This window comes from Notolepis coatsorum (genome assembly GCF_963971535.1).
Source record: "Notolepis coatsorum genome assembly, chromosome: 1".
NCBI lineage: Eukaryota > Metazoa > Chordata > Actinopteri > Aulopiformes > Paralepididae > Notolepis > Notolepis coatsorum.
This window is the reverse complement of record NC_140165.1, coordinates 279,922,335-279,994,423: the sequence shown is the minus strand read 5'-3', so window position 1 is coordinate 279,994,423 and position 72,089 is coordinate 279,922,335.

The following is a 72,089-nucleotide window of genomic DNA, read 5'->3' as shown; positions in this document are numbered from 1 at the left end:
TGTGATAAATAACCTAAAGATAAAAATAAAAAATAAAATAAAAAGAGAATAAACCTTTATCGATATATTCCTTTGAACCCTCCACCAACGTGTGGGGGAAAAAAAAAGGAAAAGATTGTAGATCAATATTGAAACCTTAATGTGAAGAACATTGGAAAAGAATAATGTAAGTTACAATATATTTAAAAAATATATAGTAATATTGACACCTTAATGTGAAGAACATTGGAAAAGAACAATGTAAGTTAAATTATATTTAAAAAATATAGAGTAATGAGAAGAAAAAATTTAATAAAATAAAAATCAATGGAAAGATATAGATAAGGAATAAGAGATAAATAATTATCAACGTGGAGAAGCCACTAGAACCGATTTAACTGATTAGATAAGATAGAAAAGCAGCGCCTTTTAGCGCTTCAATGTGCCTTTAATGGAGTGATTACTTAAATTGTTAGAATAACCTTGCTGTGCTCATACGTTTATGTGTGGATAATTTTAAAGTATTATTATTAAGGGCTGATTGCACTTCATTTAATTTATTATCTGCTATGTGTATGCACACCGAATGTTATTGTTAGAGTTGTATGCTTCGTTGTCATGGTGCCTTATATTCTAGAAGGTTGTAGAATATACTAGTGCCTAGACTATTTTACATTCCAGAATGATCTAAGAGACCCAGGGCATTTGAGCGATAAACCCAGAATATTCCAGATAGATCTTTTTGCATTGATATTTATTTGTCCCCTCAGAGACCAGAGACTGAAATTATAATGTATTATGAATCGTATTCTACACAGTACACTTTGTTATAGACGACTTGCATATCGTTTGCTACTTTGATGAACACAGCAATGTCATTCCAACACTGGTGGAATGACCTCATTGATGAACACAATAAAGTCATTCCCACACTGGTATATATTTAGAGAGAGGCTTAACTGATTCCGGCATTTCCGTCATGCTTTGGGTTATTTGCTGCATTTTGAATCAGGAAATCCTCAGCATCAAAGGGTGTAAATGGACCTGACCTGCGGCCGTTATTGTCCAAGAATGATAACAGCGCCGGATATGCTAGCCTTGGCTTGTGGCCGGCTATGTACAGCTTTTGCATCACAACTTTGTATGGTTGACGTTGGATGATGGCCTCTCTGCTCAAATCTTCGTAGATAAATATTGGTTTATCACCATACTTCAGCTTCCCACGTTGGTTGCGAGCATATTTGATGATTTCATCCCTTGTTGTAGTTTTCCGCAGAGTGACAATGATGACTCTCGGCCCGTTGATATTTTGCCCCTGGGAACCAATTCTGTAAACTTGTTCCACTTCTGGCACTTTGTTTGGATCGGAGTTTTCCAAAATCGTTGATAACTCTTTTGGAAAGTTGATGTCATCGCAGTTCACTGATTCATCAAGCCCCACAATGCGGATGTTATTCCGCCTGTGGTAACGATGGGTTTCTAGTTGCCTCTCCATCACTTCGTTTTTAAGCAATTTTATTTCCCTCCGGTATTCATCTTTCACTTTTTCCATCTCTTCTCCCATCTCTGTCATGATACCTTCGTTCGCCTTGACTGCTTTTGTGTTTTCTGTCACCGAAATCTCCACTGTCGTGATTCGCTTTGACTGTGCATCGATCGCTTCCTTGACTTCTTCTAATTTCTCATTGATGCGATCGAATTTAGCCTCGATGCGATCGAATTTAGCCTCGACGTTTGCCTCGAGCGCCTTGATGTGTGTAATCTGCAGGTTAGACTGTTCTACCATCTGTTCTTTCATCAGGTTAGACTGTTCTAACTGTTCTTTCATCAGGTTAGACAGTGTGTTGAAATCGGGTGGATTTCTGCTTTCTTCAGTTGACGGCATATGGTAGATAGATGCAGTGACGTTGGAATCCATAAATCTGGCTGCTCTCCCTTTTACGGAGCTTGAATCTGTACCTTCTTTTATGTTGGTCTCTATTGACTCTCTTTCGGGGACCGTAATCGATGATCCCGATAAGTTGTCCTCTTCCTTCTCCTCCTCGGAGCTTGTCGCCGTCGGCTCAGAACCAGCGACGGTTAGGACGCGTCTTTCTCGTTTTTTTGCGTCCTGCGCCGTTGAAGTTGCCGTAGTTATTTTCTCTGCCTTCTTTCCACCTTTAACCATATTGTCTTTTGATATGGTTAGTAGAGGGTCTTAACAATACATACGATGTGGTCTATTCTCTTTCTTTACTGTCCAAATAATGTTTTTAAACGAAATTAGCGTTAGTGGGAGCGGAGCAATTGCAAAATGCGTGTGCTACATGTTGTAGCGTAACCATGTGTTAATCTATAGCTATAATAGTTTTGATAATACTGAGAGCATACATCAAAGTCAAAGTCAGCTTTATTGTCACCTCTCGTAATGTGCAAGACATACAGAGAAATGAAATTGCATTTCCCCCTTCCCACGGTGTAGATAAAAAACAAGATCTAATATAAACATAAAGTAACAGTACACTATAAACACATGTATACCATGTGTTAATCTATAGCTATAATAATAACTCTTTATGAAGTCAATTAAGCTACGTTCAGACTTCAGGCAAATGTGGCCCAAATCTGATGTGACCTGTTTTTTTTCATGACAGTGTGAACAACACAAATCACATGGAATCTGATCTTTTCCATTTGGGCCACTTTCATACAGTATGTGGTTCTAAATCAGATACAGGTCTGATTTGTTTTAATTAGCTGGACTCCACTGCATGCAACTCTGATATGAGCAATACACCAGAATTGAGCACTAAAGCTTGCAGTGTGAAAGTAGCCTTAGAAACTGGGAAGCATATTTAAGTGAGTGAGAGCGCTGGTTTCCAGGAAGAATTCAAGCTGGAGATTGGTTTCAGAGGCAATGGCTCAATTGATGAAAAAGTGATTTATTCAGCAGACAAAGCACAGGTTTCACAGCACAGCAAACGATAGGTCCCTCCATGACAACAGTCTCGGCTAGACTGCGTCCCTAGCAATGGTCCAACATGGTTCTTATATCTAAACTGTTGGCCCCTAATTTCAAGTTGAGCTGGTCTGAGTCACATGGCCTTTGATCAACAGGTTTTAATCAACAATCCAAAGATCCAAAGAATGGCGCTGCTCCGACCGGCTGCCTTTCTGTTCGCTCCGTCGAGACTGTGCTTACTTTTGTTAATATTTATAGTTTTAAGAGTTTTGTCTGTACCAACAGTAGGTGCATTTAATGTGTATGACCGTCAGTCACTTATAGACATCGGATTACGGGAAATTTACCGATTGGATTACTCACTGGACCAGCTTTCCGAACCGCAACAATGGCCTGAGGAGATTCTCAGGAAAATGGGACCAGATCCCAGGAACAAAGGAACCAGACGGCGTGGGAAGAGAGCTGGGATCCGTAACAGGCTGAGATCCAGACGCCACCGAACGCCATTACCCAGTATATTGCTAGCCAATGTACAATCAATTGACAATAAACTGGACGATATCCGAGCAAGGATTCGATACCAAAGAGACGTTAGAGATTGTAACGTTCTCTGCTTCACCGAGACGTGGCTGTCGCCGGATGTCCCAGACCACGCAATTCAACCGGCCGAACACTTCTTCATCCACCGCAAGGATCGTACAGCAGAGTCCGGCAAACAACGTGGAGGAGGTATCGCCTTCATGTTTAACAACAATTGGAGCGATCAAACTAACGTGAAGGAATTATCCAACCACTGCTGCCCAGACCTGGAATATATAACCATCAAGTGTCGTCCTTTCTTCCTCCCGAGGGAGTTAACGGCGATCGTCCTGATCGGAGTGTATATTCCACCGCAAGCCTCCACCGCAAGCCAGTAACAACGTCGCGCTCTCCAGACTCCACGACGAGGTAAATAGAATACAAGCGGCGAACGTTAACGCCGCCATTTTAGTGCTGGGTGATTTCAATAGCGCCAATCTGAGAAAGGTATTACCTGACTTCTATCAGCATGTGACTTGCAACACCAGAGGCGGTAACATCCTAGATCACTGTTACACGCAATTTAAAGGTGGCTACAAGGCTCATTCTGATAGTGGCTTTGGTAAATCAGATCACGCGTCCATTTTTCTTTCACCAAAGTACAAACAGAGAATCAAAAGTACTCCTGTAGTCTCGCGAGAGGTGCAGAAATGGGATTTGACGTCAGAGGAGACGCTACAGGCTGCGTTTGACTGCACAGACTGGAACGTGTTCCGCGACACAGATAACATTAATGTCTACACGGAGACAGTGCTGGACTATGTTTGTACTTTGGTGGAAGAAACAATCCCCACTACCAAAATGAGAGTTTACCCAAATCAAAAACCCTGGGTAGACAAATCCGTCCGTGAAGCTCTGAGAGAGCGCACCAAAGCATACAACGACGGCCTAGTGGCAGGCAACATGAATGACCACAAGGTGGCGCGACACAACGTAAGGAGGACAGTGACAGAGGCCAAACGGCGCTACAGGGATAAAATTGAACTCCAGTTTGAACAAGCTGACTCTAGAGCTATGTGGCAGGGGCTCAAAACGATGACAGACTACAAAGGCGCCTCCCTCAAACTGAACAGTGACATCTCCTTAGCAAATGACCTCAATACCTTCTATGCAAGGTTTGATGCTGGTAATAACAACACCAGCCCACAAGCCACGGCAATGGGGGGGGGGGGGGGGTCGGCTGCTGATGGAGACGCAGTGTTCAGGGTAACAGAGCATGAGGTGAGGCGGACCTTTAAAAAAGTGAATATCAGGAAAGCAGCAGGTCCGGACGGCATCCCCGGCCGCGTCCTAAAAGTCTGTGCCGACCAACTGGCCCCAGTATTCACTGACATATTTAACCTGTCCTTAGAACAGGCTGTCATCCCCACCTGCCTGAAGAAGTCCACTATTATCCCTGTACCCAAAAAATCCAAGCCTGCTTGCCTCAACGACTACCGCCCTGTAGCTCTCACCTCCATAGCCATGAAGTGCTTTGAGAAGCTAGTAAAGGGCTACATCTGCTCCTCCCTCCCCATCAACATGGACCCCCTGCAATTTGCATACCGCCCCAACAGGTCCACGGAGGACGCCATAGCCCATGTGCTGCACACAGCAGCATCACACCTGGACAAGAGGCAGGGGAACTATGTGAGAATGCTATTCATCGACTACAGCTCGGCATTCAATACCATAGTCCCCTCCATACTCATAGCCAAGCTCAGGGACCTGGGCTTGAACTATGACCTCTGCCAGTGGGTCTTGGACTTCCTGACTGGCAGACCCCAGGTGGTGAGAGCAGGCAACTGCACCTCCTCATCCATCACCCTCAACATAGGGGCCCCCCAGGGCTGTGTTCTGAGTCCCCTCCTCTACTCCCTGTACACACACGACTGTGTGGCTCAGCGGAGTAGCAATACAATCATCAAATTTGCTGACGACACAGTGGTGGTGGGCCTGATCTCTGCCAACGACGAGAGGGCCTACCTGGAAGAGGTCAAGGTCCTGGCGGGATGGTGCCAGGAAAACAGCCTCTCCCTGAATGTCAGCAAAACAAAGGAGATGATTGTGGACTTCAGGAGGTCGGGGGTCAAGGACTACAGCCCCCTCAGCATCGACGGGGCACCGGTTGAGAGAGTCAACAGCTTTAAGTACCTCGGAGCCTACATATCCGAGGACTTGACATGGACCACACACATTGACAGTGTTGTGAAGAAGGCACGACAACGCCTCTACTTCCTCAGGCGCCTAAGGAAGTTCCAAGTCAGTCAGAAGATCCTTAAGAACTTCTACTCATGTACAATAGAGAGCATCTTGACTGGCAACATCACCTCCTGGTTTGGGAATAGCACTGCACAAGACCGAAGCAGACTACAAAGAGTGACACATTCAGCCGAACGCACAATTGGAGGGGGGCTCCCCACCCTCCAGAACATTTACAACAAGCGTTGCAAGAGCAAGGCTAAGAGAATCATTAAAGACTCCAGTCACCCGAACAACTGCCTCTTTGAACTGCTGCGGTCAGGCAAGCGATACCGGAGTCTCAAGGCGAGCACAGAAAGACTCAGAAGAAGCTTCTATCCCCAGGCCATCAGGCTGCTAAACGAACAATGAACACTACACAACAACAACCACCAAACGCACATAGCACACACATCCACACGCACACACTCACTTTAAACAAACACACTGTAGCACCCACTCCACACACTTTATAGCACACACCCACTTTAAACAAACACACTGTAGCACCCACTCCCCACACTTTATATTTATTGATGAAGGATTGCACTACAACTCGTACACCTTACTGTAAATTGTACCTAAATTGTACCTCATCCCATTTCTGCTTTGCACTATATAGTACTGTACATCAGTACACTGCATAGTATTGTATATTATATGGTAACTCAGAACATTGTACATATGTCTATACCGAACACTGTGACCTCATTTTCTTCTTCTAAATTACATGCTATACTATGTTATTTGATACTATCTTGTCTTAGCACAGTCTCTGGAGCGTAACAGTAAGAAGCATTTTGTATGAAAGTATTCTGTACTTCTGTATGACAACTATTAAAGAAACTTGAACTTGAAACTTGAAACAATGGTCGGTAGCACTTTATAATAACACCCTGTTATAATACATTTATAAGGTATTTGTACCTTATATACATTCATAAATTATTATTAAATCATTTATAACTATATTTGTATAACATTTACAAAGTATTTATAACGCATTAGTGGATAATGAACTAATCATGAACAAACCATTTATATACATTCATAAATGATTATTAAATCATTTATAACTATATTTGTATAACATTTACAGATCGGGCCTCGGGCCTTCCTCTGCCGTTATCCTGACGCGCCCATACATGGGCTTCCTGCTGGAGCGTTCCCGCGCTGCCAGATGAGGATCAATCAGTGCGGCTGCGAGGGATTCCCTCATCAGCAGATCCCTATATCACCTGGCAGATCCTGTCATCCGGCGTCGCAGTGTTAAACTGCCTACCTAGGTACGACGACTCTACCTGAAGACCTGCTGTATCACTCCTGTTGTATCCCTTCTCTAACCCTGTGTCTCTTGTGTCCCAGGACCCCCGCTCCAGCGCCCTTCCTGCCTGGACGTCTCGCGCCTAACAAGGAGTACCCCTGCTCTCTCTTTCAGCGACACAAGACCTGTGCTCTCTGCCTTCAGCTGCACTGGAAGTGCACCTGTTCTCATTCCCCCCCAAGAACATTATAACCCCTGTCTATCGCACATTCCTGTTATTACTCTGCCTGTTTGGGGAAGAAACTATTAAAGAACCCTAAACCGCTCCATTCTCTCTCCTCCTGTTGTTGCTATTGGGATCCGCAAAAAACCCTATCCTCACATTTGTAGATGCTTTGAAAAATGGATATGAAAAAACGACTATACTGTATCTCCATTTATTTTTCATGTTCAACAAATGATTTGTTAAGACATTCATAAAACATCTATAAATCATTTGTGTGTGTGTGTGTGTGTGTGTGTGTGTGTGTGTGTGTGTGTGTGTGTGTGTGTGTGTGTGTGTGTGTGTGTGTGTGTGTGTGTGTGTGTGTGTGTGTGTGTGTGTGTGTGTGTGTGTGTGTGTGTGTGCGTGTGTGTGTGTGTGTGCGTGTGTGTGTGTGTGTGTGTATGTGTGGGGGAGTGTGTGTATCTGTGTGTGTATGTGTGTAGTGTAGTCTAGTGAGTAGTGTGTGTATGTGTGGGAGTGTGGTGTGTCTATGAGAGAGAGAGTGTATGTGTGTGTGGTTTTAGTCTAGTGTGTTTATTGTTTATTGTTATTTGCACTTACAAACATACACTCTGGAATAAATTAAGTAAAAGAAGAACAGTTAAAATGTGCAGGAAAGGTAAAAAAAAACCCAAGGGCTTATAAGCGACCTCCCCTCTTAAACCTATATAGGACAACTACACAAAAGAATCCCCCCCCCCACATTATAACACATGCGCATATCCCTCTCTCATACACACAGATACATACAATACAGCATTATACAACTATTTTAATGTTGGAAAAAAATTAAAAGGACTTTACACAAATACACATGGATACTATAGACTACAGGATCTGTAGTTCTTTTTTAAGCTTACTTTTAAATATATTTAAAGTGGAACATGTTTCTATTAGATTTTGTATATCATTCCACATCACTGCACCGTGATAAACAAATGATAATTTGGCAACAGAGGTCCTACAGAAAGGAATGCATAAGTCTTTATTTCTTCTTGTGAGATGTGCATGATAATGAGAATTAAACTCAAAATAAGTTTGAAAAAAATTAGGCAAAGATAAAGGAAGACCAATTACTTTGTACATAAGAACCCCTGTTTGATACTTGTTGACCTCATAAATTGTGAGTAGTTGCAGTTGTTTAAATAATGGTTTGGTTGGGGCTAAATAAGAAGAGTTGGTTGCAATTCTTACAAAGGATTTCTGAGCTCTATGGATTGTTTGTAAGTAAGATGGGTAAGTGCTGGCCCAAAATATATTGCAGTAAGAGATGTGAGGATAAATTAAACTGTAATACAAAGTTAGTAATGTGCTCCTTTTTAATTGTTTTTTAACCCTTTTTATAATGCCCAACGATTTTGAAACCTTCTTGCAAACAATTTCACAATGATTCTTAAAGCAGAGTTTCTCATCGATATTGACACCTAAGAATTTCACTGATGAAACTTGTGCAAGTTCATTGTTATTGATACAAATCTTGGTTCCGTCTGAAATGTTTTTGTTCTTATTTCTAAAAATAATTAAGTTAGATTTTTTGACATTGAGTGATAGCTTGTTTAACTGAAACCAATAGGAAAAATGGATGAGTCCAGAATTTGCTTTATCAATAAGGGAATAAAAATTCTTGTCAGTGATGAAGAGATTTGTGTCATAGTCTAGTCACTCTAGTGTGTATGTGGGAGTGTGGTGTGTTTATGAGAGAGAGAGTGTATGTGTGTGTGGTTTTAGTCTCTTCGGTACGTGCGTGTGGTGTGTGTGTGTGTGTGTGTGTGTGTGTGTGTGTGAGAGTGTGTGTGTGTGTGTGTGTCTGTGTGCAGGGGCGTAGCTGGGGGGGGGGTAGCTTAGGATGATTCCAAGGGCCCAGCACTGGGGGGGGGCCCAACATTTTTTTTTTTTTTTTTTTACTAGACATCACTCAGGTGTATTATTGATGCTCTCATTGATACTATGTTTGTTTCTGAAGTGTGTGTGTGTGTGTGTGTGTGTGTGTGTGTGTGTGTGTGTGTGTGTGTGTGTGTGTGTGTGTGTGTGTGTGTGTGTGTGTGTGTGTGTGTGTGTGTGTGTGTGTGTGTGTGTGTGTGTGTGTGTGTGTGTGTGTGTGTGTGTGTGTGTGTGTGTGTGTGTGAGATATATATAGAGAGAGAGGGGGGGCTTTGGTAGACTATTGCATTGGTCCATTCATTGAAGATGAACGCAATGCGACATCCTTTACTAGGCTCACCCACCACTAGTGCAGGTGCTGAAATGCTGATCCGAATGTATAGGTAAAAACCATATTATGCGTTTTCATCAATAAAAAAATGGCCAAAAAAAATTCTGCTTGCGCACTTACGCGCGCTCGCATTCACTGGGGGCCTACAAATACATTCTTTCATGGGGCCCAGAATCTGGAGCTACACCCCTGTCTGTGTGTGTGTGCGCGTGCGTGCGTGCGTACGCGTGTGCATGTGTGCGTGCGTGCGTGTGTGTGTGTGTGTGTGTGTGTGTGTGTGTGTGTGTGTGTGTGTGTGTGTGTGTGTGTGTGTGTGTGTGTGTGGCGTCTGCATGTCTGATTAAATCATTTGCATTTGGCTCCTTCGAGGTGCGGGGATGACCAGTTTAACCTGTTGAGTGGATGTTCTGGGTGAGACAGCTGGGGGCTGTGTGTTTTCAATAAACAAATTGGTCTGGGTCTGTGTGGCCTTACACATTAGTAACTAGATCATGCTATAATAATTTGCTGTTAATGTCTCATAACCATCAAAAATATACTACAACTGCCCCATCACAATTGCAATTTCTGAGCATTGAACATAATGCACGGTGCATTATGACCTATGACCTATGATATACTGCATTATAATAAATGAACCTCCCTCCCAGTAACAAGACACACTCACTAGTTTGATTCATAACCTCACAGCACGTGTATTGTTCTCCTTGACAAGTCGTTTGTGGGCAGGGAAGGGTTAAGCCGTCTCCCAGGCTGTCAGTGAGGGCGGGGCATGCCTGTCAGTCAGGAGTTAACACCACCTGAGTACCCTGTCAGCCTCACTTCCTCTCCTCTCTACCGCCTGCCAATCAAGCTGCACCTCAAACCACACATGTGTGTGGGTGCGTGTCTGTGTGCATGCATGCATGCGTGTGTGTGTGTGTGTGTGTGTGTGTGTGTGTGTGTGTGTGTGTGTGTGTGTGTGTGTGTGTGTGTGTGTGTGTGTGTGTGTGTGTGTGTGTGTGTGTGTGTGTGTGTGTGTGTGTGTGTGTGTGTGTGTGTGTTAAAAATGCTGGTGGAACTTTTTTAAATATAAACATATGGAGCACAATTGCCACCAAGACAAATGAGTGAGTTTTGAGCCGATAAAGAGTTTGAGTGCATTTGATTAATAAAATGTTTTTGATTTCGAACATTGAGAAAAACATTAGTAATGGTCCTGTAGTCTTGCATTGCTGAACCTTATCTACACTTTCAATTTTAGCATAGTAGTGCCCTTCATCTTAGCGCAGGAGAAAGGTATGGCAGAAGCTAATATCATTGCACACTAAGGGAAACAGAAACGTTCTGGGTTGTTTGTATTTCTCAAACCAATCACGACTATCTAGGGCAGCGCTAAGCCTGAAATGCACCTTGCTAAATAGTGTAAAAATATAGTTTTTCTTTTTTCATGAGAGTGTAGCGCTAGCTTGAAGGCTTATTGTTGTTGATGCAGAGACTGGAATTCAACTGTGACCGTGTCCCCGACCGGCAAGAACCTTGGTGTTGTCCTTGACGACCAGTTGAACTTCTCCGCTCACATCGCAGCGACAACCAGCAAGGTGCATTTCAGGCTTAGCGCTGCCCTAGATAGTCGTGATTGGTTTGAGAAATACAAACAACCCAGAACGTTTCTGTGTCCCTTAGTGTGCAATGATATTAGCTTCTGCCATACCTTTCTCCTGCGCTAAGATGAAGGGCACTACTATGCTAAAATTGAAAGTGTGGATAAGGTTCAGCAATGCAAGACTACAGGACCATTACTAATGTTTTTCTCAATGTTCGAAATCAAAAACATTTGATTAATCAAATGCACTCAAACTCTTTATCGGCTCAAAACTCACTCATTTGTCTCGGTGGCAATTGTGCTCCATATGTTTATATTTCCACCAGCATTTTTAACACACACACACACACACACACACACACACACACACACACACACACACACACACACACACACACACACACACACACACACACACACACACACACACACACACACACACACACAACACACACACACACACACACACACACACACACACACACACACACACACACACACACACACACACACACACACACACACACACACACACACACACACACACACACACACACACACACACACACACACACACACACACACACTTCCTATACATAAACACTGCAGGGCATGGCTCTCTTCTCTGTGTCTGTGTCTACAGCTCACGGGCCAAGAAAAACACAAGGTGTGGAATACATTCATACCTCTGCAAACACTCACACAAACACACACACACACACACACACACACACACACACACACACACACACACACACACACACACACACACACACACACACACACACACACACACACACCCACCCCCACCCCACCCCCCCACACACACACACACACACACACACACACACACACACACACACACACACACACACACACACACACACACACACACACACACACACACACACACACACACATGCTCCCACCCATCCCCGTGCTCAGATGTGCTGATACTTCAGGCAGGTGGAAGGTGAGGTTTTGAGTCTGGACCTGAAGTCCTGAACCCAAAACACGTTCTTATCTGAAGCGTGAGGGGATATGGGTTTAGTCCAAACCTCACTAAAGCAGCATGAAATTGCTAAATATTGCAGAGTGATAAATGGTGATAAAACTGTATTTTGTTCTACAATATCATTTGAAAGGGAGCCAGAGCTGCAGAAGTGATAAATGTATTCTCATTGGATCTGAGCCAAACGGGTATGAGGATCAGTCTGCTTGTGTGCATCGGGAACGGGGTGCGGGGTTGAATGTTATGCGTAAGGAAACGTTACTTTCTACAAATTCACTCTTCAGTTAAGTTCACCAATGTTCCTTCTGTATCATAGCTTTGCTCGGGTGAAATTATGTTATCGGCTTCCGGTAACATTTAGAATTCTTCCTTATTATCCAAAGCTCTAAATGGAACAGGACCAAGCTACATTGCCAATTCTCTTGTCAACTATGTGCCCCCTACTGGTTTATTGAAGGTTTCCAGCAATAGCCAAAGGAAATCGAGGATGCAGCCTGATAATTACGCACCAAAACTATGGAACACCTTATCTATGAACATTAGGGAGGTTAGCTCACTAAATATTTTAAAAAGTAAGCTAAAAAAAGGTATCTCTTCACCTTCTAATAATACATTCTGCCAACCCTAACCCTAACCCTAACCCTAACCCTAACCCTAACCCTTAGACTCATTACATCAGTGGCGGCTGGTCAATAGGGGCGCTAGAGCGCCGCCCTCCCTGGTTAAAAGAGAGAAGAAAAAGATTTTCTTTTAATTTTAATTTTTTTTTAATAGCCCTAGAAATCAAATAAACATTATTAAAATGAATAATATTTACTAATTTTAAGTATGTTTGTGTTTCCAATGCACAATATAACGTTAATATATCAAATATAAATAATTGTTTTCATGAACAGGAAGTGACTGTCTGCTAGAGAATAATACCGCCTCTATACTTTCCATAGCCGCATTTCTCCTGGGCTAGACGCATAGCGCTTACAGTGGGCGTGCACTGGTTTCATCGCTGTACTGTCGCAGCCAATCAGCGCGTAATTCGCTGTGCGTTGAAATATGATGTATTATGATGGAAACCGGGCGCGTTTCCAAGCGATCTATTATCATCTAAGCAAGCAGCGTCAATAATTTCCATAGCCGCATTTCTCGGAGACACTCTCTGATTGGCCGACACCAGTTTCTACACTGGGAAAGCTTAGCCACTCTTTGTTCGAAGTAGGTTAAGGTAACGTTAGAGTTTGTCTTAGAGCGAGAGAGAGAGAGAGAGAGAGAGAGAGAGAGAGAGAGAGAGAGAGAGAGAGAGAGAGAGAGAGAGAGAGAGAGAGAGAGAGAGAGAGAGAGAGAGAGAGAGAGAGAGAGAGAGAGATGTGCGCGTGTTTGTGTAGGGCATATTGGAAGCATGGCTGCATTTGACTGACTGTGATCATATATTGATTGATGGCAATGGTGATAGTTGTACCTACTTAAATATTCGCCAAAGCGTGGTACATGTTTGCAAAATGTTTGGTATAGCGCCCCTCATGGAGAAGAATGCACCGGCCGCCACTGCATTACATACATACTGTAATTATTGTATTGTTTATGCTGCTATCCTGCCACTGATCTCTTCACTGTGATTATTGTATTGTAAATTAGATCTATTTTATTGTTGTGTTTTATTATCTGCATTGTTGTTACCCTGTTTCTTATTCTCTGCACTGCATTTATTCTGTCTATTTTATGCTCCTTTTATGACCTCTTCTGTGTTTCTCATTGCTACCTCTGTGTGCTTTTCTGTGTTGCATTTAGGCTTGTTTCTGCTGCTGCTGCTCTTAACGTCTGGCTGCTCACTCTCCACCACTCTAGCCTCCACCTGTTGGATCTGCTTATGTGCCTCACTATAGGGGGGGGGGGGGGTGTATTACACTCCATGTCTGATTGGTTATAGTGCAGTTACATGCACAGGAAGTACTTAAAAGCAGATCCATTCATCAAACCAAATGAAATCGGATATGGCTCTGGGAGTCTTGCTATGGACACCAGTCACGATCTATGGAGGATGACTTTGAATTGAGAAATCACCAACACTGCTAAATGTACTGCATTGGGGGAGGGTTGGAGAAATAAGTAGGGTTGAGATTTTTCCCATTGTGGTCGTGAGATTTTGTGTGGCAGCTTTTCACACACAAGACTTCCAAACCATCCCAAAACTCTGCCTGTCATCACCCAATCAACTGGAGTGATCCTTTACATATGGTGGCTTGCCCCAGGAATCTGCTATCAGCTTCCCAAGCCTGATTGGCATATCAGTTACTCAATCAATTATTTAAAACAGAATATGTGACTTATCCTAAAATAAGGCCTGCTAGTGGTGTTGTACACTCTAAAGAAAAGGTGTTGAAATAAAGCATACTAGTGGTGTTGTACACTCTAAAGAAAAGGTGTTGAAATAAAGCCTGCTAGTGGTGTTGTACACTCTAAAGAAAAGGTGTTGAAATAAAGCATACTAGTGGTGTTGTACACTCTAAAGAAAAGGTGTTGAAATAAAGCCTGCTAGTGGTGTTGTACACTCTAAAGAAAAGGTGTTGAAATAAAGCCTACTAGTGGTGTTGTACACTCTAAAGAATTTTATTAGATTCAAATGTATTGTCATTATACAGCACAAGTACAATATACCATCCAACCAGAGTGGATAAATAAATGCTCCAGAAATAAATAAATGTGTGGAGAAAGAGCTTAGTGAGGCAGCCTCAGTGCACACACACACGTACTGTATACATGCAAAATGAATCATTCCAGCAAAGTGGGCTTCTTTTATTCTAATGACTTGTTTTATTAGGTATTATAGTAGTAATGTCAATACTGAACGACTGCTTGTCAAGAGCCAATTGTGCAGTCATTCAGTATTGACATTACTAAATGAGATGTCATGCTAATTATGTCATGTTCTACAGTAGGACTTACTACTATAATACCTAATAAAACAAGTCATTAGAATAATAATAGAAGCCTACTTTGCTGGAACGATTTATTTTGCATGTATACAGTACGTACGTGTGTGTGTGCTCATGTGCTGAGGCTGCCTCACTAAGCTGTTTCTCCACGCATTTATTTAGTTGTAGCAATAGGAATAAATCAAACCAACAATAAATACTATCATAGAGAAGAAGACAGTATATGGCATATTAATACACAAAGGAATTCCTTGGTAACTTTTACGTATGTCCGTTCAAGAATGAGGACCATTGTTGTCAATTCGTTTTTGTCTCCACACACCTGTAATACATGTGTGCCTTTATTCCAACACGTCTGTGTGTAGAGTTGAGGGAATGAAAGCTGCTAGCGGTGGTGTCGTCCTGCAGCTGTGTGGTGTCTCTGTCAGTTGGCTGGTCTCCGTTTCACAGAGAATTCCTCTGCGCCTCTAATAGGCCGAGAGGCCCCCCGGCCTCACAACACCGGTCTGCTATTGGCTCCCCTGGGGCCATGGACCTCCCCCACTCTCATATAATGAGCACACACACACGCACACAGACACACACAGACAGACAGACACACAGACACACACACTGGCAATGCAGTTATAGTACATAGGGTGTCTGTGAATGAGCGCAATCCCACATCTATCCTACATCTCACTGCATCTTCACAGTGCTAGTACCTGTACATATCCCCTATCCCACATCTATCTTATATTATCAGTACTGAGTACAGGGGTCGTCATGGTAGAGCTCCCCCCCCCCCCCACACACACACAATGGACACAATTATGTATTAGTAATGCAGAATTGTCCACAGAGAGAGAGAGAGAATGAAAGGGTGAATATAGATTGAGTCACCATGAGTTTGATCTTTGCTAGAATCCTTGTGGAGACCAGGCCGTCTCTGATCTGTCTTAGAATTAGATGTGGTTGTTCACAATTCTGTCCAATATTATTTATCAGATTTAGTTGTCCTAGTAAAGTTACTTTCTTATTAACCTAGCTACTGCATACCACTATAGGTGTCTTAGGTCAGGGACGCACCAGAAGCCAATGTGCCGGGAAGCCCAGACAGTTTCCTTTTGGTCACCACGAGCGTATATGCCATGTCAATTGAATATCATTGAAGCTACAGATTAAGTAGGTTGTTCTTTGGTTTTTCACTCAAATGCATACATTTTATGGTTCAGCACCTTGGAGAGTTAATTTCTTTACCCAAAACAAATATTTCCGGGGCTCCAAACAGGAAAACATAGCTTCCCTATAGGTAACTTTGAACGGTGGACACGATGGAGGGCGCAGTTATACCTTCAGTGAAATAATGTATTAGCCAAAACTAGTGCTGTCAGGCGATTAAATTTTTTTATCTAATTAATTACAGGATTTGTAATTAATTAATCTAATTAATCGCATTTTAATCGCATAACCATTTTATGCCTGATATTCTATATTCTATAATCATATTTCAAATTGCATGTGTCCGGATGGCAGAATTCAGTAATGTATCTACAAAACCTTCTGTTTAATCATCTTCCATCTATTAATTTGCTTAGATTTTTCAGGTCTGGTCAATTTGAGCATAGTGTTATTCACAGTCAAAGATAAAAAAGAATTAATTGATATTCTCATTTGGTTCATTACAATTTACTCAAGCCTAGTAACAGACACAGTATTTCTGACACTGGGAATACATTCCCTGAGATCCATAGATGTCCCTAGACACCAGATACCAAGAACATGCAAATGGACCATATAAAAAAAGTCTGTAATGTGTATTCTACGTTCTTATGGAATGAATAAAAAAAAAGAAACTGTTATTAAATTTTTGTTTTTTGTTTTTTGTAATTAATTTTGAGTTAATTTTCATAACGTGATACTTTGCTGTGTAATTAATTAATCTAATTAACGCGATAAACTGACAGCCCTAGCCAAAAGGTAAGGACCATCGACAAGCTGGCCTGCTTATCCCAGTTTTGTCGGAACCTGAATCAGATGCTCCTAGCCTGAGATACATGAAGACAAAGATCCTGGAGGATTTAGCATAGGCTACCCCTACTGAGCCTATGTGCATGTGAACAGCCAGGCTCCTGCTTGCATGAGAATTTACACCTTATGGTGCTTTGTCCCCAGCATTTATATTACATAGACTAGTCATATATTACATTATATTATATTTAGGGCTGTCAAAGTTAATGCTTTAATTTAGGAGATTAATTTAAATTATTTAAAGCGTTAATTTATTTTTATCTAGATTAATCTATGCACTTTAACATAGGCCTGGGTTGTTTTTATTTCTGTTAGGGCCGCGGATATAAGAAAGAGGTCTTTAAAGCTGAGTCAATGTTGATAGTTTTGTTGAACATTTGTATTTCACAGGAGAGAAACTGTATTCAAAGAAAGCTATTAAAATAGTCTTTGAATCTAAATATACTTTCTTTGTGTCGATTTTACATTAATTCCATGATTTTACTCAAGTAAATATCTGTTACAAGCTTCGGTCTTAAGTAGAAAAATGCGATTTTTTTATCTAGATTAATCTAGATTAATTACAGAAAATTGTGAGATTAATTAGTAATTTTTTTTAAATCTAATGACAGCACTTATATTATATCAAAAAGCTGATGTTGTACAGTTCTTCCCGTTTTTTTTAGATGTACAATCAAACAAAATCAACATTCTAATGGTGACATAACAGAGTTCCAAAATAGAATTCTAAGGAAATATTGTAAAAAAAACAAAATAAACTCACACCTCAATAGGTCACATGTAAATTGACAAACTCTTTTTGTTGTATCTTATTGGTGTATGGAGATTGTGAGATTTGTGAGCTCTTTGGCTGGAATATCAGTATGTGTATCATCCCATGCCAGAGTGTTTGGTTAGGTCGAGGTTAGAGGGATGTCTGTTTGTTGGGTGAGGGTGTAGGTCAGGGCCGGACTGGGGAAATAATTCATACCGGGAGATTTAGCGCGACATATAGCCCCAGTCAGGCCACTTTTTAAGCGGGGGGTCTGGGTGTCCCCCACCAGGAAATTTTTTGTTACAAAGACTTTAATTTCCTGCATTCTGGTGAATTTTAGTGCATGTGAATCACAAACTAATGAGCCAACAATTGCTTAGTACAATGTACTGTTATGAACCTCAAATAAAACTGTTGTGGCAATAGCAATGCTACTCTCTCCACCTTCAAAAAGAAAAAAGCAAGAGCACAACATATTTTTCTATTTACTATTATAATACAGTTAACCACTCTCTCCACCTATTCAAACAGAGCAAGAGCACAATACTGTTATGGTTTGAAACCGACCCCAATCGCACAACACAAGACAGGTATGAGAGTAAGCCAAAACAGGGCAATATTTATTATATAACAAAAAGCGGCACAGTCCCTTTAAGGGAGAACACAAAAAACACTAGAGTCCATGAAATATGAAAACTGCAGCACTGTGCCTTTAACAGGCGAACAGGCTAAGGGACTAGGGGCACTGGAGAGGGGGACAGGGACAGAGGCCCGGAGAGGCGGGCTAGAGACTGGGACAGAGGCCCGGAGAGAGGGGCTGGGGACGGGGACAGGAATCCAACGGCGGAGGCCTGGCACGGGGACCGGGGGCCCGACGGCGGAGGCCGGGCACAGGGATCCTCTTCCGTCCCTACCCCAAGTAGGGCTCTGCTGCTCAGAAAGGAATCCTCCTCCTCCTCCTCGGAACACGCCATCCCCCCGTGGAATAGGGAGCGATGGCGAGCCGGGGTCCGAGGGAGAACATGCCATCCCCCCGTGGAATAGGGAGCGATGGCGAGCCGGGGTCCGAGGGAGAACACGCCATCCCCCCGTGGAATAGGGAGTGATGGTGAGCTGGGGTCCGAGGGAGAACACGCCATCCCCCCGTGGAATAGGGAGCGATGGCGAGCCGGGGTCCGAGGGAGAACACGCCATCCCCCCGTGGAATAGGGAGCGATGGCGAGCCGGGGTCCGAGGGAGAACACGCCATCCCCCCGTGGAATAGGGAGCGATGGCGAGCCGGGGTCCGAGGGAGAACACGCCATCCCCCCGTGGAATAGGGAGCGATGGCGAGCCGGGGTCCGAGGGAGAACACGCCATCCCCCCGTGGAATAGGGAGCGATGGCGAGCCGGGGTCCGAGGCCGAAGACGCGGCAGGTGATGGTAGCGACAGAAGCGTACAGCATACAGAACCGACGTACAGAAGCGTACAGCGTACAGACGCGTACAGCGTACAGAACCGACGTACAGAACACAGAACGACCCGACCAGGACTGGAGGGGAGTCTGCAACCTAAGTACTCTCCCGAGCTGATCGCAAACTCCCAACAGGTGCGTGAAGGTAGGGGAACAAGAATGTCAAAAGGTGGGGGCTGGTGAAGAGTAGGAGACAGGGAAAAGTCCTTGCAAGGGTGGGGGCTGGTGAAGAGTAGGAGACAGGGAAAAGTCCTCGCAAGGGTGGGGGCCAGGGTGCGATCCACGGGGGGAGCTCGGTCCGCTATAGCTCCCCTAGATCAGACATCAGCTCCCCTGGGGGTCTCTAAAGCTCCCCTGGGGGTCTCTAAATTACTGAAAATAAATGCTACTTTTGCCATGCATTTCAAATTTTTCTGTAATTTTCTGTATCATCACCGTGTATAATAATAAACGTATGCTATTTTGGATGTATTATTAATGATTTGCGCACTAATTCACACGTAATATGGCAACATGCATGCTATTCTTGCAATTACCATTCGGAGCGCGGCGGCGCTGCAGCCTGCACGCACGCACGGTACAAATCAAACTTGACCCACTTTGTAACCTGTGCTGTGACTTGTTGACACAGTGATCGTTTTGACAGCCAGTAAATAAGGTCACTCAGGAATGCATAATGTCTAAACGAAAACAAGTAAGCCTAACCAATTTTGGTTTCACGAAGACAGTGAAGCTGACAGAGCAGCAGGAGGCGGGCCGCGGGATCATACAGGCGACGCCGTTACAATTACACCTGCTTGGTGCTGCTCCGGTGGGGACTATTATTAGTATTACAACGCCCGGTGACCGTGCCGTGGAAGCCCAGACCGTCCAGACGGCCGGACCTCAACAAGTGAGTTGTCTAGTATTATGTGTTCTGTAGTTACTGAAACTGATTGAATATATGACAGAATTCAAGAGGTTTATTTGTCACATACATACATACATACACAAGGCCTACAGGCTACAGGCTGCGATCACAGTATCCTCCAACAGTCCGCGCGCCGCTGGCTCACCCAAAGACCATGCTATGGTTCGCACACTGGTGGGGGCTGTTGAGGAGAGTAGACAGGGAAAAAAGGTCCAGGGACAGGCGAATCCTCACAGTACCTCCCCCTCCACGGGAGCCACCGGGCGACCCAAAAATCAGACAGCGGGGCAGGGGACATGACAGAGCAACCAAACAACAAAAAAAAATGGGCCATGCTAGCAGGGGAAGCTACACCTAAAGTGGGGCTAGCAGACGGCTGGACTAGCTGAGGAAGCCGGTTAGCTGCAGGGGCTAAGCTAGCAGACAGGCTGGACTAGCTGAGGAAGCCGGTTAGCTGCAGGGGCTAAGCTAGCAGACGGCTGGACTAGCTGAGGAAGCCGGTTAGCTGCAGGGGCTAAGCTAGCAGACAGTCTGGACTAGCTGAGGAAGCCGGTTAGCTGCAGGGGCTAAGCTAGCAGACGGCTGGACTAGCAGAGGAGAACAAGCTAGCTGAAAGGACAGTCCTAGCCGTGGGGAACAGGGTAGCTATCAGGGGAGCTAACGAGGCTAACAGGGGAGCTAACAGGGGAGCTAACAGTGGAGCTAACAGGGGAGCTAACAGGGTAGCTATCAGGGGAGCTAACGAGGCTAACAGGGGAGCTAACAGGGGAGCTAACAGTGGAGCTAACAGGGGAGCTAACAGGGGAGCTAACAGGGGAGCTAACAAGGGAGCTAACGAGGCTAACAGGGGAGCTAACAGGGGAACTAAAGAGGTTAACAGGGGAGCTAACAGGGGAGCTAACAAGGGCTGTCTCACATACACTGTCTGTGCTGGCTGGGCTCGTCGACTGGTCGGGTCGTACTGTTATGGTTTGAAACCGACCCCAATCGCACAACACAAGACAGGTATGAGAGTAAGCCAAAACAGGGCAATATTTATTATATAACAAAAAGCGGCACAGTCCCTTTAAGGGAGAACACAAAAAACACTAGAGTCCATGAAATATGAAAACTGCAGCACTGTGCCTTTAACAGGCGAACAGGCTAAGGGACTAGGGGCACTGGAGAGGGGGACATGGACAGAGGCCCGGAGAGGCGGGCTAGAGACTGGGACAGAGGCCCGGAGAGAGGGGCTGGGGACGCGTGAATATTAAAGGCAACCAACTTGTGTTCGGCTTTTCTCTGATTGGCCGCGACCCCCCGCCCCCACGCGCAGGCAAGCGGCAGCCGTCCCACGTCCCAAATGAAATCCAAGGAGCAAGCGGCAGCGCGGGCAACCAACTTGTGTACCAACCAACTTGTGTTCAGCTTCTGTACCAACCAACTTGTGTTCAGCTGCGGTAGCAGTGGAGCGCTGCTGACTGATTATTATGTTTCGCGTTTTTAACAACCAACTACCAGATTCACTCGTCACTGTACATAAATTTTTTAGATGAATGATTGTGGATATAATATAGAAAACACATCATTATGATATTGTCAGATGGCGCAAAATACAATGGTGAGTGAGAAATATATCTCCAGTGATAAAACCCAGTGCTCTATGTCTCTATGATACACAGCGTGGATGGGCTTTCAGAGGGAGAGGCATGCATGTACATAATTTCACCATAATCAAATACAGACATAATTGTGTGGCTTGACGCAGCAGCGGCGCACGGAAGCCGGGGACAAACCACCGCGTCGCCCCGCTGGCGCTTCAGCAGCCTCCACGGGCGAAATAACATATAACGTTACAGCGTACAGTTCCACACTGATGTACAGTGACACCCAGCAGAGTTTCTAGTTACAGTAGTGACGCGTGAATCGATAGTCCTAACAGTGTTTATTATTAAGAGTCAGATAGTCCGCACAGTGTTTATAGTCCTAACAGTGTTTATTAGTAAGAGTCAGATAGTCCTAACAGTGTTTATTATTAATTAACGTCATAAACCACATATCCGTTGTAGAAGCCCTTCAATGACAGCGCTCTCATATTTTGCGAATGCATAAACTATATCTTAAATTATGGCTATGTGTCTAATATGGCTGTTGCTTATCAATGACTTCGCGACAGCCATATTAGACACTCACTGTACATCAGTGTGGAACTGTACGCTGTAACGTTATATGTTATTTCGCCCGTGGAGGCTGCTGAAGCGCCAGCGGGGCGACGCGGTGGTTTGTCCCCGGCTTCCGTGCTCCGCCCGCGGCTTGACTCGGTCCAGCTCCAGCAGCAGCAGCGGCCGTGCTCCGTTGTAGGAAGCCCTTCAATGACAGCGCTCTCATATTTTGCGAATGCATAAACTATATCTTAAATTATGGCTATGTGTCTAATATGGCTGTCGCTTATCAATGACTTCGCGACAGCCATATTAGACACATCGCCATAATTTAAGATATAGTTTATGCATTCGCAAATATGAGAGCTCTGTCATTGAAGTGGGTGGTGGCAGCGTTACTAACAGTAGCGATTTTTATTGTTTTGTCATGACCAAACATAATCCCAACATAGATAGGAGGTGTACTGTATGTCAAATGTCGGTCATGTGGTGGAAGAGTTTAGTACAGTCACACAACAGAACACCAGTGTTTCTAGTAGATATGTTTATTAATATAAATAAACACCTCTGTCTGAACTGGTTCGACCAGCACGTTGGTTCGACCAGCGCGTCTGCCGCGTCTCTCAGCGGATAAGGGCGTGTGCTAGGGCGGTCACGTGGCTGTGTGGCCAATCAGAGAAACGCTGAACGAAAAGCTGAACACAAGTTGGTTGACTTTAATATTCACGCGCTGGGGACGGGGACAGGAATCCAACGGCGGAGGCCTGGCACGGGGACCGGGGGCCCGACGGCGGAGGCCGGGCAGCCTGTAGCTGTTCCGCAACCGTTCCTACTTCCGGGGTAGGCCTGATTGGCCCCGACAGGCACGTGACCCGCCGCGGCCACGCCCCGCGGCAGCCCCAGGAGCAAGCGCGCTACTGCTGGAGTTCAATATTTATAAATATCATTCAATATTTATCTACGAAGATCTAAGCAAAGACGCCATCGCTCGACGTCTACCATACAAGGAGGTGATGCAAAAATTGTTCAAGTCTGGCCACAGACCAAGGCTAACATACCCGGCGCTGTTATCGATCGTGGGCAGGGACGGCCGCAGGATTGGATTACACACACCTAAAGAGGCTGAGGATTATTGGAATCGATATGGAGCAGATCCCGCAAGGCAGTACGACACTGTCTGAAAACAGATAAGCCGATTCATCTCCCTCTTTCTCTGTGTATATCAGTATTAGAATGACTTTTATTGTGTTCATCAAAAGTAGCAGATGATATGCAGGCCGTCTACACCAATGCGTATTGTGTATAATACGATTCGTAATACATTATAATTTCAGACCTCTGGTCTCCGGGGAGACAAGAACATATCATTGGCAATAAGATCAATCTGGAATATTCTGGGTTTATCGCTCGACTGCCCTGGGTCACTTAGATCATTCTGGAACACAACAACAGTCTATTAGTACTAGTGTATTCTACAACCTTCTAGAATATAATGTACCATGACAACGAAGGCTTGCAACTCTAACATTAAACATCCGGTGTGTATAAACATAGCATATAATCAATTGACTGAAGTTCAATCAGACCTTAATAATACTTTAAAAATCAACCACACCTAAACGTATGAACACAACAAGGTTATTCTAACAATTTAAGTAATCACTCCACTGATGAAGAGACTGGCACATTGAAGCTCTAAAAGGCTCTGTTTTTCTATTTTATCTAATCACTCAATTCGGTTCTAGTGGCTTCTCCACGTTGAGTATTATTCTATCTCTCACTCCTTATCTTTATCTTTTTTTTTATTATTTCTATTTTTTCTCTCTTTCTTTTATCTTACATTGTTCTTTTCCATTGTTCTTCACATTAAGGTGTCAATATTTCTCTACAATCTTTTCCTTTTTCCTGATTTTCCTACATGTTAGTAGAGGGTTCAAGTAAATATGTCGATGAAAGTTTATTCTCTTTTTCTTTCATTTTTCACAATATTTCATTACAGTAAGGGAAGGTGCAAGACCAAAAGCGACATTCTATTGTATTAGAATGAAAATGTTAGATCCTATGGCAATTAGCATAGGAAGATTAGGATTACAATGCTCAGTTTGGGCAATCCGGTGGACTAAGGGAGAAAGTCATACGCGGAGGATGTGTTTTTGGAACACAGGCCTGTACGACTCTCTGGGTGAGGGGAAAATAGGGGATTTTTATTTGTATATATATATGTTTTTAAGCTCGGCTCTCAACGGGACCTCAATAATTGGTTGTACATCTATTGTAGCTTCGCACTCCAGAAGCATTACCAAAAACTACACAAAAACATGCATAGATTATGGCTAGTTTGAATATAATGATATGGAACACCGGTGGGATAAACAAACAACACAAACGCAAAAGCGTGCTCACACTGATGAAAAAAGAACATGTGGACGTGGCTCTACTAAGCGAAACGCACATTTTAGAGGAAGACATAGATACGTTAGCGGATAACACATACCATAATATTAGTCACTCTTCTTTTGGTACGAGAACTCGAGGTGTAGCCATAGTCGTCAGACGTAAATTAAATATCGAATTAAAAGGGGTATGGTCGGATGCTGAGGGGCGTATAACTATAGCTAGGATTGTACATAATAACAGGAAAATAGCGTTGGCAGCGGTATATGCCCCAAATTTGTACGAAGTGGGTTTCTTCACTTCACTAACCGATGAAATGTTAAACCATCCCGAGTACTCATTTATAATAGGTGCGGATTTTAATGCCATTTGGAATCCAAGGATGGACAAATCTTACCTCGCCTTTTCCAGCGAACAAAAAAATTCATCTAAAGCATTAAAAGATTGGTCAAAGACTACAGGGGTAATTGATTTATGGCGTTCACTTAATCCCACGACCCGAAAGTACTCCTGTCGATCGGCGAGACATAACACATTATCCAGAATTGATTACGTCTTTGCATCCCCGAGACTATTTGATAAATATGAAGTGGAAATGATACCCAATGCGCTTTCAGATCACTGTTATTTAATCCTAAAAGCAACATTTGGTATACTATCTTCCCGGGCCCCAAGATGGCGTTTTAATACTATGCTGCTTAACAACAAGGAATTCATTACACAACTCAAAGAAGCTCTCACAGTATTCCTACGGGAGAATGCAAACGCGGTGCAAGACCCCAGAATAATATGGATGTCGGTAAAGGGTATGATCAAGGATTTCACGGATAGATTTTCCTCCATATTGCGCAAAAATCAATGCACAAAACTGTCTGAACTGGAAACGCTTTACTCAACGTTATTTAATTCTTTAAAATACAACAACTCAACTAGACTAGAAAATCAAGTTAACGTTCTAAAAACAGAGATCAATGCAATATACAGACAAAAATCGGAAATGCAAATATGCAGCACAAGACAACAGCAGTATTTCCAAGGTTCTAAACCTAGTCACCTATTAGCCATGCGATTAAGAATTAATGCAAAATTTGCAGATATAACTGCCATTAGAAAACAACAAGTACTTGTAACAGACCCCAAAATAATAAACGATACATTCAAAGAATTCTACTCCGACTTATATAATTCAGAAACGACCTTTGATCAAAACAAATTGGACACATATCTTAATCAAATTATTCTCCCTAAACTTTCGGAGGACGACGCTAAACAGTTAGAAGCACCGATCACATTAGAGGAACTCAAGAAGGCCATATCCGGAATGAAAAATGGTAAGGCTCCTGGAAGAGACGGTATCCCATCAGAAATGTACCTTTCTTGTTGGGACATAATTGGACCCTTATTACTAAATATGATCTTATACTCAGTCAAGGAGGGGAGCTTCCATAAACACCACAATATCGCACTCATTTCAGTCCTTCTCAAAAAAGACAAAGACCCCACCGAGTGCGGTAGTTACAGACCTTTAAGCCTCCTCGGAACCGATGTCAAACTGTACTCTAAGGTATTAGCCATCAGATTGCAAAAGCATATGACGTCTTTAGTTCATCCGGACCAAACTGGCTTCATAAGAGGTCGCCTGATCAATGATAACATAAGACGAATACTGCACGTACTAGATGCAGACAAAGAGGACACCACACCTAAGGCGATGCTATCCCTGGATGCTATGAAAGCATTTGACAGGCTGGAATGGTCGTTTCTATCGGCAGTATTAGAAAGGATGGGGTTAGGAAAAGGATTCATTGATATGATTAAAGTATTATACAAGGACCCATCGGCCATGATTACAACAGGCACATTCATCTCCGAAATCTTTCCGGTATCACGCTCAGCCAGACAGGGTTGCCCTCTTAGTCCCGGACTATTCGATCTATCATTAGAGCCTTTAGCACAATATATAAGACAATCCCAATACATAGAACCAATCGTAATCAAGGGCACACAACATAAAATTAGTTTATATGCGGACGACGTAATATTGTTCATGCAAAGCCACAACACCACATTGCCTCATCTACTCAAGTTGATAGAGAACTTTGGTGATTTATCGGGATTTAAAATAAATTGGCCGAAGTCGGCTTTCCTTCCACTTAACATCCATGCAAAAAAAGACACAACCCTCCCAGGTGCGATACCCATGGTAAAACATTTTAGATGCTTGGGTGTGGAAATATTTCCCACCATAAGACAAACGGTGAAGCACAATTACACAAAAATACAGAACAAAATCAAAGACGACCTGGACAGGTGGGCAAAACTTAAAAACTCAGTACAGGCAAGGGTATCAATAGTTAAGATGGATGTATTACCAAGAATCAACTTCATCAGCTCAATGCTACCGTTACCCCCTCCAGAGGGCTACTGGAAAAGATTACACTCCTCCACATACAAATTTATTTGGAATAACAAACCACCTCGCATAAAAAGATCCACCGCACAGAGAAATAAAGCAGACGGTGGCATGGCAGTTCCAGATTTTTTACAATATTTTAAGGCTTTCACATTAAGACCATTGACAATATGGTTTGATCCCCAGGCTTTGGTATCTTGGAGAGAATTGGAAGAAAACATAGTAGCCCCACAGAGACTGAAGGACATAGCACACACTAAACTTCCAATCAAGCACTGTGAGCGGAAATTTGGCCCCATAATTACCCATGCAATCCGAACATGGCGGGAAACACACAAAAAATATCCTAACCCTCAAAAATGGCATAATCACACTCCCATATTCAATAACAATGCACTCTTAATGGGAAAACGTCCTATAAGATTCCCTATATGGGAAGAGCAAGGCATACACTCATTAGGGGATATTTTTAATAACCAGGGCTTCTGTAGTTATGGAGAAATATGCACAAAGTTTAACCTCACCGAGTCCACATGGCTTTTTTACATACAGTTACGCCTATGTTTGAAGTCTCACGGTGTTCCATTACACATACCAGTTGAACACCACAGATACCACAAATTTGTCTATGAAAGAGAAACATTGGGAGGTTTTGTATCAGGTTTTTATTATCAATTACCAGTGTTGTGCTAGTTACTGAAAAATAGTAACTCAGTTACTTTACTAGTTACTTCATTTCAAAGTAACTTCGTTACTGTACTAGTTACTTACACCCAAAAGTAATGAGTTACTGTGAAAAGTAACTATTTAGTTATTTAAAAAAAAGATTAAAAAAAAAGATTGCTCCCGAGTCCCATGCCCTATAGTACTCAAAATCGGTTGATCAACTTGACAGTTTCCATTCACATCACCGAACTCTGCTAAGCAATGTGGTCTAGATACAAACACAAATCTGACACAAACAAATGTTGTCCCGAGTCATATAATAAGAAGTGCGCCGGTTGAAGGAACAGCCTTGATGTCGCCGGAGCGTTTCATTATAACCATTATAATTCAAGGGTACTACGACTATGCTTGCACCTCATGGTACCAAAGCACCTCAAAGGCGCTTAAAACAAAATTACAAACATCACAAAACAAACTGGTCAGACTACTACTTGACCTGAACCCCAGAACCCACCTCACCCCTGCCCACTTTGACAACCTAGGATGGCTTAGAGTAGACGACAGAGTACAGCAACTTGCAATGGGCCTGGTCTACAAGATACACTATACGACCGGGGTACCCATGTACATGTCAAAATACTTCCCAAAGGTCAGTGAATACCACAACCACTACACCAGAGGAAGCTCAACAAATCATGTAAAACCCAGATTCGGCTCAAACAAGGGACTAAACACGTTTCGCAATTATGCCACAACAATGTGGAACGCCCTACCCAAAGCTAGCGGTAACAGTACTGTATATTTGAATACCGTTTATGTCACAAATGTATCAGTACTAAATACCTATATGTCCCTATGCCATAAATGTCATGTATGTTGTGTATGTCATAAATGTCTATATGAATTGAAAATGGGGGACCCTGATGGAAACAAGACAAACGTCTTTCTCTGGTCTGCATCCCCTTAACAATTGTATGTATTGAGCCGTACTGTATTGTACCCATTCTGCAATCTGTTAAATAAAGTTTTCATTCATTCATTCATTCACCATCTTGCAAGTTGCAACGTTGTTTAAGATATCAATCAAAGCATTGCAACGTTAGAATAGTTAGGATATCAATTGTGCATGAAAGGACTATATTTATATTGTTTGGTTAGTATTATATGAGATTCCCTGGCAGATTTCGTACAGTCAAAATCCGTTGATCAACTTGAGTTTCACTCACCAAAGTCTGCGGTGGTTGAGATGTAGTAACGTTACGTTAGTCCAGTTGACTCCAGCAGCGCCTCAAACATGTTCTTTATCTCGTTTCCATGTTGTATATTAATTATCTCTCCAAGTAGTTGCTAAATGGTTTGTTAGTTTGTTACTGCATTCTTTGTATGTAGATTCATAGCGAGCGTTTGTTTTGTTTACAATAGAGAGGGTCTATTTCTTTCCGTAGCCGCATTTCTTGCGCACTTCTGATTGGCCAGTGGCCAGACTCGCCTCGTATCATTCTACGCGGGTGGGGATGAGGATAATAATAATAATAATAATAATCACTACCGCTCGCTATCAATCTACGCCGTATATAACGCAAATAACGCAGTGACGAACCATTCAGTAACGTAAGTAGCGTTACTGAATTTCAAAAGTAATGCGTTAGAGTACTAGTTGCGGCAAAAAGTAACTTCGTTTCTGTAACGCGTTACTTTGTAACGCGTTAGTCCCAACACTGTCAATTACTAACGTCCTCGTATGAAACCCTTCAACTAGACACTGTCTGGAGGAGGGATATTCCAGACCTGGAAAGTGACTTTGATTGGCAAGAAGCATGGGCAAATGTCCGTCTTACATCAAGGAACCCGGACCATCAACAAATCAATCTTAACTATATTCACAGGACATACTTGACTCCTATAAGACTGAACAGAATGGGCCTGAAACAGGACTCAAAATGCTCCCAATGTACAAATGGAGACGAAGGGACATTTATGCACATGTATTGGGACTGCCCACCAGTTAAGGCATTCTGGAAAGATGTGACCCATCAATTATCAAAACTCGTATCTTGGAATATACCAGTACACCCCTCTGTATTGCTTTTAAATGATGTTTTTGAGTTTGCAGTAAATCCACAGCTAAAGAGATTGGTCTTATCGGGTATCACAGTAGCTAAAAAACTGATCGCATCACGCTGGTTTCAACCGGAAAAAATGTGCCGGAAAGTTTGGTCTCTTACATATCTCGATGTGATATATCAAGAAATATCTACAGCAAGAATTCTGGGTCTCAACGAATCCAAAATGTCAATGTGGGTAGAAGTGGTGGAGAGAATAAAAGCTAGCTTATAATGGTAGTGTCTGGTTAGGAGTGAGGGATAATGGAGGTACTATCCAAGGAGGGGTCCGGGAGGGGGGGGTTCGAGCTGGAGCATATGTGTGTAGGGTTTTAGAAAATAGGTATTAGGGGTATGTCCTATATAAGCATTTGTTTAATTGTTAATTTCGCTGGATATACACTGTATACGGTTAAAATATTATTATAGACTTTTTTTTTTGTCTTGTTTCTGTACTTGCATGTAATTTTAACCACCTTGACTGTTAGTTTCACTATGCATTATGTGTTGAGTACTGACTTTTAATAATTTTTGTTTTGCAATAATAAAAAAAAAAAAAAAAAAATCACGTGCTGGGGACGGGGACAGGAATCCAACGGCGGAGGCCTGGCACGGGGACCGGGGGCCCGACGGCGGAGGCCGGGCAGCCTGTAGCTGTTCCGCAACCGTTCCTACTTCCGGGGTAGGCCTGATTGGCCCCGACAGGCACGTGACCCGCCGCGGCCACGCCCCGCAGCAGCCCCAGGAGCAAGCGCGCTACTGCTGGAGTTCGCTTCGCCTTTCACATCGCTGCCGTTGGCGAAAGCAGACAAATTAATGACTAATTCGGTCAGAAATAACGTAACTAATAACGTTAGTAAGCACTGCTTATATGCTTATTATGTCTGCGGGGTACAGTAAACGTTTCTCCCGGTACATTCTGAAGAGCACACCGCTGTATGTTGGAGAACCAGCGGTCTTCCTCACTCGAGTGAGACTAAAGCCGTGCACAGCTCAGCCCTGTGAGACGCTTATGTCTGCGGGGTACAGTAAACGTTTCTCCTGGTACATTCTGAAGAGCACACCGCTGTATGTTGGAGAACCAGCGGTCTTCCTCACTCGAGTGAGACTAAAGCCGTGCACAGCTCAGCCCTGTGAGACGCTTATGTCTGCGGGGTACAGTAAACGTTTCTCCCGGTACATTCTGAAGAGCACACCGCTGTATGTTGGAGAACCAGCGGTCTTCCTCACTCGAGTGAGACTAAAGCCGTGCACTGCACAGTCTCTAACAGTGTAACAGTAAGAAGCATTTTGGATAAAAGTATTCTGTACTTCTGTATGACAACAATGTATGCCTTTCAAATGTTATATGATTAAATGATACACAGCGAAATCTACGCTCTCGCCTCTCATAGGCTCATCCTGCTTTCGCCAACGGCAGCGATGTGAAAGGCGAAGCGAACTCTAGCAGTAGCGCGCTTGCTCCTGGGGCTGCCGCGGGGCGTGGCCGCGGCGGGTCACGTGCCTGTCGGGGCCAATCAGGCCTACCCCGGAAGTAGGAACGGTTGCGGAACAGCTACAGGCGGCTGGGCACGGGATCCTCTTCCGTTCCTACCCCGAGTAGAGCTCTGCTGCTCAGAAAGGAATCCTCCTCCTCCTCCTCGGATGCTGCAGACGGGCAGCGCAGAACAAACGGGGTCCCAGGGGACCGGGGCGAGAACACGCCATCCCCCCGTGGAATAGGGAGCGATGGCGAGCCGGGGTCCGAGGGAGAACACGCCATCCCCCCGTGGAATAGGGAGCGATGGCGAGCCGGGGTCCGAGGGAGAACACGCCATCCCCCCGTGGAATAGGGAGCGATGGCGAGCCGGGGTCCGAGGGAGAACACGCCATCCCCCCGTGGAATAGGGAGCGATGGCGAGCCGGGGTCCGAGGGAGAACACGCCATCCCCCCGTGGAATAGGGAGCGATGGCGAGCCGGGGTCCGAGGGAGAACACGCCATCCCCCCGTGGAATAGGGAGCGATGGCGAGCCGGGGTCCAAGGGAGAACACGCCACCCCCCCGTAGAATAGGGAGCGATGGCGAGCCGGGGTCCGAGGCCGAAGACGCGGCAGGTGATGGTAGCGACAGAAGCGTACAGCGTACAGAACCGACATACAGAAGCGTACAGCGTACAGACGCGTACAGAACACAGAACGACCCGACCAGGACTGGAGGGGAGTCTGCAACCTAAGTACTCTCCCGAGCTGATCGCAAACTCCCAACAGGTGCGTGAAGGTAGGGGAACAAGAATGTCCAAAGGTGGGGGCTGGTGAAGAGTAGGAGACAGGGAAAAGTCCTCGCAAGGGTGGGGGCTGGTGAAGAGTAGGAGACAGGAAAAAGTCCTCGCAAGGGTGGGGGCTGTTGAGGAGAGTAGACAGGGAAAAAAGGTCCAGGGACAGGCGAATCCTCACAGTATATTCACTTTTACTGATGCACTACCCATCAACAGTTAAAATAGCCCTTTACACAAACATTAACCTGTTCCCCCCACGGGGTCGGTACCGACCCCTTTTGACATTATGATCATATAGCCTATCCATAATTTTTTGAGTGATGGAAATAATTAGCGATTTTAAAATCAAACGTTTTCAAGTATTAAGATCACTAACATGTCACAAAAGCATGTAGAATGTATATTATCATCAAAACGTTAGTTTAGCAATAGTGTAGCTGAGGGGCTACAAAACCCGGACTGTATTAAAGATTGTTTAGATTAAACCACTACTAAATATTATTACTTGCCAGACAGTACAGTTAGGTAAATATGGCAGACACTCAATTGACGGCACGGGGACAAGGATATCAAGTTTACAGTATTTTAATAGTAATCAATATACAACTGAATTATCACGTTGCTCTTTAATAGTGGAATGATAGTAGAATGTCAGAGTATCAAAGTCAAGGGGAATGAATAATTCCTAGGTTAATAATACTCGACCGGAGCTCTGCATGGAGTGGGAGAAGGCGATACAGGGCAAAGCGAGGGGGATAGCTGGAGACGATGATTTCCCCCACGGAGTTGTAAGCTCCAGAGGAATTGAAGAATAGTCGGATACTCCTGCGGTCACTGAAGAAAAGGGGGTCTCGTACGGATCCAGTCCTTGTAATCCATGTGCCCGATGGCAGGGTTAATAGCTCTTAATCCAAAGCCCGATGGCAGTGATGGTAGCTAGCTAGCTTCGTTTGTACTAGAAGCTAGCCCGATGACGGTTTTCAGGGGGTAGTTAGATCCAAACGCCGATGGTCTTAACTATGCGCTTCTCCACGTTACTTCGCTTACACAAGTCACTATACTGCACCAATAATGGCTCTACAATATTAGGGTCGTATCTAAGTAGCTACTAGCTATCCGTAACGATACACCGCGGGTAGGCTTCCACTGCTCACATGTTCACTCGTTCTGTTGTTAGGTTAGGTTACTTCTCGTTTCTCTGCTTTCACTTCACACTTCACCTGCGGCTGCTTGCGCCTTCTACAATATATATACTCAGAGTGATTTCTAGAGCGCAACCGAATTACTTGTCCGGAATCAATGCGCCTGCTAAGGGCATGTCTGAACTTGCCCGGACACGTCTTTGAACTTGTCTGAGGGGCGCGTCTGCTGGCGCCTCCAATGTCAAGGGCGGTGCCCAATGGGGCGAGCGAATAATACTATGATTCAAACGGAAGCTTAAAGGTATATAGCTTATATATATAAACAATATACAAGTTATACAAAATAATAAACGTCGATTCTCAGTGTTAATCTGGCCCTTCAGAACAGCCGCCTCCTAATTAGTCCGCACCTAATTAGTAAATAAATGGGCACAGATTAATATTAATGTCAAGTCAACTTCTCCATACTGTGTTATGGGGAGTTGGAAACAATCTACAAAGTCAGTGGGTCATAGTCGTCGGATCTCCGGCAGCTCTATCAACTTAGCTACAGGTCTGGTGTAGGTCCGCCCTTGGACGATGACTTCTGCCGCTCTGACCTTCCCATCGGAACCAGTAATCACTCTGCTCACACGGCCGGCCGGCCACGTAGCTCGGGGTAGTGACTGGTCTATTATCATTACGACGGTATTCACTTTCAGGTTATCCCTGTCCTTTACCCACTTCTGACGGGCTTGAAGGGATGGTAGATAGTGTAGGAGGAAGCGGGCCCAAAACTGGTCGGCCAGTACTTGGCTGTGTCTCCACATTTTCCGGCCGTTCATCTCGTCCTGTCTGTACACCGGCTGAGGAAGGGCAGGGTCCAGCCGCCCCATCAAGATGTAGTTTGGGGTGACGGGGTCGATGTCCGCTACGTCGCTTTAAACGTAACCGAGGGGCTTAGAGTTCAAGACGCCCTCGATCTCTGTGAGGACCGTCATCAGGACTTCCTCGCCCACGGTTTGGGCCCCAAGTACGGTGTACATAGCAGTCTTTATGGATCGGACCACTCTCTCCCACGTTCCCCCGAAATGGGGGGCGTTCGTGGGGTTGAACTGGAAGGTGATCTGAGCAGGAGCGAGGCGGATCTTGAGTTCTTCACCCATAGCCAGGAAGCTCTCTCTCAGTTCTGTGTCTCCTCCTCTGAAGTTTGTCCCTTGGTCGGACAACAACACTGATGGGGTTCCTCTCCTGGCTTGGAATCTCCGGAAGGACATGAGGAATGAGTCCGTACTCATGGTCTGGAGGATTTCAATGTGAACAGCTCGGGTGGTCATGCACTTGTACACGATGCCCCACCTCTTCTCTGTCCCTCTTCCTTTCTTGACGTTGAATGGGCCGAAGTAGTCCACGCCCGTGGAATGGAAGGCCCGCTCGCCGAGTCGGAGGCGGCAGGGAGGCAGGTCGGCCATCATCGGAATACTAGGCTGTGCCCTCCACTTGCGACAGGTTGGGCAAGTCCGTTGGAATCGACGTACAGCTTCTCTCCCTTGGAGTATCCAGAAGCGCCGTCGGATCTCCGCAAAGACTCTCTCGGTCCCCGCGTGGTGCACCACCGCGTCGTACTTCTGGATGATCAGCTTGGTTATCTTGTGTCGGCTGTTGAGGACGATGGGATGCTTAGCATCTTCGGTCAAGTCCGGGGCCCGTCTCAATCGACCACCCACCCTGATGAGGTGCTGGGTGTCGAGCTCTGGGGCTAAGGTGAGGAGTCGACTGTCTGAGGGGACTGGCTTTTTCCCTCTCAGACAATCTAGTTCTTCTGGGAAGGAGTCTCTTTGTGCTCTCTTTAGTATAAGAAGTTCTGCTTCCTTGTAGTTCGATGCATCGATGTCTATGGTGGGGGGGATCTCCGGGTGGTGCCATAAGAATGTCCTTTTCTGAGCAATCTCAAAAGTTAAACAGTCGTCTAGGTTCGGGTCCGTTGGAGCCGGGGCTTGCGTCAGCCCGCAGAACATAGACTTCTTGATCTCTGACTCATCTTGGTTCGCCTCCCGTGGTGTGGGGATAGGCCACTTCTCCTCCGGGAGCTTGAGGAACTCAGGACCATCGCTGTAAGGGTTAGGACGTGTGAGGTCGTTTAAGGACATCCCCCGTGTTATGACATCCGCCGGGTTCTGCTTGGTGTCAACGTATCTCCAACATGCTGCTCCTACCAGGTCTTGGATCTCGGTGACTCGGACTCCGACGAAAACCTTGTACCGACAGGAGTCGGACTGGATCCAGGTGAGCACGGTCATAGAGTCTGACCATAGGATGATCTCACGCACCGGTATGGTGAGTTCACTTTGTATCATCGTTGCGAGTTGCGCGCCTACCAGAGCTGCGCAGAGCTCTAGTCGCGGGATCGACTGCTGCTTGCGGGGAGCTATCCTCGAGTGGGCCAGGACGAAGGCTACATGGACTTCTCCTCCCTCTTCTCGGGCTCTCAGGTAAGCCACCGATCCGTACGCCACTTCAGAGGCGTCGCTGAAGACGTGCAGGTCTATCTGACACGTCTCCAGCCGCACTGTAGGGGGGAATTAACTCTGTTGGATGGTCACATCTCGGAGTGAGTCGAGTTCGTCCTCCCATTCTCTCCATGTGGAAGCCAGGTGCTCGGGTATGGGGTCGTCCCAGCCCTGCTCCTTGTCCCACAGTTCTCTCACCAGCATCTTCGCCCGAGTGGTGTAAGGGAGGATACATCCCATTGGGTCGTACTGGCTGGCGAGTGTTCGGTACACACTCCGCCGAGTGGTCAGTCGAGTCTTGGACCTTTCCTGATCCGTGGTCAGGGGTGTGTGTCTGTAGTGAAGCGAGACCGTCTTGAAACGCCAGACGAGGCCCAGTGTCATTTCTTGCGCTTCGCCTGGGGTGTGCACCATCCAGGTCTCGCTGCTCGCGGCCTTGGTCTCTGGGGGGAGGCTTCGGAGGACTTGAGGGTCACTGCTGGCCCATTGCCTGAGGTCGAATCCACCTTTGGCCAGTGAGGCTCGTAGCTTCAGTAGGATGCTCTCAGCTTCTTCTGGCGTAGGTACGCTCTGTAGGCAGTTGTCCACGTAGAAACTCCTTTCCACGCTGTGTCGGACCTCCTCGTCGGCTCCGGGGTCTTCGGCCACGTGCTTCTGTAACGCGAACGTGGCGCAGCACGGGCTGCAGGTGGTGCCGAATGGGAGTACCTCCCATTGGTATATCGAGGGTTGTTCGTCGTCGAGACTCTCTCTCCACAGGAACCTCAGCAGAGGCTTGTCTTCCTCCATCAGTCGGACTTGTAGGAACATTCCCTTGATGTCGCCGCTGATGGCCACTTTGTCCTGACGAAAACGTAGCAGTACGCCGAGGAGGGAGGGGCCGAGTGTCGGGCCGGGCAGGAGCAGGTTATTCAGATTCTGTTGTCCAATCTGATAACTGCAATTGAACACGATGCGGTTCTTTCCGTTGTGGGTGACCTTGTGGTGGGGCACGTACCAGGACTCAGTCGTCTTGTCTGCCTCGTAGTCATCGATTTTCTTTATATGGCCAGCCGTGATTAGCTTTTCGATCTCGGCGCGATATATCGTTGCTTGGGGGGGGTCTTTGGCGAGACGCCGCTCAGTGTTCTGTAGATAGCGTTGTCACTTCCTTCGACGCGTGCAGAGTGGGCATCCCTTCCCGCCTCAAGAGTGGGGTCGCGTATCTTAGCACTCCGTCGACCTCGACCCTCGTAGTCTTCTGCTCGAGTAGAACTATGGCATACTTGTCCTCCTTTGACCGAACCATTTTGCGTTCGTTCTTGAATGGCAGCGAGTCTAGTGTCCATAGTCTCTCAACGTGCTGCAAGAGGGTAGTGTCTTGGTCGCTCACCTTGGTGTAAAGGCAGCGTGTGGACGTTGGTCGGTTGGAAGGCCCCTGAGAGAGGGCCCTGGAGCGTCCAGCTCAGTCGGGTCTTGACCGCGGCTGGGCAGCCTCTGGGTCCGATGTGGACCGCGTCCGTTGGGACGATAAGGTCTGCGTGGTCGGAGCCTATGAGCAGGGTCGGTGTAGCGCCGTCGATGAGCGGTATGGGCAGTCGGCGTAGGTGTGCGTACTTCTCCCTCAGCTGTGGGATGGGGTAGTCATAGCGTGACAGACCTATGTCGTGGCTTGTGAACGCCTTGTTGATGCTGTACCGCTTCTTGGGCTGATCGATCGCTGCTATGGTGAACGAGACGTTTTCACCCTTTATTGTCTTTAAGTCTCGACGAATGGTACGGATTGTCATGGTCTCCTCTGGACCCCGTAGGCCCAACTGGGTCGCGGCGGAAGCGAGGAGGAGAGTCTTCTCCGACCCGTCGTCGAGGACGGCGTAGGTGTCGAGTACCTTGTCCCCGTGACTGAGGAGTACTCGTACCACCTTGAGGAGCACCCGGGAGCTCCCGCTCTTTGCAGGGTCTATGTAGAGTACTTCTGCTCTCGAGCTGCTTTGTGGGGCGGGTCTCCGTTTGTTGCTCTCGTGCAGTGCTTCGAGGTGGGCGCCGTCACACTTGCCGCACTTCTTCTTAAGGCGGCACTCAGCTGCCATGTGGCTGCGCACGCAGCGGAAACAGCGGCGGTTTGCTTTAATCCACTGACTTACGTCTTCGGCGGTCAGTTTCTTAAATGCGTCGCACTGTGACAGCCAGTGTTCGTTGTCGCAATATTGGCATGCGATCTTCCATTTTCCCTTAGCGGGGGGGGGGGGGTTATGACTCTTCTGTCGTGGCATCGACTCGGCCTGGTGCATCACGGTGATGGGCCTGCTTTGGTCTTTAAACCTTCTCGGTCCCTCTTTAATGTTCGAGCCACCCCATGCGAAGGTGTCGATCCTTAGGCTGCTGACCTCCCTGGCTAGGAAGTCAGCAAGGTCCAGGAGTGATTGTTCTGGGCCATTGGGGTCACGGTGATTTCTTTGCCGCCGAAAACGTTCTTGGCGGAATGGGGGGAGCTTCTCTAATATACGCTCCACGTTGGAGTTGGCGTACAACTCGTACATCCCCTTCTCTCGTTGTGACCCGAGCATCCCTACCAGGGATTGTACTTTGACGGATAGGTCGTCCAGGGCTCGATTGTCTTTAGCTGGGGGGGGACGTTCAATCTCACGTATCTCCTGAATGACATAGTCCCATGTACGTCCGTAACGTGCGTCGAGGGCCACCAGGGCATCAGAATAGGGAGTCTGTGAATTGGAGTATGCCAGTGCTATGTTGTGCGCTCTGGTTACCTTGAGGTGCTTAAGGAGGATGGCATACTTGTAGGACTCGTCCTGTACTCCGGACATAATTGTCTCTAGGCACATGCGCAGTTCGGTATACTGCGCTCTGTCTTCTCTTGTGAAGTCTGGGAATGTGGGTGTCCCAATGTAGGATGCCATGGATGGCTGTGACACTGATGCGCGTAGGGGGAGAGGCCTCCTTGGCGAGTCTCCCCGTACGTGGGGTCGTGGGTTCGTGCTGGGTGGGAACCAGAGACCGGGCCCCCAGGCACTATTCCTCGGTGCTGTCTGTTGCTCAAACTCCCCACTGGGACGGGTTGGGGGTTCATAACGCAGCGTGTCGGGGCTGAGATCGGGGCTGCACTGTTCCTCCTGGTCTGATATGGGTTCATGCGTGTGGGCTTTCTGTCCTCCCTCGTCCTCCGCTAGGCTTTGTAGTCGCTTGGTTAGTTTCTCTGCAACATAAGCAGGTTCTTCCCGTAGGCTGGGTCCCGTGTAGCTTGGTCGGGGAGGGGAAGGTGCCCTCGACCCTTGTCGTGATGATCTCCGGGAGCTCCGGGTGGAAGAGTGGGGAGTCACCCTCTGGAGCGCTTGCTCCATCATTTGTGCTTGTAGACGGTCTCGTTCCGCCTCGCGCTGTGCATTGGCGGCGTCGCGCTGTGCATTGGCGCGGTCTCGCTCCATGTTTTCTTCAGCCTGGAGGCGCCTCTCTTCCAGTCTGATGGTCATCGTGGCGTCAGCCTGGAGGCGACTCTCTTCCAGTCTGAGATGTTCGCGCTCACTCTGGAGGCGGTTACGCTCACTCTCTTGTTACGCCTGGAGGCGGTCACGCTCACCCTGGAGGCGTCTCGCTCCGCTGAAGCGGTTGTCGTGGCGATCAGGACTTGCGCTAGCCTCTGGTCGGCCTCGCTTGGGGATGATGCTGATGATGGTGATCTGGAGTGGGCAGGGCTTGGCGGTGACCTGGTCTCTTTACGCGCTCCGAGGTCCATCTCGGGGGCGCTGTACTTTGTCTTCTCCCGCGCTCCGAGGTCCATCTCTGGGGCGCGGTGCTCTTTTCTTTGGTGCGCGCCGAGGTCCATCTCGGGGGCGCACTCTTTATCCTCTTGCGCTCCGAGGTCCATCTCGGGGGCGCGGTGGTCTATGGGCATAGTCAAGTCATGTCCCGCTTGTCCCCCACCCGTGAGCTAAGTCAGTTTCACTTAAACTAGCTTGGGTCTCTACCGGTGGGGTTGACAGGTCGATAAGGTTGGGCATACTTAAGCTACTAATTTTATCCTTGCTTAACGTCTTTTTAGATAAGCTAGGGGGTAGATCTACAGCGTAGTTCTCCAAGTGTGGAGGGGGCTGACGCTGGCGCCTAGGGCGCTCTAGTGGGGGAGAGCCGATTGGAGAGTGTCCGCCGCTGGCCATATTATTATTAATATGATTATTATTACTGATACCATCCGGTTCGAAGGACCAATTGTAGCTGAGGGGCTACAAAACCCGGACTGTATTAAAGATTGTTTAGATTAAACCACTACTAAATATTATTACTTGTCAGACAGTACAGTACAGTACAGTAAATATGGCAGACACTCAATTGACGGCACGGGGACAAGGATATCAAGTTTACAGTATTTTAATAGTAATCAATATACAACTGAATTATCACGTTTCTCTTTAATAGTGGAATGATAGTAGAATGTCAGAGTATCAAAGTCAAGGGGAATGAATAATTCCTAGGTTAATAATACTCAACCGGAGCTCTGCATGGAGTGGGAGAAGGCGATACAGGGCAAAGCGAGGGGGATAGCTGGAGACGATGATTTCCCCCACGGAGTTGTAAGCTCCAGAGGAATTGAAGAATAGTCGGATACTCCTGCGGTCACTGAAGAAAAGGGGGTCTCGTACGGATCCAGTCCTTGTAATCCAAGTGCCCGATGGCAGGGTTAATAGCTCTTAATCCAAAGCCCGATGGCAGTGATGGTAGCTAGCTAGCTTCGTTTGTACTAGAAGCTAGCCCGATGACGGTCTTCAGGGGGTAGTTAGATCCAAACGCCGATGGTCTTAACTATGCGCTTCTCCACGTTACTTCGCTTACACAAGTCACTATACTGCACCAATAATGGCTCTACAATATTAGGGTCGTATCTAAGTAGCTACTAGCTATCCGTAACGATACACCGCGGGTAGGCTTCCACTGCTCACATGTTCACTCGTTCTGTTGTTAGGTTAGGTTACTTCTCGTTTCTCTGCTTTCACTTCACACTTCACCTGCGGCTGCTTGCGCCTTCTACAATATATATACTCAGAGTGATTTCTAGAGCACAACCGAATTACTTGTCCGGAATCAATGCGCCTGCTAAGGGCATGTCTGAACTTGCCCGGACACGTCTTTGAACTTGTCTGAGGGGCGCGTCTGCTGGCGCCTCCAATGTCAAGGGCGGTGCCCAATGGGGCGAGCGAATAATACTATGATTCAAACGGAAGCTTAAAGGTATATAGCTTATATATATAAACAATATACAAGTTATACAAAATAATAAACGTAGATTCTCAGTGTTAATCTGGCCCTTCAGAACAAATAGGTTACAAGTGTCATATGGTTTTACCTTCTCGTTTTGCTGAACTATAATCCGAGACGGCGACCATTTTGAAAATGTTGAAAAAACGGAATAGTTGTTTTTTTCGGCCATTTTGTCGAGGGCATGCATAGCTGTGGATCAGCGTTGACATTTTTCCGAACTACATTTCCCTTCAAGTTCTATGGTGGTTGAAAGTTCAGAGTTGAATTATGTACCGTTTTTGACAAATATTGAAACGCAGTTAGTTTCTCCTCCCTATTGTTAGCATGTAGGAACAATTAGATCTGAAATTAGTTTCAAAATGGTTGCACTGTGAGGAAAATAAAAACTACAGTAAATTACAGTAGATATCATTATCTGTTATTATGCACGCCTGGTGATACTAAATCCAAATTGAACTCGGGCATTTGAAAGATACTATATGTATATATATATATATAAATGTGCGAATTGGCTATAATAAGGTAATGTATAAGCATATATTCTATATTCTATAATAATATTTCAAATTGCATTGGTCCGGATGGGAGAATTCAGTACTGTATATACAGAACCTTTTTTAAGTCTGGTCATTATTATCATGGTGTTATTCACTGTCAAAGATGAAAAGAAAAATCATAATTCATATTTTCCTTTGTTTCATCACAATTTAAGCAAGCCTAGTAATAGACACAATATTTCTGACACTGTGAATACATTCACTGAGGTCTATAGATGTACCTAGATACCAAGAATATGCAAATAGCCCTTGTAGAAGTGGAGCAATATTCCATTTACCTAGGTATACATTTTATGCAGATTTTCACCTGGGGTGGAACAACATACATTTCATTACAACAGTAATGAACAGTATAGCCAGAATAGTGACATATGTATTGCGTGTGGTGAGCACACGCATGCATGCACAACGAAGACAGAAGATTGCATTGTCTCAATCATTTTAACTATAAAATGAGCTCAAAGTATGAGCTCACTGACTGAAATGTCCAACAAAAAGCATCAATTGTCAAATAATATTGATCACATTAACTAGACTAGATGTTTTTGAGGAAATTAGAAAGGGAACAACAACTTAACCCTTGTGTCTGATCAGATTCTTATTTTTTTGATAACTTTGCAGTGATTATGTTTGTAGCCAATATATGTGGCAAAAGTGTGTAATCTTTGAATTATCTTGGAATTATTTTGACTTTCTCTTTGTGTAATCTTTGAATTATCTTGGAATTATTTTGACTTTCTCTTTCATAAATTGTTTATTCAACTTCAGCCCTGATCATAACCACCACATATTGTTTTTTGTAATGTCAGATTTAACAACTCCTTTCAGAAAAGTGGGAGGATTTCATTTTTAATCTGAAGTTGAATAAAATATTTATGGAAAAGAAAGTGGGAAATATTTCAACATACTGTACTGTATAATCTTTTTATGGCGTTTTTCAATTTAGTCCCCTAATATGGTAAGAGTATACCACTTTAGTTTTCAGACACAAGGGTTCAATTATTTATTTGTTTCTTGGCAGATTTAACATTGGGATTTTGACAGGGGAGATGATGCATTGCATGGTAACGTTAGCTAGCTAACATCCTCATGTTTATTTTTTATCACTAACTAACCTGCTGGTTCCTTGACCTTGCAAGAAAACATTTGATAAATGTTGCCGGATTTAGCAGCATCTCCTGTAAGGGCCTTTCTTTTTCTTTGTTTTATCCCTCTCTCCTCCACCCTTTCTCTTTCTTCCACTGTCCATCTTGACATCAACGTTAATTGACTTTCGCTCTACTGTATCTCTCCTGAGTCCCTCACTACCTGGCTCACTGCCTGGCTGTTATTCTGCATCTGAGTGCCATCTGCCATTCCATTCGCCGCCTCCGCTGTCAATCAGTTGTATCGCCTGGTCCCGCCTCCACCAATCACAAGCGGCAGCACGACTCCATTTGTGTTTTTTTTTTTTCACTTTTTCTCCCATTTTCTATATTTTTCTCCCATCCCAATTTCGTATCATCCAATTCAACCCTCCCCTGTCACGAACGCTGTTTCTTGCCTCCCACAAGCCGGCTGCAATGTGGACTAAGTCATACATCGCACAAGTCCCCTCCGGTACTTGAGGTAACAGCAGTTGCATCTTTTCACCTGCGCAGCTCGATCTCTCAGTGGCGAGGAGTAACGCGTGGGAGGCTCACGCTGCCCCCGACACTTCCTGATTCTACTGCGCAGGCGCACCAACCGACCTGTAGGAGTCGCTGTCCACAACGCCCGATCCCCACCCATCAGTTTCCCACCCCCTAATACGGCCAATGTGTATTAGTATGAACGACCAGCTAAACTGAAAGCAATGTGGAGCCCACTATGCCACGTAGCCGCCCTAGCTCCATTTGTGTGTGTGTGATCCGCGAGAGGGAGAGAGTCAGATAGTTCTCCAACTCTGTCGCAGACAGTGAAATCCTGGCAAAATCATGGCAAAAAAAATAAAAAAAATAATAAAAGAAAATGACTAAATGTAAATGTAATGCCTGTTGTCTTTGACAGCAAGAAAAGAGATGCTCAAGAGTGAGGACATGGAGAATCTGGTTAATCTGTCATTATCCACCTCACACAGGCTCTGGCTGTCACTGCTGGCAGTAGTGCAGTGGTGGTCCCACGCGGTACCATGCCGACCCAGCAGTTTTCTGAGCAGAAGTACGCGCATGGATGTGCATGCGCACGCACACAAAAATGCGTTCACAACTTTCACTCGACTCGTCGCGCCGTGCACCAAGTACCCGGCACTTATCTATCACCTAGTCTTTGCATAATAATAGGATACTAATAGCATAACAAAGAAAGAGAAGTGCAAAACCAAAATACAAGCCCTGTACCAATTGGTGGGGGTTTGCTTGAGCTGTGGAACCAAATGGTCCCGACTGGAAGTATGAGACATTTTGTTGTGCTTCAGAAGGAAACTGTAAACTGTAAGTTACATTGTTAATTTAGTTTGTATTTACTTTTCTAGTTTAAGTTAATTCAATTAAAGAAATTGTAACTACAATATTGTATCTACAATTACATTTAAAACATTGTTTGTTTTTCAATCATATCTGTTGACAATATAATTTCTTTATATATTGAAGGCTGGTCTTGTCATTGTCGTTATTATTATTATTATTATTATTATTATTATTATTATTATTATTATTATTATTATTATTATTATTATTATTATTATTATTATTATTATTATTATTATTATTATTATTATTATTATTACTGTTATTGTCCTGTGATGTCTTGTTTATTAGTATTGTTATTGTATTGTGTTGTCTTGTTTCATGTTGAAAAGGGAAAATAAAGAAACTGTGTATAAAAAAATATATATATATTGAAGGCTACATCCTGCTACCTTTTTCAGCTTCTCTATTTCAAGGCAATATTTACAAAAACTAAACTAAAACTAGTAATTTCCTATACAAACATGTTTCCTACTATTTATGCATTATAATCATCTGTTCTGTGCACAGGCGAGGGAACATGTATGCGCATGCGCACGCGGGAGCGTGCGTGTACGTGACGTCATTTAAACAGCGTACAGGCAGTTCTGATATTACGACTGCACCCCTGACTGCTGGTAGGGTGTGCAACACATCTAGCAGTCTCAGACCACCCTCTCTGAGCCCCAGAAAGCCTGCCTGCTCCTTGGCCCCCTTCCATCAATGGCCTCTTCAGAGCCCGGTTTGATGAGGTAGCATCAGCTTTGGTGGAGGTGGACAGAACCCATCGCCTCTTAAAACCATTCAGAGCACTGTTTAAGGAGGGAACTGGCTCCCCTTCCAATCCTGGTGCAAGGTCAGGTCTCTGGACCGATTTCATGTCCTTAACTTTCTCCAGTCTCTGTTAGACAACCTGTTTTTCTCGACTGTGAAGGTCTATGCATCAGCTATGTGTGCCTGTCACCAGGGTTCTGGCGATAAGCCTCTCCTCAGCCATCCTCTGGTTAAACACTATTTGCAGGACCCTAGGTGCCTTAAACCTGTCAAGCGCAGTTTAACACAACTCTCACTGGTACTGTGTAGCCTGATGGAGGAACCTTTTGAGCCTCTGGACCAGGCTCCTCTGAGTCCTTTTCTCCTGGCCATCACTTCGGTCAAGCCTTGTCAGCGAGCTGTGCACTTTGTAGAGCTGTGCACATCAATAGAGATTGTAGCAGTACTATCCTTAGGCATAACTCTGCTTTCATCTTGAAGAATATCAGGTGCTCTTTCCACTCCAGAGATATCTTTCTATCCCCCTCCCTATACTGAATGACTGGCGCCCCTTTTCCCTCACCCCCATAGTGAGCAAAATCCTTGAGAGCATTGTAAAGAAGATCTTCCTCAAGGAGATACCACCCACCCTAGACCCCACTAATTTGCCTAGAGGCAAAACAGATCCACAGACGACGCAATAGACACTGCCCTCCACAACGCCCTCATTTACCTGGACAAACCCAACACCCATTTGAGGAAGCTGTTATACCTCAGCTCAGCTTTCAACACCATAGTCCCCTCCATACTAGACATCAAAAACAGAGACCTGGGCCTCAACCTGTGCAGATGGATCCTGGACTTCCTGTCGGAAGGTGGTGAGGATGGGCTCCAACATCTCTTAGCCACTTATCCTCAACACAGGACCACCCCAGGGCTGTGTCCTGAGCCCCCTCTACTCCCTGTACACCCACAAATGTTTAGCCACACACAGCTCCAACTTGGTGATCAAGTTCGATGATGACACAACGGTGATAGGACTGATCACCAACGGCGATGAGTCAGTCTACAGGAGTGAGGTTAAAGGAAAACTCCAACATTTTGCGAAATTTGCTTATTTAACATCTTCCCTGGAGTTAGACAAGAAGATACATACCTTTTTCGTCTCTCTGCATGCATTGGGCTTAGGGAATGCCTGGACCGTTAGCCTAGCTTAGATTCATCACTGGAAGTGGGGCAGACATTTAGCCTAGTTCACTACAGTCAGGAAATATACTCCAAATACAATCAAAATACAACTCCCAAACGTTCCTGTAAACATGTTGTGACCTGTGTACTTACCACATCTCCCAGTCACACAAGTCACACGAGTCTCCCAGTCACACAAGTCTCCCAGTCACACAAGTCTCCCAGGCACACAAGTCTCCCAGTCACACAAGTCTCCCAGTCACACAAGTCTCCCAGTCACACAAGTCTCCAAGTCACACGAGTCTCCCAGTCACACAAGTCTCCCAGTCACACAAATCTCCCAGTCACACAAGTCTCCAAGTCACTTGTGTGACTGGGAGACTCGTGTGACTTGTGTGACTGGGAGACTCATGTGACTGGGAGACTTGTGTGACTGGGAGACTCATGTGACTTGGAGACTTGTGTGACTGGGAGACTTGTGTGACTGGGAGACTTGTGTGACTGGGAGACTTGTGTGACTTGTGTGACTGGGAGACTCGTGTGACTTGTGTGACTTGGATACTTGTGTGACTGGGAGACTTGTGTGACTAGGGGACTCGTGTGACTTGTGTGACTTGGAGACTTGTGTGACTGGGAGACTTGTGTGACTGGGAGACTTGTGTGACTTGGAGACTTGTGTGACTGGGAGACTCGTGTGACTGGGAGACTCATGTGACTTGGAGACTTGTGTGACTGGGAGACTTGTGTGACTGGGAGACTCATGTGACTTGTGTGACTTGGAGACTTGTGTGACTGGGAGACTTGTGTGACTGGGGGACTTGTGTGACTTGAAGACTTGTGTGACTGGGAGACTTGTGTGACTGGGAGACTTGTGTGACTTGGAGACTTGTGTGACTGGGAGACTTGTGTGACTGGGAGACTCATGTGACTTGTGTGACTTGGAGACTTGTGTGACTGGGAGACTTGTGTGACTGGGAGACTTGTGTGTCTGGGAGACCTGTGTGCCTGGGAGACTCGTGTGACTTGTGTGACTGGGAGACTTGTGTGACTGGGAGACGTGGTAAATACAGGTCACAAAATGTTTACAGGAACATTTGGGAGTTGTATTTTGATTGTATTTGGAGTATATTTCCTGACTGTAGCGAACTAGGCTAGATGGCTGCTCCACTTCCAGTGATGAAGCTAAGCTAGGCTAACGATTTTTCCTTTAAAGTAACTTACACACCACACAAGCACACTTATTACATGCACATGTAGCACTTGTGTCACTAACAGTAACAGCTGTTCGCCACGGACCAGTTCTAGATTTGAATGAGGAGAGGAGTAATATACACAGTTAAAGGAATGGCAGACCAGAGACAAGGTTATAACAATGACCGGTATTTTATTCTCAAACAGCGCGCTAGCTAGACAATTCCAATACATATGTAGCAGTCTGAAAATATTGTATATTATTCAGGACTGCTGACTGGTGTTTTATATTCCCTTTGTACACAAAGACATTCTAACTAGTTTCATTGATATTCACACGAACAATGACACAAGCGTCCCCTTCCGAAGAGCACTGGAATATGGATTATAAATGACAGTACTGAATCATATTCTACAATGCGTCTCCCCTTGTGACTGGCAGGCGGGACCAGCAGGGGGCGGTAGCAGGCAGAGAGTGGCGGAGAGAGTTGGGAGGTGATATATGGAGGAGACAAGCGGAAGCCGTTCTCTTCGGCAGTGAACTTGGATAACGAGTAGTCGCAGCTAACGGGGGCTCTGGAGAGCCCTGTTGCCGACGTTATGCCAGAGGGCCCTGTGAGATAGCAACGGGTGATAACAAGTACTGGCTAGTGGACACGATATCCTAGCAGTACCAGCGATAGTATATGAACAATTAGTGCAGAGCCAGGCACTAGCAATCGGGTTATGATAGTTACTGTGTGCGGTATAAGTAACGTGCGGTTAACCAAGTATCCAAGTCTTTAACCACCGAGTTATAGTAGTTACAGTGTGCGGTATAGAGTGTGCGCACCAGGACGAGCGTGGGCCAACAACCATTCTGCTCCGGCTGACTTCGACCAGACCTGCACCCGGCTGCCTGCATTCAGCCTGCTCCGGCGGACTTCACTCAGACCTGCACCAGGCTGCCTCCGGCTTACGGGAGTTCCTCCCCTCCAGCAGGGGTCGTCATCGCTCAGCACACGCTCTCAGCCGGCGCTGCCTCTCTGCCCAGCTCCGCCTGCTAACATCCTCGCCGAGAGCGTTCGACGCCATCTTGCCTCCCGGACAACAGTGGAGTGGCGAGGCGGCCATTTCGGATGATGCTCCCGATTCCTTATACAATACACAGTGTGGTGCAGCCTGCGGGCGAAAGTAACGTTGCTACTACCATTCCATAGGGGTACCCCGAACAATATATGCCGGCATTAAGATAGGACTTTACTGGTATTTTGTGGGCTCACTCTTTTGTTTCATTCCTTTTCTTTGAGCGTGATAAGGTGTGTGTTTCATAATATTTCCCGTTCAGTGAATCCTTCTATTTTCCTCCCCTATGTTCCCCCTTCCTTCCCCATATTACCGACCTGGAGCAGTATATGTAATCCCTTAGAGAAGGTAGATACTGTGTTCAGCCCAGACGTGGGCAGCACTTAGTCTGGGTACCGTGAGAGCACTTGGTGCCTGGGTGTAATTATATAATTGATTTATGCCAGTGTAATCCTTGTGTTGATACCCATGGTGCAATAATCACCAGACGTAGCATTGTTGTAACTAGGCCACGTTACAATGACACTCATCCAGAACGGGAGCACTGTGTGTGTGTCTTTTATTGAGCCTAACCCTAACCCTAACCCTTTGATGCGGGTAATATATCCATTATTAACCCCTTCCTATTCAACCTTCCATTTCCCACTGTAAGGTTTCTGGTGTTACTGAGGGAGGGTACTGCTTGCGGGGGGAACCAAGTTATTTCTTTACCATCCAGTCATTAGGTGTGGGGGGGCTAAGGAGACAATTGTGGAGGGTGAGGGTGTGTTGGGGAGTACTGCTGACTGCCCAAGAGAGAGGGAGGAAGACCAGAGTACCGGACCAGGTTTGTAAATCCTGGGCCTCATACACTCCCACTGCCAGCCTCCAGTTGACGCTCCGGACCCCAAAGACGGAGGTGCAGCTGGCCAGAGTGCTACTGTGTCTCGCTACCTAGTGACCGTGCACCACAGTTCCCACGAAGCAGGGATAATCCACCCTGCTACACATACAAACGTGAAGTAGTGTGAAGTATCCCTTTTTAGGTTATTTCGCTAACCACTCCTTCTTTCAGGAGGGTTAGTTCGATATCAGGTTCTAGGTTGATTGGATCAACACATTTTGTTCGGTTCAGACGTCTCTGTGGTTATCACTAGCTAAAAGCTAGGTTTAAGGTTGGACATTAGATGTATCCCCTTTTCATGAGTAACTCGTTATCTTTTCTTCTGCAATTGCAGATCAGTAAACTCTATATCAGTTTATCATTTCAGTAAACTCTATATCAGTTTATCATTTCAATTCGGTAGGTAAGTGTTTAAACATATTAATTCAAACCTTTAAGTGTGCAGGGAATGCAAGTACCTTATTAGGTGAAATGACCCTTTAAACTTTTCCTTTGCAGGTGTAATACGAACAAAGTACCAATAGAAATATTCAAGGTTATAGGAATGCAAATACCTTATTAGGTGAAATTACCCTTTAAACCATCTTTCTTTACAGGAGAACCATCAGCGATTCAACTATAATCAATATGTTATCAATGAGATTCAAGTATCTTACTGGGTGCATTGACCCTTTAACTCTTCCTCTTTACAGGAGAATTATCAGTAGTTCAAGTATCTTATTGGGTGCATTTACCCTTTAACTCTCCCTTTTAACAGGATAATTATCAGTACCCATATATACAATGTGCATCAATCAAATACAAAATACAATATCAAAATACAAAAGGTGAAACGGGGTCAAAAGCCCTTGGAAGTCCTTGTGTTCTTGTTCAATCAGTTCGTATCATAGAAAAGTCGTATAGGTCATAATATCCTTGGAAGTTCTTGTGACTCAAGTTCAATTAGTTCGTTAATTCCTGATCCACTTCCTCACTGGGAATGAGGAAGGTAATTCACAATCCTACCAGACTGTTGAGGCAACAGGGGTACCAGATCAGGCTCCTGGGTATAGCCCTGATCTAGATCTGAGGTTCTTTGGGTTGGCTCGCTCGGTCCGGCACACCGCCTCGTCCAGCGTGGGCACACACATAGACGCCTGCGCAATAGAGCAGACGATGCACGTGCTCTCCCACTATTGAACTTGGGGGAGCAAGGATATGATCTTGCTCCACCACTTTTTGATCATATGAAAAATATGATATACCCCCCCCCCAATATATAAATCTAAGCATAACTACGTAATTTCAATCAAATTAATAATACGCAATGACACTTAATAACACGTTTTTAAGTTTCCAAAGATTGCGAACCCCCCCCCCCCCCCCTGCCCCATTATGGTTTGATCCAGTTCCTCCTATCTCCAGCGCGTAGAGCTTGGCTCACTGCCTCACAGCGCTGCAGTCTGGCTGCAGGCAGGAGTCAGTGTAAATAAGCCCACAGAGTGTGTCATAATATTGGTGGCAGGCAGTGAGGCAGGCAGGCTTTTCCAGTAAGTTGTTCAAATAAAAGGATTATGTAAGACATAAGTTACTATTGAGTGGTAGTAGAACTTCTACGGTTCTACCACGCAATACATAAAAGTGTTTCACGGTCCCGAATTGCGATCTGGTCAATCATACGGTTTCCTCGAATAAATAATAATAACGTTTCCCTCTCTGGTTGGCGTTAGCTTTAGTGCTAGCCGCTAGCTAACGTTATCTAGATATGTGGTGTGAGCTCAGCTGGATGACGTTGACTTCATTTCCAAACGCTAACGCTATCGCTATCTATATGGCAGACGAGCAGGGCCGGATTAACGACGGCCGCGGCCCGTGGGCCTATAGTGACGAGGGGCCTTACATTTTTTTTTTTACTTTTTTTTTTTTTTTTTTTTAGATTGATGTCATGATTGTGCACTGCAGACTCAGGGAGGAGGCAGAGAAGGAGAGAAAGAGACACAAGATTTACAGGTAATGGAAATATATCTTTTTTCTCTTTATTATTAAAAACTTGGCCTATTTGAAAGGAGATTGATTTAATAAAAATGAATGAGCGAAAAATCAATATACAGTGTGTATATACAGTATAATATATTATTATTATAGTAATTGGCTATCATACTGCAATATAAACTGAGTTTTATAGTGAAAAGAGCAGCTTTATTGGTCAAGATTGAAGGCTCTATATTGCAGGAAATTGCACGTACAGGTTCATTACATTTAAAAAAAAAAAATGCCATGGAGGGGGTCGTGCCCCCTCCAAACCACCCCTTGCCTGTCAAAAAAATAATAATAATAATAATAATAATAATAAAAAAAAAAAATTAATAAAAAAAATATTCTTGCACCCCCACTTTCAACTATAACTAGGCGGCCATGGGCACACATGATGAGTGGTGGTCGGTCGGGACTCCTGGGAACTCTTCCCGGGGGTGGAAACGGGGTGGTAGAAAACCTGGCCAAAACCGATTCTGGAAGTGGTATGTTCTTTAACAGCAACAACCTCTTCGGTTTTGTAACTGGGGGAATCTTTTATGACTGTTTGATAACTATTTCGTGGTGCTGGTTCATTTCGGTTCCATCAGTATTCAGCATCTGGTCATTCTCCGTCAATCTCTAATCTCATCTGCCTGAAGCGAGGCGTGAACTGCACACCTAACTCACATTCTGAGGTAACTTAAAGGGGCAGTGAGGCAATTCAAAGGATTTGGTCAAAAGCGTTGTTAACCTCACATGAATCACCAACGCTGGAGACGCTGGGTTCGCGTGTTCGAATCCAGCTCCCGGCGTTGTCACCAGCTTGGCTGGCCGTTCACACTAATACAATTGGCAGTATTAGGGGGTGGGGAAAGCTGGCGGGTGGGTCCTGGGCATTGTGGACAGCGACCCCTACAGTTCGGTCGGGGCGCCTGCTCAGCGAGGGTAGGATCTGGAGAGAGGTAGTGCGGCCTCCCACACGTTACACTCTCCCAGTGAGAATCTGCGCGGCCAGGCTGGCTGCCGGCTGGCTGCACATGTGTCGGAGGAAAGCATGTGACAGTCTCCGGCCTCTCGGACCAACAGTAGGGGAAAGTGCGCAACAACCAGGAAGGGGGTTGGGAATTGGCATAACGACTGACAGTGGGATGGGAGAAAAATCGGAAAAAAGGAGGGGGAAAAAGATTAAAAAAAAAAAAACTCACATGAATATACATATGACCCAATAACATTAACTATTTATGTTCTTACACAATAGCATTAACTATTTATGTTCTTATTCAATGGCATTAACTATTTATGTTCCTATAACTAAATAGTTATGAATCTGAAACCTGGGTTACACACACACTGCTGCTAACATATACCTTGTATTGTTCAGTTTGTATAGATATAAGTTGTGTATTCTCTTTAGTGTATACTAGTTTACAGTTTATTTATGTTATTTAGTTTATAGTTATAGTTTATATTTATAGTTATTGGTAATAGTTATAGTTTGTATAGATATAATATACATTGTGTACTATGTTTACAAATCTACTACGGTTGTGGAGCATGTAGGTTGAATGTATGTACATTTAAAAAAGCTGTGACAATAAAATAATCCAAATCTGAATCTGAATCTGTTACAGCCAGCCAAGTCTGTCAAGACTCCACCTCTGTCGGTGTCAGAGCCCAGTATCTGCCTCCTCTGCTCTTCTCAGAGGGATCTCAGTAGAAGACATCTGCACAGCAGCTTCCTGGACTTCCCCTTGCCCTTCTATAAGGGTTTATCTGCTGGACGTGGCAGAGAATTCTCTCTCTCTAACTCTGTCTCGCACTCTGTCCTCAGCTCGTTCTCATCATTCTAGCTCTAGCTAGATTGTAAGGTATCCCATCTCCTTCCCCTGTGTTTTTTTTTCATGCATGTTTTATGCACTGAAATGACTGTCTTCTTCTCTTTGTGGTTACAATTAGTTGCTCCCACACTACATCACCATTCCTTTCTTATTTTCCCTGTTAAAATGTGTAATTTATTTCTTTTCAGGGATCAGCACTTTAACCTAACGTTAGTTAGTAAAGCGGGTTCCCTACTTATCTTCTGTTACATTTCGTAATCTGCATTTGTAGGCTACCCTGCTATTAATTTATTCTTAACTCCTTCCCCTTGCCTATCCTTTTAGGTTTTTATTTTATTTTCTAAGTCATCTCATTCTCTTCTGTCTTCTGATCAGTTTTGGATATATGGCTGGTGCATTTCTACACTCTGAGGACTCCAGACCCTCTGTGCGTTATGTTATAACCTATTTTGTCTGGGTTTCTCTTAGCCTTCTTAGGCTTTACTGGTAAGCCATTCTCTTCTGCCTTTCATCAGTTTAGATACAGTACATGGCTGGTGCGGTTTTAGTCACTGGGGACCTTAAACCTATTATAACCTATTCTGTCAGGCCCTTGCCTATCATTTTAGGTGTTGGCAGGGGCACACGTTTAGCCTCCTTTCTCATCTTATTTTCTGATATTTTTAAGGCCAACAGTCTCGCTTTGCCTATTAATCCAATAGGCGAAGCAAGATGCGGAGCCTGCATGATATAATGAAGAAGTATAATGAAATAGTCCCGGACTATTTGCTCTATCCTTAGAGCCTTTAGCACAGTATATAAGACAATCCCAATCCATAGAGCCAATCTCAATTAAGGGCACACAACATCATATTAGTTTATATGCGGACAACGTAATATTGTTCATGCAAAACCCTACCACCTCACTGCCTCATCTTCTCAAATTGATTGATGATTTTGGCAATCTATCGGAATTTAGGATAAACTGGCCAAAATCGGCCTTCCTCCCACTTAATATCTCTGCGAAGGCAACATTCCTTCCAGGAAATATACCAATGGTAGAACATTTTAGATGTCTTGGAGTTGAAATATTCCCTACTATAAGCCAAACGGTGAAGTATAATTATACAAGACTTCTAGATAGGATCACAAATGACTTTGACAGGTGGTCAAAACTTAAAAACTCAGTACCTGCCCGAGTATCAATAGTTAAGATGGATGTTTTACCTAGAATCAACTTATTTAGCTCAATGTTACCGTTACCCCCTCCTGCTGATTACTGGAAAAAATTACACTCCACCGCATATAAATTTATTTGGAATAACAAACCTCCACGAATAAAAAGATCCACTGCACAGAGAAACAAAGCCGACGGAGGTTTAGCATTTCCAGACTTCTACCACTATTTTAAAGCGTTCTCTTTAAGACCACTGAGCACCTGGTTTGATCCTCAAGCATCTGTATCCTGGAGAACAGTAGAAGAAAACATAGTGGCACCACATAGATTGCAGGATATAGTATACATCAAATTATCAATTAAGCAATGCGACTTGAAATTTGGCCCTCTTATAACACATGTGATTCGGATATGGCGTGACACACAGAAAAAATTTACTAACCAACCCAAATGGCATAGCCATTCTCCCATATTTAATAACAATGCACTCCTTATTGCACAACGACCTATCAGATATCCCAAATGGGAAAAGCAAGGCATACATACATTGGAAGATATATTCAACGAACAGGGTTTCTGTAGCTATCATGAAATTCAGAACAAATTTAACCTCACCAGCTCCACTTATTATTTCTATATACAGTTATTAGCAACTTTGAAGGCTCATGGAGTCCCATTAAAGATACCACTTGAGCACCACAGATATCACAAATTCTTCTATGAAAGGGAGACATCGAGAGGCTTCGTATCTGACTTTTATCATCACTTACTAACGTCTTCGTATGGAATCCTTCCCCTAGACTCAGTTTGGAGGAGGGATATACCAGACTTGAAAGTAGATTTTGATTGGCAAGAAGTCTGGGCAAACGTCCGACTAGCGTCACTGTAACTGAGGGGTACAATTCCCTGACTGTATTACTAGATATGATACTTACTACCACTACCTTTGTACTTAATATTCGGCCACCCAGTACACGGCATAAATATATTATCATAAACACTCTCACGTAGATGAAACGGATCCAACACAAATGTACGAAGTCGAAGTATGCGTTTATTACTACACAGCAATGGTGTGTAGAGCAAGCACTTAATCACTTAATTACATTTATGAATTGAAATAGTATGCACTTTTATGGCAAAGAGTATTCGTCGGTATATCAATAGAGAATGTCCAATCTCTGATGGCGCAGGTGGTAAATATACGAATAGTTAAGGAATAACAGCAATGATACTTTAATGATTATAAGACTGGATACACTAAGGGGGTTAATCCGGTCGCTTGTAAGCCGACAGGAGTAGGAGGGGGGGGGGGGTAGAATCCGGCTGCCTCGTCCGGCCAAGGGTATCCCAGGTGAACCCACTGTAGTGCCGTTCAATGCGCCGGCGATCCTTGGACCACAGATGAAAGCAGGTGGACTCTTTGTGGGCCGGCTCTCTCCGGTCCACGGGGGAGAGACGTGAAGCGACCTCGTCTTGCAGAGCGTCTCCTCACCTTGCGTCCTCTCCAGGGGGGGGGGTTCCAACACACGGCAGTGTCGGGGGTCTTTATCCATGGAATAATCAAAGTATACAAAGCATAATCCGTGCCTGGGAAGGCGGGCTGTCGTCGGTAGAATAATCCGGTATACAGGTCCACTCGCTCGTCGGCTCTGGGGCTCCTCGGGTGCAGCTTCACATGGGGTCAACCACCCTGGGTAAGCAGCCAGTTCTCTGCCCGAAACGATGGGGTACTGACTACGGTAGTATTCTCACCGCACGAAGCACTATATATTAACAGACTATTATTAGCTTAATAGACTACGTCCAACTCGACGATATAGTGCCAAATATGACTATTCAAATATTAATATACACGATGTCTCAATACCGATGGTAGGCGAACTTGGCCTTACTCCCACACGTGGCGTCGCGGGGAGGCTTTACGTCTGTGACTCTATAGGAGGGTAAGAAACTGGACTGAAAAGGAAGTCCTACTTTAGTAGCGCAGTATATATACGCACTATGAACAAATAGTCCCATTAGTGGTGCGGTAGCCAGATTCCTACGCGGAACTAGGACTTGTTCGTACATGTAGAGCGGTACGTTTGAACTGGGTCTGAGGGGTATGGCAGCCTGGCACCAAGGTCTCGACCAATAGTAGAATGGAGACTATTATGGGATGTTCAGTAGGCTAGAATGGATATTCAATGCATATTGTACAAGGAATATACAAGGGATATCAGGGAATATTAGAGAATATACAAATACAATTAAATATATATATATAAATAAATATATATATTCGGTTTAATCTGGCCCTTCACAACAGCCACCCCCTGAATAGGTCCCAGACCTAATCAGTTAAACAGAGACAGATTAATCGCGTTGTCTATTTACACATAAGGGTTTGCTGTAGGGGTCAGTCAACTTCACAAAGTCATAGGGTTGTAGGGTCATGGTCATCATCGATTGTGTCTGGGAGTCGAGGCAGTTCTATGAGCCTCGCCACGGGACGGGTGTAAGTGCGACCCTGGACGAGCACTTCAGCTGCTCGGACCTTGCCGTCGGCACCGGTGATCACTTTGCTTACGCGGCCGGCCGGCCACATAGCTCTGGGCAGTGATTGATCAATAATCATGACGACTGTTCCTTCTGTCAAATTGTCTCTCTCCTTTACCCACTTCTGGCGGGTCTGTAGAGACGGTAGGTAGTGCAGTAGGAAACTGTTCCAAAACTTGTCGGCTAATACTTGGCTGTACCTCCACATTCGTCGGCCGTTCGCTTCTTCAGGCCGGTACATTGTCTGGGGTAATGCAGGATCTAGCCGCCCCATCAGGAGTGTGTTGGGGGTAACTGGGTCGATATCCGCCACATCACTGGAGACATATCCGAGGGGCTTCGAGTTAAGTACTCCCTCAATCTCCGTGAGGACTGTCATTAGGACTTCTTCCGCCACAGTCTGGGCCCCAAGTACTGCGTACAGGGCTGTCTTTATGGAGCGCACTTCTCGTTCCCAAGTGCCACCGAAGTGGGGTGCGTTTGGGGGGTTGAATTGGAAATCAACCTGTGCTGGAGCGAGGTGGGTCTTAAGTTCTGGGCCCATAGCTTGGAAGCTCTCTCTCAGCTCTCTTTCGCCGCCTTTGAAGTTTGTCCCATGATCGGACAATAGGGTAGACGGTCTTCCTTTCCGTGATGTGAATCTTCGGAAGGCCATAAGGAATGAGTCTGTGCTCATGGTCGGGAGAAGCTCGATGTGTATCGCTCTGGTGGTCATGCATTTGAATACAATACCCCACCGCTTCTCGGTTCCTCTTCCTTTCTTTATGTGCAGCGGGCCAAAGCAGTCCATACCCGTTGAGTGGAATGGCTTGTCACCGATTCGGAGGCGACATGGAGGAAGGTCAGCCATCCTTGGTATGCTGGGCTGCGCGCGCCACTTGCGGCAGTCTAGACATGTTCGCTGGAAGCGTCGTACCGCCTCTCTTCCTTGTAGGATCCAGTAACGACGTCTGATTTCCGCGAAGACTCTTTCTGCTCCTGCGTGATGTACATCCTCATCGTATTTCTTTATAATCAGCTCTGTGACCTTGTGTCGGCTGTTCAATACGATCGGGTATTTAATGTCATCCGGTAGATTGGGGGCTCTGCGTAGGCGACCACCCACTCTGATGAGGGTATGAGCGTCGCTCTCGGGGGCCAGATGAATTAATCTGCTGTCGGATGGGACAGGCTTTCCTCCCTGTAGACAGGCCAATTCATCGGGGAACGAGTCTCTCTGGGCTCGCTGCAGTAGAAGCAATTCTGCTTCCTCGTAGTTAGCTGCTGACATATCAGCGGGGGACTTGCACTCCGGGTGGTACCGCAGGAATGTTCTTTGTTGTGCACTCTCTATGGACGTGCAATCGTCTATGTTAGGGTCGGTGGAGGCTACGGTGCTCAATCCACAGAACACAGACTTCTTATTTTCCACCTCCTCTGGACTTGCTTCCCTCGGGATAGGCATGGGCCACTGTCCTTCCGGGAGTCTTAGGAATGCGGGGCCGTCACTGTAGACATTGCAACGGGTGAGGTCATCCAGGGGCATCCCCCGGGTGATGACGTCAGCTGGGTTCTGTTTTGTATCAACGTAGCGCCACTCTGTTTCTCCGGTTAACTCTTCGGTTAAGTCTTGAATCTCGGTGACTCTGACTCCCACGAAGACTTTGTACTTGCATGAGTCCGATTTGATCCAGGCGAGTACCGTCGTGGAATCTGACCACAGGGTTGTTCTAGACACCGGTATGGTGAGCTCACGTTGGATGAGCGTGGCTAGGTGCGCTCCGGCTAGGGCTGCGCAGAGCTCTAGACGTGGGATAGATTGTTGCTTGCGTGGGGCTATTCTCGAGCGGGCGAGGACAAATGCTGTGTAGATCTCTCCCCCCTGGTCTTGGGCCCGCAAGTAGGCTACTGATCCGTATGCGACCTCTGAGGCGTCACTGAAGACGTGTAAGTCCATTTTACATGTCTCTGGCCTCACCGTGGGTGGGAAGTAGCTTCGGCGCATATTAACGCCTGGGAGTGAGTGGAGCTCCATCTCCCACTCTCTCCAGGTGGATGCAAGGTGTGCGGGAATGGGGTCGTCCCAGCCCTGTTCCTTGTCCCACAATGCTCGTACAATCATTTTTGCCCTGGTGGTGTACGGTAGAATACATCCTAGCGGGTCATATTGTCGGGCGAGTGTTGTGTACACACTCCGTCTGGTGGTCGGCGCCGCCGCCGGCCTTCCCTGCTCCGTAGTCAGGGGCTTGTGTCTGTAGTGAAGCGAATCTGTTTTGAATCGCCACACCAATCCCAGGGTCATCTCCTGGGCTTCTCCCGGGATTGTAGCCATCCAGGTCTCGCTGCTGGCTGCCTTGTCCTCGGAGGAGAGGCTGCGCAGTACTTGCGGATCGCTGCTGGCCCACTGCCTGAGATCAAAGCCGCCTTTGATCAATGAGGCGCGGAGTTTAATCAGGAGAGCCTCGGCTTCTTCCTGGGTTGAAAGGCTTTGTAGACAGTTGTCTACGTAGAAGCTGTTCTTTACGCTGTGTCGGACCTCTTCGTCCGCTGCTGGGTCCTCTGCTACATGTTTCTGTAGTGCAAATGTAGCACAGCAGGGGCTGCACGTCGTTCCGAAGGGGAGGACTTCCCATTGGTAGATGGCTGGGTGCTCATCTCCTGGCTTCTCTCTCCATAGGAACCGTAACAGGGGCTTGTCCGCCTCTACTAATCTCACCTGCAGGAACATTCCTTTAATGTCCCCGCTGATGGCCACCCTTTCCTGGCGGAAGCGGAGTAGAACGCCGAGTAGGGAGGGGCCGAGTGTGGGACCGGGCAGTAACTCTTTATTTAGATTTTGGGATCCGATCTGGTAGCTGCAGTTAAATACTATGCGGTCTTTACCGTTGTGATGGACCTTGTGGTGGGGCACGTACCACGATTCAGTGGTCTGGTCAGCCTCTTTAATGTCCATCTTTGTGACGTGTCCCGCTGTGATGAGCTTCTCAATCTCAGCGCGGTATACACTCTCTTGGGCGGGGTTCTTGGCTAAGCGCCGCTCCGTGTTCAGCAGGTACCGTTCTGTGGCGTCTGTCTTGGCGTGGAAAGTAGGCATTCCTTCTCGCCGCAGGAGTGGCGTGGCGTATCTCAACACGCCGTTGACCGGGACTCTCTTGGTCCCTGTCTCGAGGAGGTGAATGGCGTAAATGTCATCTTTAGAGCGAATGTCTTTCTTTCCGTTCTTAAAGGGCATTTGTTCCAAGGTCCATAGCCGCTCTACGTGTTGCAGGAGTGCGGTTTCTCCCTCTGTGACTCGGGAGTGGAGACATCTAGTGGCTGTACTTCGGTTGAGAGATTTGGCGAGCGGGCCTTGGAGAGTCCATCCCAAACGGGTCTCGACTGCTGCAGGACAGCCTCGGGGTCCGGTATGAACCCGGTCTATCGGGACAATGAGGTCTGCATGGTCGGAGCCTATCAACAGGGTCGGCATAGCATTGTCTATGAGCGGGATCGGTAACTTGCGCAGATGTGCATATTTCTCCATCAGCTTGGCGACGGGGTATGTGTACCGCGACAGTCCTATTTCTTGGCTGGTGAAAGCGTCTGCAATCTGGTACCGTCGCTCAGGCTGGCCGCTTGCTGCGATAGAGAATGAGACATTCTCGCCCTTTATCGTCTTCAAATCTCGTCTTATTGTCCGAATTGTCATTTGGGTTTCGCTTCCCCGCAGCCCTAGCTGGGCCGCAGCGGAGGCGAGCAGTAGGGTCTTCTCTGACCCGTCATCGAGGACGGCGTAAGTGTCCAGGACTTTATTCTGGTGGCTTAGTGTCACACGCACTACTTTTAGGAGTACTCTGGCTCCACTGCTGCTGGCGGGATCGATGTACATGACGCTCGCTTTGCGGCTGGATGGTGCAGGTGAAGGGCGCCGTCTGTTACTGTCGTGAAGTATGTCCAGATGGGCTCCATCGCACTTGGTGCACCTTTTCTTTAAGCGGCATTCGGCTGCCGTGTGTGAGCGCGCACAGCGAAAACAGCGCTTGTTGGACTTTATCCATTGACCTGCTTCCTCCGCGTTCAGCTTGGGGAAGGAGTCACATTGCGCTAGCCAGTGTTCTTTCTCACAGTAGGGGCACACTATCTTCCACTTCTCTGTTCTGGAGGGGGTACTGTGGCTCCTGCTGCTCGGTACTGACTCCGATTGGTGCATCACAGTCACCGATCTTCTTCCATCATTTAGTCGTCTGGTTCCTTCTCTGGAGCCAGGGGTGCTCCGTCCGAATGTATCTAGCCGTAGGCTGCTGACTTCTCTCGCCAGGAAGTCTGCTAGATCGAGGAGGTTCGGTTCGGGGCCATTCGGGTCTCTGTGGTCCCTCTGCCGCCTAAAGCGCTCCTGACGAGCGGGCGGCAGCTTCTCCAGAATCCTTTCCACATTTGAGTTGGCGTAAAGTTCATGCCTCCCCTTCTCTCTTTGCGCTCCCAACATCCCTACCAGGGACTGCACTCTGATGGACAGGTCGTCCAGTGCTCGATTGTCTATTGCTGGGGGTAAGCGGTCGATGTGTCGGATCTCCTGGATCACGTAATCCCATATGCGCCCATACCTCTGGTCCAGTGCTACCAGCGCTGCTGTGTATGGGGTGGTGGAAGTCGCGTAGGCGAGCGCTATATTATGTGCGCGGGGTACCTTTAAGTGCTTCAGTAGGATGGCGTATTTGTGGCGTTCATCCAATACATCCACCAACATGGTCTCCAGACACATGCGGAGTTCTGTATACTGGGCCCGGTTCTCTTGGGTGAAGTCGGGTACCATAGGCGTGCCAATGTATGACGCTGACTGTGGATACATCGGCGAGCGTTGGGGGAGAGGCCTCCTAGGCGAGTCTCCTCCCGCTCCTTGGTATGGGCTGGTACCGGCAGTGTACCATGGCCCGCTTGTCCAGGTGCTGTTCCTCGGTGCGGGTTGTGCGTCGTGCTCACCCGTGTATAGAGTCGGGGGTCTGTAGCGCAGCTCCGCGGGAGTATAGCCTGGGCTGTACCGGACCTCCTGGTCCGGTAGAGTACTGTGGTGTCTTCGGGCGTGGTTCTCCTCCTCTTCCTCTTCGTCTTCAGTTAGGTCATCCAGTGCTTGTAGTCTCTGGTTTAGCCTCTCCACAGGATATGCTGCTCCTTCCCGGTTGCTAGGTCTCGCTTGGACCGGTGGGGGGAGGTGGTCTGTGGGGGGTATAGACCTTGTCTGTTGGTCAAGTTCAGGGTTGTTTACTCGGCTAGGGGATGCCGCCCTGGAGGTGTGTCTAGACGAGTTCCTGGAGCCTCTGGCGGAGGGAGAGGGTGTTGTCCGTCTGATCAGCTGTTCTATTAGTTGCGACTGCTGTCTGTCGCGCGCTGCGTCCCGTTGAGCACCGGCTCGTTCTCGGGCCACATTCTCTTCGATCTGAATGCGTCTTATTTCTAGACGTATCTGCTCGTGTTCGCTTCGCTGCTGGATCTGCAGTCGGTCGCGTTCAGCAGCGGCGTTCAGGCTGATGAGGAAGGCCTGCTGTAGGGTCCTCTCTGCCTCGCTGGGAGAAGGCGGTTGTATAGGGGAGCCTTCCCTCGGGGTACTCCTTGCGGAGCCTTGGAGCTCTATCTCCACGGTGCTCTCCCCGTCTTCTTCCGTGCCGAGTTCTCTCTCGGTAGCGTTGTATTCCTCCCGGGACTCATCGGGGACTACTTCTTCAGTACTGGCGGGGTGTGAAGTCATGTCTGGTTCCCACTGGTCCCCACCGTGAACTTGGTCAGTTACATTAGAGCCCGTAGGGGCCTCTATGGTCGGGGTAGTCTGGGCGTTGGGGTTAGACATACTTTTACTTTCTAGTTTTACCGCGTTTACTGTTAGTAGAAGACTAGGTTGTTGACTGACAGCGTAAGCCTCTAAGTACTGAGGGAGCCGTCGTTCGCGCTGCGGGCGTTGGTTAGGAGGATCGTTTCGTGGAGTGTTCATCATAGGCCATTTCAATATTAATAACACTATATTAATATTACACTAATTACCATCCGGCTCGAAGGACCAATTGTAACTGAGGGGTACAATTCCCTGACTGTATTACTAGATATGATACTTACTACCACTACCTTTGTACTTAATATTCGGCCACCCAGTACACGGCATAAATATATTATCATAAACACTCTCACGTAGATGAAACGGATCCAACACAAATGTACGAAGTCGAAGTATGCGTTTATTACTACACAGCAATGGTGTGTAGAGCAAGCACTTAATCACTTAATTACATTTATGAATTGAAATAGTATGCACTTTTATGGCAAAGAGTATTCGTCGGTATATCAATAGAGAATGTCCAATCTCTGATGGCGCAGGTGGTAAATATACGACCTGGAATAGTTAAGGAATAACAGCAATGATACTTTAATGATTATAAGACTGGATACACTAAGGGGGTTAATCCGGTCGCTTGTAAGCCGACAGGAGTAGGAGGGGGGGGGGGGTAGAATCCGGCTGCCTCGTCCGGCCAAGGGTATCCCAGGTGAACCCACTGTAGTGCCGTTCAATGCGCCGGCGATCCTTGGACCACAGATGAAAGCAGGTGGACTCTTTGTGGGCCGGCTCTCTCCGGTCCACGGGGGAGAGACGTGAAGCGACCTCGTCTTGCAGAGCGTCTCCTCACCTTGCGTCCTCTCCAGGGGGGGGGGGTTCCAACACACGGCAGTGTCGGGGGTCTTTATCCATGGAATAATCAAAGTATACAAAGCATAATCCGTGCCTGGGAAGGCGGGCTGTCGTCGGTAGAATAATCCGGTATACAGGTCCACTCGCTCGTCGGCTCTGGGGCTCCTCGGGTGCAGCTTCACATGGGGTCAACCACCCTGGGTAAGCAGCCAGTTCTCTGCCCGAAACGATGGGGTACTGACTACGGTAGTATTCTCACCGCACGAAGCACTATATATTAACAGACTATTATTAGCTTAATAGACTACGTCCAACTCGACGATATAGTGCCAAATATGACTATTCAAATATTAATATACACGATGTCTCAATACCGATGGTAGGCGAACTTGGCCTTACTCCCACACGTGGCGTCGCGGGGAGGCTTTACGTCTGTGACTTTATAGGAGGGTAAGAAACTGGACTGAAAAGGAAGTCCTACTTTAGTAGCGCAGTATATATACGCACTATGAACAAATAGTCCCATTAGTGGTGCGGTAGCCAGATTCCTACGCGGAACTAGGACTTGTTCGTACATGTAGAGCGGTACGTTTGAACTGGGTCTGAGGGGTATGGCAGCCTGGCACCAAGGTCTCGACCAATAGTAGAATGGAGACTATTATGGGATGTTCAGTAGGCTAGAATGGATATTCAATGCATATTGTACAAGGAATATACAAGGGATATCAGGGAATATTAGAGAATATACAAATACAATTAAATATATATATATAAATAAATATATATATTCGGTTTAATCTGGCCCTTCACAACAGTCACGCAACCCAGACCATCAACAGATTAATCTTAATTATATTCATAGGACTTACCTGACACCTATAAGCAGTGGTGCAGTGGTAAATTGACAGTAGGTCAAACGCTCCACGCGCATGCGCGTGCACGCGTGCGCGCGCATGCACAGTTTTTTTTGGCTGCTCTCGTCCTGCAGCTGGATACTATTGCCTCACAGCGCGGCCGTCAGCGCGCGGCCCAGAGAGCGCCGCTGGCTCTGCGGCTCTGCAGCTGCATGCTTCTCCGGGAGTCCGGTTGGATAATGCCATGTAAAAAGCAATTGCGCGTACTTCAGCCTCAGTGAGCGAGGTATAACGCCGTTATACCGAGTTATACCAGCACTGCAACACTGCCTATAAGATTGAACCGAATGGGGCTTAAACAAGACTCTCTATGCTCCTTGTGTCTAAGAGGTGATATAGGTACATTTATGCATATGTATTGGGAATGCCCCCCTGTTAAGATATTCTGGGAAGAAGTCACTACGCAATTATCAGATTTTTTTTCTGAACATACCTGTAATGCCTTCTGTATTGGTGTTGAATGATGTTTCGCAGTTAGCAGCCTCTATACAGCTAAAGAGACAAATTTTGTCCGCTCTTACGGCTGCTAAAAAGTTGATAGCATCACGATGGATTCAACCGGATAAAATGTGCCGGAAGCAGTGGCGGCTCGCCACTAGGGGCGCAAGGGTGCCGACCCACCTGCTGGCCAGCTGCTAAATCAGAGAAGAAGACAATAAAACTTTTTCGTTTTCATGAGCAGGAAGTGACGTTTTTTTTAATTTTTTCGTATTTCTCGCCCGGGCTAGAAGCGATAGCGCTCTGAGTGCGCGTCACAGTTTGATCGCTGTCTCCGTCACAGCCAATCAGTGCATACGCCGTTGTGCGTTGAAATATGACTATTATGTTGGAATCCGAGCGCGATTTGAAGCGGTCTAGGCAGCAGCGTGAACTTCCGTGAAGAATTTCCATAGCCGCATTTTCGTGGAGACGCTCTCTGATTGGCCGACGCGATGCCAGTTTTTTTCCATAGCCGCATTTCTCGGGTTGGCTTAGCGAGAGAATGCAACACAGCAACAGCAGTTCAGTCGACTCGTCAACAACAACAGCAACTACACTGAGCTTAGGCACTCTTTCAAAGTTGGTTAAGGTTAGAGTTTGTCTTAGAGCATGGCGATAGAACGCCAGGTAGTTTGCAGGCTGTTCGAGGCGGAAATGGACAAAGACACAGCTCTTCACTCACACAGCTTGTTGGCTAACAACAAGCTATATGAATGCGGACAATGGATGGACATCAACACAGGCTGGATGGACAATGCCATGGAGTGGATATACTTTATCAACAAGCCAACAACAAGGTAGATTAGCGATCTTAACTCTAGTTTAATACATAACATGATACGTTGTCTACTGATGCCGCATAACGTTGTAACGTTACAGCTACTGCTAGCTGTTAGCTCCGTTAGCTTAGCTGGCCACTTTTATAATTACTGCATGGAAACGGAGTAACGTTAACGTTTAAACGTTATGTCGAGGTCATACAATACTACAGTCGACATAAGGTTAACGTTACCCCGTTTCCATGAAGTGTTTAAATAGCAGCAATCTTGTTGAAAATGTAACTTTACTAAAATGCTCTCTCTCTCTCGCTCTCTCTCTCTCTCGCTCTCTCTCTCTCTCTCTCTCTAATTTCGCCGCATGTGGGACATAACCACTCAGACAATGAATGGTAACTTGTTTAAAATAACGAGCTTTACAAATGTGTTTATTATTGAATGGATCTGACATCATCTGAGAGAGAGAGAGAGAGCGAGAGAGAGAGAGAGCGAGAGAGAGAGAGAGAGCTGTGCGTGTTTGTGTTGCTGCTGATGCATAATGAATGAATGGTGAGTTGTTTAAAATGACAACATACATGTGTTAATTATTTGATTTGATTGATCCGAGAGACAGAGAGAGATTGCTCCAGAGCATCTCAGAGCATTACATTTTCAACTCGACCTATTAACGAGAACTGCGACCTACAAGGCACCAGCGCCAGCGGCCGCCACTGGCCGGAAGGTATGGGTTCTTACCTATCTCGATGTGATTTATTTAGAGATATCTACAGCAAGAATTTTAGGTGTCAATGAAGCCAGCATTGCAATCTGGTTAGAAGTGGTGGAGAGAATAAAGGTTAGCATATGAATTGTAATCTCTGGTTAGAAACTAATAATGGATGGATTATCCAAGGGGGGTCCTGAGGGGGGGGAAGAAGAACGAGCAAGAGCATAATGTACTGTATTGTATAATGGGGATTATGTATATATCTCGTAACCTACATTTATTGATTCAAATACAGGAATGTATATTCCTGTGATTTATTGAGATATTTACTGTTAATGTTTGTCTTGTCAAAAAAATTATTAAAAAATTTGTTAAAAAAAAGAAAAGAAAGTATAATGAATATACTCTAGTTATATGAATGCAGGTAAAGCATCTAGCTTTTCTTCCTTGTTGTCCTGTGTTTCTGAAAGAAACTACAGCAGGGTTATGGTATAAGGTATATGATAAACCCCCTGCTTATATACTAGCTGGGGGGGGGGGGGGGGGGCTGTAGCCCTGGTCTGTGATTGGTGCATTGGTCAAATTCTTTCAGCTGATTCACTATTGGCGCACAGAGCAGTCCAATAGGCGAAGCAAGATGATTTGCTCGCATTCATATAACTAGAGTTATGCTTCTATAACTATCGGTCAGTCACAGAGATTAGCGCTGGCAAGGCTCTGACAGGAGGTCTCACAACAGACTGAAAGAAAGAGAGAAAGAGAGAAAGAGGGAGTAGAGAACAAGAGAGAAATAGAGAGGAAGTAAGGGAGATAGAGGACAAAAGGGTTACAGCCGAGAGAAAGAGAGAGAGAGAGAGAAAATACTGTGAAAGTGAAAACATTTAGGAGGAAGCATGAGACATGAAACGATTCACAAAGGGAAATTGAAGAGTGAATGAGAGAGACAAGAGAAATACATAAAATGACAGAAAGAAAGAAGGAAAGAAAGAAAGAAAGAAAGAAAGAAAGAAAGAAAGAAAGAAAGAAAGAAAGAAAGAAAGAAAGAAAGAAAGAAAGAAAGAAAGAAAGAAAGAAAGAAAGAAAGAAAGAAAGATAAAGAGATACACAATATGTTTTCAGGACAATGGTGTGAAGACACATCAACAATTTCCAAAGCTCCACAGAACGACAGACACACATGGTTTTAAAGACAGACCAATGCTTTAGAATGAGCAGGAGGATAATTGCATGTGACACTTGCTCCCCAAAACAGCGCGTCACAAGAACGGGATACGCAAGCAGCTCCAATTAGCACAAACAGGATTAGGGAGGGCAGATGGAGGGATGGAGGGATGGATGGAAAGGAAAGGAGGGAGCATGCAGAGATGCCTCCTTAGCTCTGCACGGAGCAGTTAGCTATCTCTCCATCATGGTCATGTCGTCAGTCAATTAGAAGGTTAGGTCGTGTTTATTCGTTCTATTAGTGAGCTTTGAAAAACATCAACAAGCACTTAATACCCAAGACTCACAGCCTCCAGGCAACACTGTGTGGCTAATTGTGTGTGTGTGTGTGTGTGTGTGTGTGTGTGTGTGTGTGTGTGTGTGTGTGTGTGTGTGTGTGTGTGTGTGTGTGTGTGTGTGTGTGTGTGTGTGTGTGTGTGTGTGTGTGTGTGTGTGTGTGTGTGTGTGTGTGTGTGTGTGTGTGTGTGTGTGTGTGTGTGTGTGTGTGTGTGCGTGCGTGCGTGCGTGCGTGTGTGTGTGCGTGTATATGTGCAGGGTTGTCGAGGTTACTTTAATTTAATCCATTACAAACTATTGACGAGTAAGTAATGCAATATGACTAAGTAATGTAGTCCACTGGAATACTTTGTAGCATGGGTTACTTTGTAATTTTTGTGCTACTTTAAATAAATGATTATTAAATGATTAAACTGTGTAGTAATCATTTCTGTGTGTGTGTGAGGCATACCACATGTATTCTGTCTACATGTATGCTATACGGGTGTATATATTCAAGAAAGATATAGAGTGCAGCAGAGACTAATTGCATATTATGTACTAACCACAACCGTCGCTTGAGGGAACCGGTTGTGGCCGACGTTGTTGCTATGAAACTATTAAAAAGAAGCAGAGGGCTCTTTTGCCAAAAGCTGAAAAATAGGCTAGTTTTAACTTGTACCATCTGGCACTGCCTTCTTAGTACCAACAACATGTTGTGCTCAACCGTAGTATGTGACATCATGTCCTCTCCACAGTGAAGACAATGAGGAAAACAAGCCCTACGGTGTAAAGATGTGTCCCAAGTGGACACATGGCCCAGTGAGCGAGACCCACCTTGTCCAGCCGTAGGCTGTCAACCCAGCGAGCTGGGATTTGAGCTACCGTCTGACTCAGTGGGTACAGGCTTAAAATAGGACTGTGGATTGTTTTGCAGATACTCCAGTCAAACTGTAAACTTGCAAAGTGAAAAGTGTGGCACTCAACACATGGAACCTCTATGTGACTGACTGCTCTAATCGAAAACAGCAGGTCCAATCAGAACAATATATATGTTAGTTGCCAGAACTCAACACCAGACCCTTTTCTGTTGGCTCACCAGTCTCTCAGGTTTGCAGATGAGTCACTCTGGAACGGCGAATTTCACTACAACTTGAAAGCAAACATTTATTTGCATAATCAATCCCCTACCTTAACACTCACAACTCACCTCCATCATGGAATGTACTTAATGAAGTTTTGAGTAGAGAACTTAAAGTTGTGCATGACTGGGTAGTATGTAATAGACTTGTCCTTAATATCTCCAAGACTAAATGTATTGTGCTGGGAACAAGGCACAGGTTATCTACAAATCCAAAGCTTCATTTAAACTTGTGTAATTCAGCAGTTCAACACGTTGAAAGTACTAAACTCCTTGGAGTGATGCTGGATTGCACTCTGTCTTGGTCTCAGCATATTAATTATATTGTTTTAAAAATGGGAAGAGCAATTGGTATTTCCAGGAAATGTGCTTCTTTTGTTGCCCGTCCCCTTTTATGTCAGATAGTGCAAAGTTTAGTTTTATGTCATCTTGACTATTGCTCTGTGATGTGGTCATCTGCTGCCAGTGGTGACCTCAGGAAGCTCCAGGGTGGTCCAGAACAGGGCAGCACGGTTGGTACTGGGCTGCTCACTAAGGTCTAATGTGAGCCGTATGCATGCCCGCCTCTCTTGGCTTAACGTTGAAAATAGATTGTCTTTTAAATATACTTGTGCTGTTCAAGTTGGTCATGAGCAGTAAAACTCCTGTTTTTATACATAATCAGATTGTTTTTAGTAATACTGTGCACAAGCATTACACTAGAGGTTCCAGTAGTGGGCAGCTTGAATTGCCAGGTCCTAGAACCAGCGCTTTGGGGAGATCTTTTATTTTTAGAGCATTAACTCTGTGGAATGGCCTGCTTCGGAACCTCTGCTGCATTTACAGTAGATTCACTTTTAAAAAGAATCTTAAATAGTTTTTAACTTGTTTTTAACACTGTAAAGTAATTTTTTGTTTTTGTTTTACACTAATGTAATTTTAGCTATATTAATTGTTACAGTAGGTTCATGCATTGTGTGTACTGACTTTTAATAATTTAGTTTTTTGCAATAGTGATTGTTTTTGTGTGTTTTTGTGTGTGTGGACCCCAGGAAGACTAGCTGGTTGCTATCAAACCTCATACAACTTTGTCACCTTACAGGAGCTAGTAGCTACATATCAGTATTATAGAGGAAGAGGAGCTAGTAGCTACATAGCAGTATTATAGAGGTAGAGGAGCTAGTAGCTACATATCAGTATTATACACACCCAGGCTAGTGGAAACAAACCCAAAGACATGCAGTGAAGTTGAAATCTGGAGGTAGTAGGCTATTTCTGTGTGAGATTGTGTCTGAGTGACCATGTGGGCATGTCGTATGATAAGCAGGTACATTGGGAAGCGGGAAGGCCTGTTGAGTCATTCATCTTTCTCCACCCCCATCTCTCTCTCTCTCTCTCTCTCTCTCTCTCTCTCTCTCTCTCTCTCTCTCTCTCTCTCTCTCTCTCTCTCTCTCTCTCTCTCTCTCTCTCTCTCTCTCCATCTCTCTCTCGCTCTCTCTCTCTCTCTCTCTCTCTCTCTCTCTCTCTCTCTCTCTCTCTCTCTCTCTCTCTCTCTCTCTCTCTCTCCATCTCTCTCTCTCTCTCTCTCTCTCCATCTCTCTATCTGGTTCCCTCTATTCCCATCTGTTGTCTGTCTGTAGTCATCCTGTAGGGTCCAGATAGGCATCTCCCCCCCCCCAAAAAAAATCTCAGACAGAACACACACGCCTCATACCTTGGAACATGTGAGTGTGTGTCTGGTTTCAGCCATATTGTTTTTCTGTGTGTGAAAGTGTGTGGGCCTGCAAAATGTATGTTATGTGTGATTGAACAGGAGCAAATTAGATCATGTGTGTGTTTGTGTGTATTTGTATGTGTTTGCATTTGTGTGTGTGTGCATGCCTGTGTCTCTATATGTGCATGTGTGCTTGCCTGCGTATGTGTGCGTGTGTGTATGCGTGCATGTGTATGGGTGTGTATGTAGAGCAGGAAGTGCGTTACTCTGTATTGTGATGCTGGTGATAAGGGTGGTGTGTGTGTGTGTGTGAGAGAGAGAGAGAGAGAGAGAGAGAGAGAGAGAGAGAGAGAGAGAGAGAGAGAGAGAGAGAGAGAGAGAGAGAGGGGAGGTGGAGGACGGGGTTCAGTGGCAGGACACAGCCGTGGTACATACTGGTATTCGTGAGAGGCTCCCAAATACCAGGGCGGGGTGAGGGGTGGGAGGAAGCTAGAGAAGAGGGAGGGGTGGGGGTAGGGTGTAGGGCCAAAGCTTAGCACACTATCTGCCTTTCAGACACAAACTCCACAAACATTAGCACAAGTTACTTAAGTGACTCAAAGCACTTGACAGCTGTCAATCAGTTTGATCATCAATCAAATGTTAACAAAGGACTGAAAGAAGGAAGGAAAAAGACAGAGACAAAGACCAAGACAGATTTAAATCAAACACTAAGGCCATGGTTACACTGGTGTAAAACAGCAACGGTCTATTTTCGAATGATTACGTTTGCATGTCCAAGTTAAAAAGAAATGCAGTTTTGGCAGGAAAACGCTGAAAGGGTGTTTTCGTTTTGGAAACTTGCAGAAACTCGCCGACAATGGGGCCATGTAATTTGCGCGAGCTGGATACGGAGCCGTTCTGCCCAATAGCCATGCGCAGTAGAGACCGACGCCAAATTCTCCCCTGGCTGGACCTCGAAATCAGAACTATTTCTGGGAGTCACTTGCAATATCGCGCTATAATTAATATAATTTGTTGTCCTCCTCAGATTGCTTATTCATGTGGAACACGCACGGTTATTTCCAGTGTTTACAGCAGAGCTGTCCCAAGTAGCTGCGGCTACCAACGTGTTGTCAAGTTATTGTTATAAGGAGCCCAGTCCAAAACTACAACAGTCTGCATACCCTTAACAATTGTGTGTATTGAGCCGTATTGTATTGTACCCATTCTGCAATCTGTTAAATAAAGTGTTCATCCATTTCTACTAGCGTTAACGTTACTACGTTAATAGCCTCGATGCTAACTATATACATGGAGAATGCCATTCACATTAGCATGTAGCTAACAACACCAGAGATCTTTTTGTGAGACTAAACTCTTGGTGGTAAATTGTGTTGATGTTGGTTTTGTTTCATCAACAAATGAGAGGCAGAACACACAGTGAATGTATCCGTTTTTGTTTATTGCACTTTTATTGCACTTTGTTTTCTTGCTGAAAAATAAATGCTACTTTGGCTAAATGGCTCACGTGAGGTATTTAAAGATGGTGACTTTGTTGTTTTTTAGCAGGAAGTGTAGTGACGCGTTCAACCTTTTCTGATTGGTTGAAAATGGCCTTCATGTTTGAACTACATCGCCACCTACTGCTTTGGCATTGTACTACATGTATATAGTAGACGAGACAAAATGACGTC